This window comes from Pinus tabuliformis, chromosome 6, assembly GCF_031772625.1.
Source record: "Pinus tabuliformis cultivar Carrire ecotype Pingquan chromosome 6, CPIR1, whole genome shotgun sequence".
Lineage (NCBI taxonomy): Eukaryota > Viridiplantae > Streptophyta > Pinopsida > Pinales > Pinaceae > Pinus > Pinus tabuliformis.
The window spans coordinates 25,084,512-25,156,600 of NC_142292.1; positions in this window are offsets into that span (position 1 = coordinate 25,084,512).

Here is a 72,089-nt window from a genome sequence, read left to right on the forward strand (position 1 = left end):
AGAAGTTATGGCTTTTTGAAGAAAAGTTATTGAATATTCTGACAAAGTGCGTGAATGTGCGGAAATGAATGATAATGTTATATTTAAAACAAATCTCCCCCTTTCCAAACTTAATCTAATTAGATCACTTAAAAAAAAAAATTATGTGACTCACTTTTATAAATAAGTGAAAGTCACTTTTACAATGGTACTTTATGAGCTATCCACTAAATTGTAACTTAAATAAAAGATAAAGGGACTTTAGAATTATAAGTGACTCACTTTTTATAATGGGTGAGAACACTTTTACATACAATAACTTTAAAACATAAGTTACATGTGCTTTTTGAAAACGTAACTCAACAAAAAGAAAGACTTAAACTCAAGACCTCTATTCTCATAAAGTAACTTTGGACAAAGTGAGCTAGTTTAAAAGCTTAGTAATTTTTGGAAAATAGGAAATGGTTTTTTTTGTTTAGTCACTGAAGCTTTGGGGTGCATGTTTACTTGAAAAAACTCTTTTTTCCTACAAAAAAAAAACCACAAAACCCAACACGGACATACAAAAAAAAACCTTATGGATTGAAGTTAGTTTTAGCCGGAAACTAAATATTTTCCTCAATGTTTTTGATTTTCTGAGATCACACTAAGGCACGGCAGAAAAGAGCATACACATGAGAAAAATCCTTCCTTTTTGTTTCTAATTTGCCTAGATCGCACAAAGTCGTGGGGAAAAAGCATACATAGAAATGAAAGGTATAGATCTGGTAATAAAAAACAGAGAGCTAAATAAACCGAAATAAATAGAGAGATGAATAGCTAGAACTGCAAATAAAGACTATATACCTCTAGATCTTAAAAATGACGTAGCTAGGGCTACCGGAAACCTTTTCGCATGAAACGAAAGGGGTTCCTCATTGGAACAGATGCTACTAACACAATAAAGTAGTCCTCTCGGTCTGAAAGCAGTTAGAAATAGTAGATCTAGGAAATGACAGCTGGATGCAGTTGTACCGGCTTCAAATTTGGATCACCAATAGATGCGGCCCTCAAATAGCTCTGATACCATGTAGGAATTTACATGGTAAGTTCCTCAGACAGAACACCAAAGGACACCACTCACAAACAGATCACAGATCAATACACTAGTATTCTTGGCGTGGTTAAAACCCTCAAAGAGGGAAACAGTCCACGGCCTTAGCCAACACGGCCACTTCATTATTTTACGATTGTAAGTTACACATTGATTTCAATGAAGATGTTGATTTATGATGTAACTAGATATATGGTGTACATTACTTTCAAGGTAATTATATTAATAGTGTGCATTGATTTTAATGTGAAAACAAAAAATTATTGATGATGTGCATTGATTTCTATGTTATGATAATTCAACCATAAATAAAATAACTCAATTTTCATCTTAAATAAAATGTTCACTTACCTAAAATGTTTGCTTCTTGAAATTGTAAATTATTTGTAATTGACTACATTCTTATTATTCCCAATTCCCTGCATGCAATAGTGTTAGTCACTTCGCATTCAAATGAGATATTAAAAAACAACCACCATTGAAACTTACTTTGGGTTTAACACTCCATAAGTCGCAATGGTTGATTTTGAAGAAATATACTATTAATAATCAAGAGCAAGGGAGACAAAGTATGAAATTTACTACAATAGTGTGAGTTAAAGATTTTAATGGTCTACAATTTCAACCTCCCTTTTGATATGATCAATATCAAAATATGGAAAAACTAACAAGTTTTATAATAAGAAGAGTAGAAGAAAATAGTTTTTGATTGATTACATTGAAGACTATTTGTAATTGACTACATTCTTATTATTGACATTTTCTATAATTCAATATTGTTAAGTTGTCGCTTTGTATTCAAAATTTGTATTCCATCAATTCTCATCATTCAAGTTATTAAAAATCTTTGTCATCTCAACAAACTAAGGTAACTAGAAAATTTTTAAATTAAAATGACTAGTTTAATCTTAGACGTATTTAACATATTTAAAATTATCAAAAGAACTAGTTGTTCTAAATATTTTATATGGTTACGCACAACTGAAACCAACCTATATCCATATTAACCATGGATCTATGAAGCACCGAGAGGGATCAAATCTCTCGAGGTGCAAACCTTTCCTCAATTTGCACACTCAAAAACGAGGTTTTCACCTCAAGAGATTTAATCCCTCTCAGCACTTGATAGATCTAAGGTTAAGATGGATCTTGGCTGGTGATAATGAAGATTATAATGAGCTAGAGATAGAGGAAGGACAGATATTCTCTAAGGACCATGAATTGTTGCAAGTTCCCAAAAAGAAGAAGATGAAGATGATAGTGAAATTTTCGGGAATAAATGATGTCATTCCTAAGAAATCAGATAAATGTCTATGGGGGTGTACTTCACATGATCTCATTGTCATCATGATAATGCAGGTCGTCAATCAGAACCTTCAAAGCATTATCGCAATTGTAAGCATAAAATTAGAGAGAGTCAAAATTCCCGCGCTCAACATAAGAAGATGAAAAGAAGGAAATAAAGCTCTATCTTTAAAATTTAGATTTCATGAGCATATAATTATTCAATCGTACCGCCTGGTTAAATTCCTAGATGTTTTGATATTGGATGTGAATTTTATGTGTGTATTACATGGGTGATTTTGAATCCCTTATCTATAGAAATGGTGCCAATTATTCCCTCTCTAACATCCATTTGAAGTTGCACACATCTTATTCAAGATTCTTTAAGTAGTTTTATTTATATATATTTAAATTTGGGTGTGTAGGGGTTAATGTTACATGGAAAAATGATATGCTTAATAGCTCGAAAGAGAAGTTATTGTAAGGAATGTTTGGTCAAATATAGACACTTGCAACCATTTTATATTGAAAAAATTTATACCTCATAAATATATAAAATATTTATATATAGAAAAAGAAGGTGAAAGGTCACAGGTTGCATGTGAGGAGAAATTTAAAGGAAAATAATGAAAAATGAAAAAAATAGAGGCCTTGTTGATAAAAAGGCTTATGAGGATTAGTTCATGGACATTTTTCAGTTAAATTTTGGAGCTCTCTCATTATTCTCTCTCTCACTCACTCTTGGACACACAGATTTTTATTGGAGCTCTTTGTAATTATATCAAGAAAGGCAAAGAAGGCAAGAGGAAGGAAGGAACAAGCAAGGAAAAGTAGGATCAAGCATCTACAACAATATTCTTTGCAGGTATTGATTTGCATGTGTATTTTCCTTGCTAGATTTGGCATGCATGGTATTGCATGTGGTTCTTTTGTTGTTAAGGCATGGGTTTTGCCAAGTGTGACAATGCTTTCAGCCTAGCCTTGCCATTTCTAGATAGCCTTGATGAGATGGGTTCTCGTATTTCGATTGAGCTGGATTGTCGGATGGATTCAAAATTGAGTGAGGTGGATCTCTGAAAATGACAAACACATGGCCAAGTGGTCCCTGAACCAGACCATGGATCATGGTAAAGCCATTGGCCTAGTAACCCCTGAGCTAGACTGTGGGTTGCAGTAAAGCCAGGATTGTGTGCCTCGGTCGGCCTAGGAATCCTTTCTGGTGAATGGTGGGATATATGACAAAGACAAGAGGTGGATTTCTCTCTGTTGGGACTAGTAGTCCCAAGATAGGATGTATGGTAAATCCTGGAGAGAGGGTCTCGGTGTAGGGCCTAATTATCCCTAAATTGGACTATGGATTACCATAAATCGTGAGAGACTGGGAGGCATTCAAATTCCTCACAGTGTAGGTGGAGAACTTCGGTAACATCCATGCCTGTTTGGTAAATTTTTTTTAGCTATGAGTCCCACATTCATGCTTGGAATATGGCACAAGGGTGATTGGTGGAAGAGATATTTGGCTCAGCTAACCTATGGTCGGGTGTAACATGGTAGTCCCATACCGAGTTGGCTTTTTCAACATTAAAATGAGGTTATTTCTCCTTCTTATCTCATGAGTATTAGATTGGTTTATATGTGGATTATATGGTTATTGTATCCTTGGTATTTCTATTTCTATTATGTTGTTTATGAATATGTATTATTACAGTGGCTATGTATGGCTCCCAACATGTTTTTACTTGTATATGAATGAACAATGTTTCCATGGGCTAATGGATGATAATGTAGATAAAGTGATAAGGAAACAATGCATCATAGTGAATCTCATATAAGTATGAGACGCCTATGCTCAATCTGTTATTTACACCTATAGATTACATATCTGTGATATATTTAACAAAATGCCTGTCAAGGCTAATAGGGGTCTAGTCAAGGTCTCATTCAATTGATTGAATTTATACTAGCATTTCCTTGTTATTCTATTGTTCTGAAGATGTTATTCAATTCTAGGCAGTAACCTGGGCCTTGGGCCTGAAAAAGTGGCTCAAATCTTGGGGATGCTGGCACATAACTGGAAAAAATGGTCCTTGGTCACTTGCTTGCATACCTGTGAGAGCGTCCAGAGGTCCCTGGATGTTGGCATGCCCATAGCATGAGAGCGTCCAGAGGTCAAGTGATCAAAATTTTCAAGGGGACCGAGGGGAAAGATGCCTGATGTGTTGGCATGGTTCTCAGGGGTCCTGTAGCTGATGTGGAAGTTATGTATGTTGTGTTTCTGTCCAATCCATTTCCTTAAGGTTGCATAGGAGGTTGAATCCAATCATAGTAGCCTCTTGTCGTACGTTTACCTCGACTGGTCAGTTACTTGGGTAGATGTGGGAGGAGGGTGTTACACGTCCAGAGGCTCCTCCTTTGGAGCTAGAAGCACTTGCTTTGGTGGGATACTTATATCTCAATCCAAAGAGCATCTCGTAGCCTTCTTCTCATCGAACTTGACCTATCTCCTCACAAATGTCATCCTTAGTGAAGGTTAATACACTCGGTAATTGAGTGGAGTTTTGGTGTATCCTACAAAAATCCCAACTCTGTTGTAGGCTAAAGTTTCTTCCTCGAATCCTTGGAGACATGATAATAAAATGAAGCTCCAAAAATTCTTAAATGAGACACATCATGCTTTCTCCTAGATAAAGATTCCTCAAGTGTGATCATACCAAGTATTGTATGAGGACTCTGGTGTAGAGCTATAAAAAGCATCTCTTTCACCTCTAATTACCTCACATTAATATGTCAATCCGGGAACGTTTTGTTATTTCAAAGAGTGTCTCAGTCTGAGGCTATCATTTGTCAGAGTAATGCTAGTAGTACAGTGTTCAGAAATACAAGAGTAAATGGATGATTGTCTACAACTTAACTACTTCAAAAGATTAAATCGCACATTCATAAGACTAAGCAACTTATCAGCCAAGGGTTCGGTAGCAATAACCCATCCCTTTGGAAACTGATGGAAAAGGAAATCAGAGAACAGATCGTGGATCTGGGAGTTGAACAGTAGATGCCAATGCTCACTACAGCTTTAGATCGTTCTTCACGCCAACACCAAGAAATGGAACGGCAGATAAAAAATGGAACAGCAATTAAGAAATCGAACAACAAATCTGAAATGGAACAGAAAATCTAAAATGGAATAGCAGCTAAGAAATAGAACAGCAACTAAGTCTCACAAGTAGTAACATCTTAGTCTATCAGATCAAATGCATTAATCGTAATCTATAGGAATCAATCGAAAATCTTTCACTCTTAAGGATGGATTGAATAACACACACCAATGGAACAGCATTGACTACTAATAAATTATGGAACAGTGCTTGAAAACCATATACACACACAACACAGTTAAATAGTAATCTGATCCAAGTATCGATCTCAGCTAGAAAGAATACGACTGCATTTCAAAATAGAACAGCATTATTCATAAATCCAACAGTCACAAAGAACATAACTTCCAAGATGAATTTTGTCCGTTAATGAACAAGTGCACAGCACAAAGGCTCTGTAATGGAACAATAACAGTATTCTGTAAAGACTAGTAGTATTATATCAACTCCTAAAAGAACAGTAATATGATGCAGAGTCAATACAATTGTTCTGTCTGTAGAAACCTTAATAAATTAAACATAATAGAGCATGTGATGTAAACTTATAAAACACATCAGATTACCAAATAACATCGATAAGAAAACCATGCATAAACCAAACGTAATAATACAAGAGCAAGTGTCCTCCAGGGCCGAGCCCTTAGCCTCCAGGGGTACACCGCTTGAAGTTATTCCAGACTCAAAGATGAAATAGTAACCAACTTTGTATTAATGCATAGAGCAGAATTACAATAAACCAGTTCTTAACGAGACTTGATGATCAAAGTTTTGATCTTAAAAGAAATTACATAAAAGCATAACCGTCTCTAACTCTCCCCTGAGCTAACAGTGCTGCCCCATTTATAAGGGTGATGGCAGAGATGTCTAAGTGCAGAAATAGATAAAACAACGATCCCTCAGAATCAAGGATCCTTAGGGATTCGCCGAATCGTTAGTCCTTAGTCATTTCTTTTCTCTCCTGCGCCGAGATGATATCTCCACCTCCTTTCCTGGGCTGATTCGCTTTGATTTTCTTTGCCTTGTTTGCATTCAGTCTCCCGTCAAAGGGACAGCGGTTAACTCGTCCTTGTCCTTTCCTTTGGAACGACAACTTCTCGTTTTTCCTCCTTCCTTCATAAGGAAATGAAAATTGTCAGTGTTTTCATCTTGCATATTAATCTCACATGTTTTATTATAATTCTTTATCATTTTCCTAGTTCATGATGCAAAAGGTTTGTAAGTTCTAATGAAAAGATACTGAAATAATCATCAAAAACATACCTTCTTTAGTACTCCACACACCCCCCTGCTTACCCTGTTTCATGCCCTCATGAAAACATTGTAGTTGACATGTAAGGCAGTGAGAGAATAGGCTGGAGATGGAATCTCATGTGGAGGCCTACAGCCATGATGCGTAACTAGGTATTCAAAGAAATGGCCTGTCTGACCCTCAGGCATCTCATACAGGGCTTGGTATCTAGGTGTACGGTACCAAATAATTGGACTCCGGAACCTATATCATAACCAGGATGGCCCTTCCCTCAAAACGATTTCACCATATAGGTGCAAGCGGTTGGCAGCTAATTTAAAATTCTCATACTTAAACAGTTCCCTGAGCTGGATATTCAGATTAGAGATTTGATACCGAAATTTAGCTGCATCAATGGCAGGGTCTTTGATAGAGAAAAAGTATTCTAATCCCTGTCGAATGAGTGCCTCATGCATGGGTCCTAATGCTTGAATTACACCTGGAGTCTGCATGAGGTTTCTATGTGCTCTCCACAACTGTACTGGGTCCCTAGGCTCAGCCCTTACCCACAAATCTAATCCGTTTTCTTGCCTTTGGAAAGTATTATAGGCTTTAAGCCATTTAATTTGATTAACCCCAAATGAAATGAATGCCTGCAATTGGTTATCCCCAACAAAAGGGCCAGGGTTCAGCTCGGTCTCCTGGTCTAATACAAGGTTATGTAAATAGAACTCACGCAACAGTCTCTGGAATTTTACCCCGTAGTTCTTACAACAGTCTATAAAATCATTGACGGTGTTAATTTGTATGGGAGCACCTGCTTTAACAGCCTTTATTTTTAATTGCAAATACCGTTCCAGTAAAAACAAGGCATAATTCTTAGGAGGGGCTCTACATGCTAGGATGTCATTGTATAAAGAACACAAGGTATCCATCTACTTGATAACTATATCTAACCTACGAGTTACCTTTGCGACTTTCTCTTGTTCCCTTTGCCACCCTTCAAAGGCCTGGCTTTCGGATAGATTGACGTTCCTAAGCTGCTACTGTAGTTCTTCATACTTTTCTCGAGGGATCATTTGCTCTCTAAGCTTTTCTGCTTCTTGCTGAGCTTGCTTCAAACCCTTTCGTAGGGTTACCATTTTTGGATCTCTTCTCCATGCGGCAGTGGAGGCCACGAGTTTTACCTGAACTTTCCTATTGCGTTGCTTTGAGTTCATAACCATTATCACTCCCTAAAGTGGTGCCTCCATCTGAATTTCCTTACCACGGGTCAACATCTCATCCATTTCTATCTTAACGTGGATATCAGTCCATTACAGTTCCTTTTCAATGGGAACAGCAGTCTGTTTCTCAGCATCATTTGGAACAACAGCCTGGTTCTCGACAGGGTTTTGAACGGCAAGATGGATTCTGGTCCTCTGCCCCTTTTCCTTGAGGGGTTTTGTTGGAGTGGTCACATTTTTCCTTCCCGAAGTCCTTCTTACCCTTTGCCTTGATTTTAGAATCCTAATCTGCTGGTGGAGCTGGACTATTATATTCAGTAATCTCTGATGTTCCTTTCGAAATTCTTTAATTTCCAAAATTTCCTTAGAAGGAACAGCAGGTTGTTCACTGCATCTTGGACTGTGACTAATTCCCGGATTTCCTCTCTAGGGTGTTTGTTCATTGTTCTGCTCTGGCTGTTCCGAGGCAAGAACCCTAACTGGTTCTGTTATTTCTTGGGCGACCTCTCTTTCTGCCCCTGTTTCCTCCGGAATTTCTTCTGGTGTCTTCTGGTTAGGAATGGATTGTTCCTGTTCAGTATCTCCTATCATCTTTTCATCATGAACAGGCAGATTCTCTTCTTCTGCCTCCTTTGCATGTGATTCTTCAAGTGCATTTTCCTCCTGGGGTTTCTTTTCGGCATGGAGGTCTGATGGACTGGAAGGTTGGCCATATTCGCCCATATTGGCCAAAGCTTCGGCCAATTCTTCTTCTCCCACTGGGTCCTGCAATGGGCTACCTTCTTGACATTCCATTTCCTCCTCCTGCTCGGATTGCTCGGCTTCTTCTTCTTTATCTTCTTTGGTTTCAGTTTCTTTTTCTCCTTCTTCTTCAGATTGCTCAACTTCTTCTTCGTTTTCTTCTTCCTCTTCAGATTGCTCGGCCTCTTCTTCTTTTTCTTCTTCTTCTTCAAATTGCTCAGCCTCTTCTTCTTTTTCTTCTTCTTCTTGCACTCCTTTATCATCGTCCTCCCCTTCTGGCCGTGGGGGTTGCTCATCTTCAATTTCTACCGATTGGCTGGTGTTTTCTTGGGGCTTCTCCAGCCTCCCTCATAGTCGTGCTAGCCAAACCTATTTCCTGCATTTTTATGGCCGCTCAGGTGTACCGACGGCATGTTTACGCTTTGTGGATTCCCTGCGTTTTTCTGGACGCTCGGTTGTACTGGTGGCATGTTTACATTTTGGGGAAGGTGGGGTCAATTCCCCATTTATCATGGCAATTAGCTCTTCCCAGTTGCTCTGCTGCTGGGTGAGGTTATGGCTGACTATTAACCGAATCAACCCATGATGAATAACAACTGACTCTACATGATGTGCCTTTTTTATGCTCCGTGCAACGTCATGAAGTAACTAATTCAAAAATGCAGGTAAATTTACAGAGCATTTTTGCTTTAGTACAACTAAGAGTTTGAGATGTCGTGGTCTTACCACGTCTTTTCTACCTTCACAGGTGATGTAGCTTTGAATGGTCTTTGCCAATTCTGCCCACGGCTCTCCTAGTGCTGCTAGCAGAACTCCCTTTCCTCTAATTGCCAGGCTCTGGCCTTCGTCCTGGAAGATTTCTATAATCTTCTGCAATCTCTCCTTTTTTAACATCCATACAGGTCCAATGGCTGGTAGTCTCGAGACTTCTGTGATTATGTCATCAGTGACTGCTATGTGTCTCCCCCTCACTGTGGAGTAATCCTCTTGCAAGTTCTGCAAGAATTCAATTGCCACAGTCTCATTAGACTCCTGCAAACGGTTGAGATAAGTCAGCCACCCTGCTCTTGCCAGGATTTCCCGGGCAGCAGCAGAGACTGTTAACACCTGCGGTTCTCTCCGAATCAATCTTCCTCCCATGGTTTCGCTGTAAACTCTCAATGGAACGGTAGTTGTTCGTGCTGTTGAAACACAGAGACGCTGACAGATGCAAGACTTGTTCAAAATCTAATGCTACAGAGTATACAATAGAAATGGCTTATGAACAGCAAGTCATGCAGAAAAAATAAAAAAATAGTATGCCGTTGAGTTGTGCTATACCCTAGTACAGAACTTCCCGAATAGTGAGCTGACACGTAATCCAGGGAATGATGAGGTTAACCTCCCCCCCTGCAATGTGATAGGTTGTCCCAGCCGTCAAATAAAGGAGCAGTGCCCGCTCTGAAGCAGAGTCATAAAGGAACAGCGTATGGCAATATGCCATGTTTACAAAAGTAGCGAATTACCAAAATCAAGGCGTAGAGTTGGATCGCTTAATACGTAAGAAACTGTTGTGATATGATGCGAGGCTGGGGGATAAGACATCTACCGTGGAACGGAATCTCATGCGGTCGTTGTCAACTGTTCTGTCATGATTGGTAATAATAGATGTCCATGCATTATATGGTTTGGGAAATAATATATGATTGATTACTAAGGTATAAGAAATAGAAGGGTGCTAATAGCTACCTATTGGTGTAAATAATGTGACTTCAATACCATTAACAGTGCTCTCCTGCCGATAGGTGTCCATAACCTTGGCAGAGTTGTTTATTTCACCCCGGGAACCATGATCCTTTGTGTATGCTTAGGAAATGTTATGTGATGTCAAAATGTAGGTCATTATGCTGGCTTGGTGACCAGTTAGCCATAATGCCATTCACGAGGGAGGAGCGAAAAGTGGGCAGGCCGGCTCCTGATGAGACCTCCTGTTCCAAGGGTTGTTTATTTGATATACCTTTTGGACCATATCCTTGGTGTGGTGGCCATAGTGGGAAGGCCATTTTGCTTCCATCCTCATGATCATGGTAGGTTGGCTCTTGATGAGACCCCCTATCCTGCATTTGACAGCTTATAAATCATGTTTGCTCTTTTTTCTTTCTTTTTCATAAAGTACTTTCCCTTATTTATACACAAAGGGTTGTTCAACACTCCTTTAGAGTAGGAATGGTGGAAGAAGTATTAACATCTCAATAGGAAGATATAAACCCTTTGATCTTATTCCTAAATAATAATCAAAGAGGATTAAAAGGGATCAACATGATAAAGATAACCAATCAGAGTAGAATTAGTAGAACAATGACAACAAAAGATGATAAATAAGCGTGTCCTTCCTTTTGTCCTCTTACCAATTCAGAGCAATTTCATATAAAGATAGCGATTTATGATTGACTGATTTCAGTATGTTGTGATTTTGTATCCATTGCATAAGTGCATAACTGCATTCTAAAAGACTTGAAAGAACATGAGCAATAAGCATCCTCAATTTAGAACAACAAAAGGAACAAGTTGTTTCACAGGGAGAGAAAAAGCATGCAAGTGGTGTAACTTTTGGAAAAAGGAACAACAAAAGGCCACAAATGTTGTTCCTTTGGAAAAGGAACAACAGAAAATGAAAATGTCGTTCCTTTTTAAAAGGAACAACAAAGATGGAAAACGTTGTTCCTTTGGAAAAGGAACAACAGAACACATAGATGTCATTCCTTTGGAAAAGGAACAGTAGAACACACAGGTGCCATTCCTTTGGAAAAGGAACAACAGAAATTGAAAACGTTGTTCCTTTGGAAAAGGAACAGCAAAACACACCAATTTCGTTCCTTTGAAAAAGGAACCGTAGAAATCAAAAATGTTGTTCCTTTGGAAAATGAACAACAAAACACACAGAAATGTCGTTCCTTTGGAAAAGGAACAGCAGAAATCAAAAACGTTGTTCCTTTGGAAAAGGAACAGCAAAAATCAAAAACATTGTTTCTTTGGAAAAGGAATAGCAAAACAGGAAAATGTTGTTCCTTTGGAAAAAGAACAGCAGAAATCGAAAATGTTGTTCCTTTGGAAAAGGAACAGCAAAACACACAGATGTCGTTCCTTTGGAAACGGAATAGCAAAAATAAAAAATGTTGTTCCTTTGGAAAAGGAACAGCAAAAACACACAAATGCCATTCCTTTGGAAAAGAAATGACAGAAATAAAAAATGTTGTGCCTTTGGAAAAGGGACAGCAAAACACACAAATGCCATTCCTTTGGAAAAGGAACGGCAGAAATAAAAAATGTTGTTCCTTTGGAAAAGGGAAAGCAAAACACACAAATGCCATTCCTTTGGAAAAGGAACAGCAGAAATAAAAAATGATGTTCCTTTGGAAAAGGGATATCAAAACACACAAATTCCATTCCTTTGGAAAAGGAACGACAGAAATAAAAAATGTTGTTCCTTTGGAAAAGGAACAGCAGAACACAAAAATAAAGAAAAAGAACCAAATTACAACAAAATGACGGTTGATCCAAAGGGGGTTTCTCTTTTGAAAAAGGAACAGCTAGAAGAAAACGTTGTTCTTTTGAAAAAAAGGAACAACAAAAATAATAACAGCAAAACATTGAGTCAAAAATATGTACAAAAATGATCCAAGAAAAGAAATTATGTACAAACTGTAAAAAGAAATAAATTCCTTAATGAATTACAGGTGAGGAAGACTTCTCTTCCTCCCCAAAAATCTCCATATCAGAATCTCGGCGTAGCTGCTGGCTGAAGGACTCCCGATTGAGTGGTTTATGATAGAGACGAACTCGGTGGCCATTTGCCTTGAAGGCATATCCAGAACCGTCAATAGTGATTAGAGTAAGGGTCCCATTGTCATGTACCTTTTGGATTTCATATGGTCCCAACCAACGAGTCTGGATTTTCCTGAGGAAGTCCTGAAACCTGGTGTCATAAAAAAGAGCCCAGTCTCCTTCGTGGAAGACTTTATTTTTAATGAGAGCATCATGCCATTTATCTCGCTGCTGTTGGATCAATGCAGTGTTTTGAAGTGCAGAGAGCCTAATTTCGTCCAGCTCATTCTACTGTAATCGATTAATCTGTGCCACGGTTAGATCTAAGCCAACTTCCTGTGTTGTTCATAATGTTTGGATTTCGAATTTTATGGGGAAAATGGGTTGTTTTCCAAACACTAATTGATAAGGTGAGTAACCAGTGGTGCTTCTCCATGTTGTTCTGTAAGCCCACAGTGCTTCAGGTAGTCTGGCAGCCCAATCACATCTATGTGACGCAATGGTTTTCGTTAGGATTGCTTCTATTATTTTATTGCTGCTTTCTACCTGCCCATTTGCCTGTGGGTGGTACGAAGTAGTGATTTTATGCTGGACATGATAGTTGTTGAGTGTTGCAGCTATTCTATTCCCAGCAAACTGTGGTCCATCGTCTGTAATTATTTCTCTTGGAAGGCCATAATGTACAAATAGATGGAACAGGAACTGTATGACAGAGTCCTCTGTAGCTCTTGGCAATGCCTCTGCTTCAACCCACTTGGTGACATATTCTGTTGCCACCAAAATATATGTTTTCTGGTTTGATGATGGGTTAATTGGTCCAACGAAATCAAGAGCCCATTGCTCGAATGGTTCGATGACTAGCTGTGGTTTCAGAGGCATCTCATCAGACTGACCAGGGTGTCCTGCTCTCTGGCAACTGTCACAAGCTTGGACAAATTTCTTTGCATCTTTGAAAATCATGGGCCAATAATACCCTGTCTACAGCACTTTATGTCCAGTTCTGCGATCGGCAAAATGTCCACCACATGGTTCGTCATGGCAGGTTATTAAAATGTCAAAGATTTCATCTTCTCGAACGCATCTCCTGATATGCATGTCTGCCCCTGTGTGGAACAAATAGCCCCCAATCCAAGAAAATCGAGCACTCCGCTAAACAATATGTTTCCACTCATTAGGGGTTAGATGCTTTGGTAATTTACCTACTGCTAGGTAATTGGAAACATCAGCATACCAAGGTGTTTGAACAACCACATCAAACAGATGCTCGTCCGGAAATTGGTCTTTAAATGTTGCTGCATCGATTGGCTTTGTTATTCTTGAGAGAAAATCAGCTACAGGATTTTCTTTGCTAGGTCGATCCTTGATTGTAATATCAAATTCCTGCAATAAAATCAGCCATCTAGTTATTCTGCCATTTGTGATAGGCTTGTTTGCTAGATATTTGATGGTAGAATGATCTGTGTACAAGATAACAGGATATCCAGTAATGTAACGTCTAAACTTATTGACAGCATGTATTACAGCTAGAAATTCTTTTTTAGTAACAGCGTAGTTTAATTCAGTAGGGGATAAATTTTTGCTGATGTAGTAAACTGCATATGGTTTTTTATTCTCTTCCTGCCCAAGGACTGCTCCAATGGTTGTATATGAGGCATCAGATGATATCTGAAATGACAAATCCCAATTTGGTCCTCGAAGGACTGGGACTGTGGACACAAGCTTCTTCAGATTCTGGAAAGCATGTTCACATTTTTCTGTCCAAAGAAAATCAACGTTACTAGTTAGTGCATACAGAGGTGCAGCAATGTGCGAATAATGTTCTATAAATCTCCTATAATAACCAGAAAATCCAAGAAAACTACGTACCTCTGTTTGAGTGGTAGGAGTGGGAATAAGCAAAATTATTTGGATTTTGGCTGGGTCTACCTGAATGCCAGCTGCTGAAATATAATGTCCTAGGATAAGTCCTTCAGTCATCATCATATAGCATTTTTCGTGGCTTAAACAAAGCCTGGTAGCAATGCAGCGTTGTAGGACTTTTTCTAGGGTATCCAATGCTGGATCGAAATCATCTCCGTATGGTGTAAAGTCATCCATGTATACTTCAAGTCCTTCATTTATTAAATCTGCAAAAATGCTAAGGATAGCCCTTTGGAATGTGGTAGGAGCATTGCATAAGCCAAAAAGTAGAACTCGGTAGGCAAATGTTCCCCAAGGACAAGTAAAAGTAGTTTTGTCATGGTCTTCAAGGGAAATCTGAATCTGATTGTATCCGCTGAAGCCATCCAGGAAAGAAAAGAATTTCTTTCCTGCCAAAGTGTCTAATACTTGGTCAATGAATGGGAGAGGGAAGTGGTCTTTTTGTGTTGCTTTATTTAGCTCTCTGTAGTCCACACAGATTCTCCATTTCCCATTCTTTTTTGGTGCCACCACAAGCGGAGAGACCCATTTACTATCAGAGATAGGATAGATGAAATTAAAATCTAAAAGTTTTTGCAATTCGGCTTTTACCACATCTTTTAGATGAGGATTAAGTCTCCTTTGAGGTTGACGAACAGGTCTCGAATCTTTTTCTATATAAATGTGGTGTGTACATAATTGGGGGTCAATTCCTTTCATATCAGGGTAGTCCCATGCAAATGCTTATTTATATTTTCTTAACAAATGGATGAGCTTCATTTCTTGTTCGGATGTGAGGTTGGCATTAATGTTTAAGGTTTTTCCTAGTTCAATTTCCACAATTTTACTATTTGCAACAGAGGTAACAGGTATTGTTTGATCATGTGTATCTTTAAGAGGATCTTCTTCTAATTCATTATCAAATGCTGCCTTTATCATATGACATTGTGTACATGATATGAGTTCAGTTTGACTAATAAAATTATTAATGGCATCGTCTTCTGTTTGGTCTTTGAAATCAAGCGCCTCTTGTATAATGGAGATCTAATGTTATTAGTAAGGTATGATACAGGGTGCCTATTAGTTTTTATTATTGTGACACTTGGTTGTGCTGGAGGATATAGAACTAAGTTCTTGATATTTGGTCCTCTGGTTATGGTCATATTTCCTTGCCGACAGCCAATATAAGCATCGGCAGTGGTAAGCCAAGGTCTACCTAAAATCAATGGATGTCCATCAAGTCAGGTTTTGGGATTTATTATCAGAAAATCTATTGGATATTCCCAGGAATCAACAGAGACCATGACATCATGTAGTGTGCCCTCCGACCTAACCACAGATCGGTCAGCTAATTCTAGCAAGGTAGAGGTGGGTTCTACAGATGTAATGCCTAGCTTTTGGCAAGTAGTGGTTTTTAAGATATTGATTGTAGCTCCTAGATCAACTAAGGCATTGGGAAGGGTCTGACCATAAATTTTCACAGTTACTATTGGATTTCCTGGGTCTTCATATTTAATGGGTGTTTATTTTCTTGATAATAAGTCAGATAGAGTGCCAACTACTTAGACTCTTGGATTATTTTTTATATTCCTCCTTGGTTTCTTTACACACAATTCTTTGATAGTTTTTGCATATATCGGGATGTCTTGAATGGCTTGGAGGAATGGAATTTTTATGTACAAATTTTGTAATTCTCCCAGAATGTCAAAATCAAGATATTGTATAGGTCGAGGTATGGTTAATCGTTCTGAGAACGGGGGAGAGGATGTGGTTGCTTGATTATGAGTTTGTTGTTTATTCACATCCTCTTCTTGTGACAGATGTTCTCTGGGTAACTGATTTTCAACCTGAACTGTCTTATCTCCCTCGGTTTCAATAATACGCCCATATCTTAACTGAAGATCATTACACTCCATTAGATCGACTCCTATTTCTGGTGTTTCTATGATTTGGACATATTGGACTGGTCCGTTATTTGGATTGGGGTTGGGTTGGGCTGGGAGTTGCAGTCTCATATTAGACTTGAGATTTTGTTGTAAGGCTGGCAGTGTAGGTTGAGGGAGCAGAATGGTTCCTACTGGCTGATGCATCGGTCTCTGCCAGTTTTCCTGCCAGATTGAACTTTGTGAAGTAGGGGGAGTCCATTGCGGTGGGTATGTGTTACTTTGCCAATATGGTGGAGTATAAGGAAGATTCGGCCAACCAGATTGGCTTGCCTGATTCAGCCACGGGGTTGAGGAAGGAAATGACTGTGGTGACCAATTTGGAAATGGGGGTTGGGGTTCACTTTACCGCATATTATATTGTTGAGCATTATACTGCAGAGACTGAAAAGAAGAAGTTGGGTCTGGAAACATACCAGATTGTCTCGGCTACCACTGACGGCGCTGGTTGAGAAAATACACCGATTCTGGTTCTTCTTCTACTTCCTTATATACTGCTTTCAATCCAGGAAGTGAGGGACAACTTTCCGTACAGTGATCTTTTGTGCAGATGGCGCATGTTTGGACTGCATCCAGTGGACACTCCTTATGGCTATGCTTTTTCCTCCATCGGGGACAGAAGATTGCCAAATTCTTTTCTGCCTCCATTTGCTTCTGTTTGGCCTACATAATATCAAGTTGTGTAGTTAGTGTCCCTAGTATATCAGTTTTAAAATTTTCCAATAAATTTCCAATTTCTACACGCGTTACTCCTTCTGTCAAAGTTTTGTTATCTCTTACAAACCGATCTTGTTCTGCCAGTTTTACTCTTGTGCTGCCTCTCGAGCTCCTGATACATAAATCAATAATGTCAACAAAATTTTCTTGATAAATATCTCATTTTCCCATAATGTTTAATGTTTCAATCCATTGTTCCTTCATGCCCCTTATTAATGTTGTTTTTAACACATTATCAGGTAAAGGTAGTGATGCATAAGGAGATCTTTGTAGATTATACTGGAAACATTCCACATACTCCTCTAATGTTTCGTTTGGTCTAGCTATCATCTGGAATATTTCGTCCTTCAGTTCTCTAGACTTGCAATAGTCCTGATATTTTTTTAGAAAAGATTCTTTCATTTGATCCCAGTTATTTATAACCCCGCCACCTAATCCCATAAACCATCTTAAAGCAGCCCCTTTTAGTGTAGAGGGAAATAGTTTTAGTTTCTAGGGGTCGGTGGTGTAATCATATCCCCTGCACAGTACATCAAATTCAAATAAAAATGCATCTGGGTCTTCTGATGTAAGACCGTGGAATGTAGGGATATGTTGAAGAGGGATTGCTTTCATAGGCGCATTTTCTGCAGAATCCACTATGGGGTATTGTAATGTAGAGGTTTGAATGTTTGGCTGGTTTTGAGCCATTGGGTCGAATATATGCCAATAACCTTCTGGGATATCTAGGAGGGTATTCCTAGGTTGAGAGGGAATGGCTTTAACAGGGATAGTTTTAATAGCACTTCCTCTATCTGGGATAATGAGAGTGCCTGATGTCTGAGGAGATTGAGTTTCTTCAAAGATGATTTTTGCAACACTTCCCTTGTCTGGACTGTTCAATGGTTGAGTTGTCTCAAGAGGAAATCTCGGTTCCTTAGTTTCCCCTGTGTCTCCTCCTCCTTCGCAAAGATGACTGAAATTCCCTTCCTGCAATAGTTATGGAGTATAATTTTCAATTTCTTGAAAGTCCTGCTCTTCAGTTTGACTATGCACCTCAACAAAGGCTACAGATGTTGATCCTGTGGCCTGAAGGGAACTAGTAGGCTGTTTAGAAATGACTTTCCTGGGTCCTACTGAGGGCTGAGATTCTGCTTTCTTGTAGATTTCATCTATGAAGGTTGGTCGGCCAAGGGTCACTGGCCCCTTAGCTTTTTCTGGCTTGGGTAGAGGTTTGGAATTTTTTTCTAGTCTTTTTTGCTTAGTCATGCACTCAAATTAACTACTAAATTCTACTCAAACAAAATAGTAGCAAATCTGTAGGAAAGTGGGCAGAGGAGCAGGGCTTTTACATGCTCCACACGTAGGTTCTTACCTTCCGTTTTTAAAACCCAATTCTTCCCTAGCAGGTTCGTACACTACTCTGAAAAAAAGAACAAATGGCTACACTCTTTCCCCGACAACGGCGCCAAAATGTAGAGCTATAAAAAGGGTCTCTTTCACCTCTAATTACCTCACATTAATATGTCAATCCGGGAACGTTTTGTTATTTCAAAGAGTGTCTCAGTCTGAGGCTATCATTTGTCAGAGTAATGCTAGTAGTACAGTGTTCAGAAATACAAGAGTAAATGGATGATTGTCTATAGCTTAACTACTTCAAAAGATTAAATCGCACATTCAGAAGACTAAGCAACTTATCAGTCAAGGGTTCGGTAGCAATAACCCATCCCTTTGGAAACTGATGGAAAAGGAAATCAGAGAACAGATTGTGGATCTGGGAGCCGGACAATAGATGCCAATGCTCACTACAGCTTGAGATCATTCTTCATGCCAACACCAAGAAATGGAACGGCAAATAAGAAATGGAACAACAATTAAGAAATCGAACAAAAAATTTTAAATGGAACAACAAATCCGAAATGGAACAACAGCTAAGAAATAGAACATCAACTAAGTCTCACAAGCAGTAACATCTTAGTCTATCAAATCAAATGCATTAATCGTAATCTAGAGGAATCAAACGGCAATCTTTCGCTCTTAAGGGCGGATTGAATAACACACACCAATGGAGCAACACTGATTACTGATAAATTATGGAACAATGCTTGAAAACCATACACACACACAACACACTTAAATAGTAATCTGATCCAAGTATCGATCTCAGTTAGAAAGAATACGAGTGCATTTCAAAATAGAACAACATTATTCATAAATCCAATAGTCGTAAAGAACATAACTTCCAAGATGAATTCCGTAACATTAATAAACAAGTGCACAACACAAAGGCTCTATAATGTAATAGTAACAGTATTCTGTAAAGACTAGAAGTATTATATCAACTCCTAAAAGAACAGTAATATGATGCAGAGTCAATACAATCGTTTTGTCTGTAGAAACCTTAATAAATTAAACATAACAGAGCATGTGATGTAAACTTATAAAACACATCAGATTACCAAATAACGTCGATAAGAAAACCACGCATAAACCAAATGTAATAATACAGGAGCAAGTGTCCTCCAGGGCCGGGCCCTTAGCCTCTAGGGGTACACCGCTTGAAGTTATTCCAGACTCAAAGATGAAATAGTAACCAAGTTTGTATTAATGCATAGAGAAGAATTACAATAAACCAGTTCTTAACGAGACTTGATGATCAAAGTTTTGATCTTAAAAGAAATTACATAAAAGCATAACTCTCTAACTCTCCCCCGAGCTAACAGTGCTACCCCTTTTATAAGGGTGACGGCAGAGATGTCTAAGTGCAGAAATAGATAAAACAGCGATCCCTCAGGATCAAGGATCCTGAGGGATTCACCGAACCGTTAGTCCTCAGTCATTTCTTTTCTCTCCTGCGCCGAGCTGATATCTCCACCTCCTTTCCCGGGCTGATTCGCTTTGATTTGCTTTGCCTTGTTTGCATTCGGTCTCCCGTCAAAGGGATAGCGGTTAACCCATCCTTGTCCTTTCCTTTGCAATGGAAACTTCTCGTTTTTCCTACTTCCCGCATAAGGAAATGACAATTATCAGCGTTTTTGTCTTGCATATTAATCTCACATGTTTTATTATAATTCTTTATCATTTTCCTAGTTCATGATGCAAAAGGTTTGTAAGTTCTAATGAAAATATACTAAAATAATCATCAAAAACATAAGCTAGAAGCTCTTGCTTTGGTGGGATACTCAGATCTCAATCCAGAGAGCATCTCGTAGCCTTCTTCTCATCGAACTTGACCTATCTCCTCACAAATGTCATCCTTAGTGAAGGTTAATACACTCGGTAATTGAGTGGATTTTTGGTGTATCCTACAAAAAATCCCAACTCTGTTGTAGGCTAAAGTTTCTTCCTTGAATCCTTGGAGACATGATAATAAAATGAAGCTCCAAAAATTCTTAAATGAGACACATCATGCTTTCTCCTAGATAAAGATTCCTCAGGTGTGATCATACCAAGTATTGTATTAGGACTCTGGTTTTTTAAGTAGATTGTTGTGTTGCATGCTTCCACCCATAGATGTAACAATAACCCTTGATCATGCAACATGTCCCTTGATGCTCCCACTATGCTCTAGTTCTTCCTCCCAGTTACCCAATTTGGTTGTGGGTTATGGGGTTATATAAATTATCTTTGGATACCTTCTTTGGAATAAAAATCCTTGAAGGCATGGAAAACAAATTCACATCCATTTTTGCTCCTGAAAGCTTTCACCTTCTTCCCAGCCTCCTCCTCAACCAATTCCTTGAATTCAAAAAATTTGGAGAAAAAATCATCCTTCTTCTACATGAAGAAGATCTAGCATTTTCTAGAGAAATCATCAATAAAAATAACATAGTGCTTATGTTTTGATGTGGAGGCTATAGAAAATGGTCCACAAACATCAGAGTGAACTCACTCCAAGATTGCATCTACCTTGCTATACTTATCATTGAAAGTGGATTTAACATATTTCCCTAATGGTGCAGCTCTTGTAGACATCCTACTCATCAAGGGAGCCTTCAGGGAGGCACGTGGTAATTGTTGCATGATTTTTAATGCACCATGGTGTAGACGACCCAATCTCTTGTGTCTGAGTTCTCTAACATCTCGACTCTGCACTTCTTATCCTTACTGATCAATGCAATGCAATCTCCCACCTTAATTTTGTATATGTTCTTCACTCAAACTCTGATGTTCTTCACTTTCCTAGTCGCTAAGTGTCTCAGAAAGGCTTTCCCTTTACTGAAAATAACATCATATCCACTATCCTCCAATACTACTACAAAGATCATGTTCTTCTTTAGCCCAGTTACAAACATAACATCTTTGAGTTGAAGCATAGAGGCTTCTCCCTCTCAAAGGTGACAGTACCAATTCTTGTAGCACTGTACCTGCCGTCATCCCCATTTTGATATGCATATGGAATTCCTTCTCCTCTAGGCTACTGAAAAAATCCTTGCACCTTATCATATGGAACGAGGCACTAAAATCAAGGTACCACACACTCATAACAATTCCAGCCATTCATGCTACTAGCGTGAAGTCTAATTCAAATTGTGAAGCCAGTGCTTCACCTCCTTCTCCCCATGAAAGCTTCTTGGTAGAATTCTTATGCATACATTTTGTTGCATAGTGCCCAAATTCGTGGAAGTGGAAGCATTTTATCTTACTCAAGTATTTCGTCTTGCCATTGTCTTGGCTGAATTCAAGTTTGCTCGGGTTCTACTTTCCTTTGCCCTTCTTCCCTTTTCCAACTTAGAAAAAAATCTCTTCATCCTCTGCTCTAGATGATATTCCATCTCTGGTATTTCTTTTGAACTCTTCCTGAATCAAATCAGACCGCAACCTTTCCCAATTCGGTAATTTCTCCCTTCAATTCACAGAGTCCTGGTAGTTGTGACAATATTTTGGAAGTCCTAGAAGATCTAATATTACCTTTTCATCTTCTACAACATTCAACCCAACCCTCTAATCTCATCATGAACTTGAGTAAATCTTTAGAGATACTGTGGAATGATATCATTCTTCTTCATCCTAATGTTTCAAAGTATATCTTTCAAGAATAATTTTCTATAATCATTATTATTTTCCAATAGCTTAGTCTATGTCATCCACATAGAAAATAATGTCTCTTTGCCATGGATATTTGAGACCACATGGTCCCTCATACCTTCTAGAAGAATTCTCCTAGCCTTTGCAACATCCTTCTTTCATTGGGCTAATTATTGTGCATCAGTCTATTAAGGTTTTGCAGTATCAATTTTCATATATTTTAACACACCATTATCATCAAGCACTACTTCCATTCTATCCTTACAAACTATGAAATTCAAGCTACCCTCTACAGCATACTCCAATCCCAACTCGTTGAAATACACTCTCCCAATCCTGAAGAAAAATTATTATTATGAGGTTACAAATTTTAAATTCTTGAGAGACAAGTTTGAAACATTGGTTCTAATGTGATTTCAGGGCTTTGATACCATGTAGAAATTTGATAGAAATTTCAACTCCTCAAGAATTCAAACTAAAAACAAGAGATACAATTCTACTCTACTGATTTTCATAATGGAAATCATAATTTAGAACAACATGCATTGACATGCAATAAGAAAAACCATAAATACACAGTGATTTCTAGGGGAACCCAACTAGGAAAAACCCCTGAAGCCTTTTTGCATTAATTTTTTGAATAGAGAAACTATTACAATTTCTAGCTCCATCTCTGAGCTCAACCTGCAAAAGAATAATTGTTATCTCTGCTCAATGAGAAACTCTTGCCAACACTTAGCCAATTATTTTCTCATCAAGTTTCCTATTTCCTTGCACAAATCCCGAGGAAATTAGACCATAAACGATAGGAATATCCTCATGATTCATTGTGAAATTCCCAAGGATCGATCTCCTAACCTCATGCAACAATTGTACACTCAAACTAGTATAGAATTGATGTTACACTGCCTTGTCATCTCCACTTCAGTTGAGGAATGTGAATTCCATGCATGCACTAGCTATTTTGGGATGATTGATTAGTTAACTGATAGATCTCTGAGTTAGACTATTTTCCCACTGCACAACTAACCTTCAGCTAACTCTATAAATATTTAGAGGCTAGTTAACTGAATACAACTAAAAATAAATAAACTAGATTACCAAAGTTTAGCAATCACATATGCAAAACTGAACTACAAGACCTCTAACTCGAATTTACTGAGCTAAATAAGTGACAAGAAACATGTCACATTAGTTTACTTCCTCCAAGTTGTCCTATTGACGGCGGAATTTGGTTTTACTCAATTTGACTAAGGCTAAAGTCAATTTGAGCCTTTCTTGCTACGTTTTTTCAACATAAGGATCGATTTGAAAATCAAGCAAGATTTGAAAATTGGGAAAATGGAAAAGTAAAGCAAGTCTCGCTTAAGGGATTAGGTCCAACATAAAAGTTAGACATGATGAAATATTTTCAAAACAAAATAATAATAAAAAATTGAAGGAAAAGGTTAAAGCTCAAATAAAATGTAAATACTATTTAGAAATAAAATCATTAAAACACATTTCTCATAGAGTGTAGAGGAAATAGAGACAAAATTTTCTATTAACACACTTTGCGATGTGAAGGTCACTAGTTCAAAACATCATGGGAAAAAATCTAGTCATTTTAAGGGTTGGTGTGGCCTAGGACAGATGTGATCCCCGATTTATTTTGACAGCTTAGATGCCTCTGGGTCGTGGCTACTCAAGCCACAAGTTAGGTGTATCATTCATCTCAAGACTCACATAATTTAGCAAACAAAAAATCATAAGAACACATTAGCATATAGAAAAGGAAGGTGAAAGGTCACCTGTTGCATGTGAGGAGAAATTTAAAGGAAAATAATGAAAAATGAAGAAAATAGAGGCCTTGTTGATAAAAAGGCTTATGAGGATTAGTTCATGGACATTTTTCAGTTCAATTTTGGAGCTCTCTCATTATTCTCTCTCTCACTCACTCTTGGACACATAGAGTTTTATTGGAGCACTTTGGAATTAGATCAAGAAAGGCAAAGAAGACAAGAGGAAGGAAGGAACATGCAAGGAAAAGCAGGATCAAGCATCTACAACAATATTCTTTGCAAGCATTGATTTGCATGTGTATTTTCCTTGCTAGATTTTGCATGCATGGTATTGCATGTGGTTCTTTTGTTGTTATGGCATGGGTTTTGCCAAGTGTGACAGTGTTTTCAGCCTAGCCTTGATGAGATGGGTTCTCATACTTTGATTGAGCTGGATTGTCAGATGGATTCAAAGTTGAGTGAGGTGGATCTCTGAAAATGACAAACACATGGCCAAGTGGTCCCTAAACCGAACTATGGATCATGGTAAATCCATTGGCCTAGTAACCCCTGTGCTAGACTGTGGGTTGCGGTAAAGCCAGGATTGTGTGCCTCGGTGGGCCTAGGAATCCTTTCTGGTGAATGGTGGGATATACGTCAAAGACAAGAGGTGGATTTCTCTCTGTTGGGCCTAGTAGTCCCGGGATAAGATGTACTATAAATCCTGGAGAGAGGGTCTCGGTGTAGAGCCTAATTATCCCTAGATTGGACTATGGATTACCGTAAATCCTGAGAGACTAGGAGGCATTCAAATTCCTCACAGTGTAGGTGGAGAACTTCGGTAGCATCCATGCTTGTTTGGTAATTCTTTTCTGGCTATGAGTCCCACATTCATGCTTGGAATATGGCACAAGGGTGATTGGTGGAAGAGAGATTTGGCTCAGCCAATTTATGGTCGGGTGTTACATGGTAGTCTCATACCAGGTTGGCTTTTGCAACATTAATATGAGATTATTTCTCCTTATTATCTCATGAGTATTATATTGGTTTATATGTGGATTATATGGTTATTGTATCCTTGGTATTTCTGTTGCTATTATGTTGTTTATGAATATGTATTATAACAGTGGCTATGTATGGCTCCCGACATATTTGTATATGAATGAACAATGTTTCCATGGGCTAATGGATGATAATGTAGATAAAGTGATAAGGAAACAATGCGTCATAGCGAATCTCAGATAGGTATGAGATGCCTATGCTCAAATTTGTTATTTACACCTGTAGATTACATATATGTGATATATTTAACGAAATGCCTGTCATGGCTAGTAGGGTTCTAGTCAAGGTCTCATTCAATTGATTGAATTTATACTAGCATTTCCTTGTTATTCTATTGTTCTGAAGATATCATTCAATTCTAGGCAGTAACCTGGGCTTTGGGCCCGAAAAAGTGGCTCAAATATTGGGGACACTGGCACATAACTGGACAAAATGGTCCTTGGACACTTGCTTGCATACCTGTGAGAGCGTCCAGAGGTCCCTGGATGCTGGCATGCCCATAGCATGAGAGTATCCAGAGGTCAAGTGATCAAAAACTTCAAGGGAACCCATGGGCAAGCTGCCTGAAGTGTTGGCATGGTTCTCAGGGGTCTTGTAGCTGATGTGGAAGTTATGTATGTTGTGTTTCTGTCGATTCCATTTCCTTAAGGTTGCATAGGAGGTTGAATCCAATCATAGTAGCCTCTCATCATATGTTTACCTCGACTGGTCGGTTACTTGGGTAGATGTGGGAGGAGGGTGTTACACATCCAGAGGCTCCTCGTTTAGAGCTAGAAGCTCTTGCTCTTATGGGATACTCAGATATCGATCCAGAGAGCATCTCGTAGCCTTCTTCTTATCGAACTTGACCTATCTCCTCACAAATGTCATCCTTAGTGAAGGTTAATACACTCGGTAATTGAGTGGAGTTTCGATGTATCCTACAAAAAATCCCAACTTTGTTGTAGGCTAAAGTTTCTTCCTCGAATCCTTGGAGACATGATAATAAAATGAAGCTCCAAAAATTCTTAAATGAGACACATCATGCTTTCTCCCAGATAAAGATTCCTCAGGTGTGATCATACCAAGTATTGTATGAGGACTCTGGTTTTGTAAGTAGATTGTTGTGTTGCATGCTTCCACCCATAGATGTAACAATAGCCCTTGATCATGTAACATGTCCCTTGATGCTCCCACTATGCTCTAGTTCTTCCTCCCAGTTACCCCATTTGGTTTTGGGCTATGGGGTTATATAAATTATCTTTGAATACCTTCTTTTATATAAAAATCCTTGAAGGCATGCAAAAAAAAATTCACATCCATTTTCGCTCTTGAAAGCTTTAACATTCTTCCTAGCCTCCTTCTCAACCAATTCCTTGAATTCAAAAAAATTGGAGAAAAAATCATCCTTCTTCTACATGAAGAAGATCTAGCATTTGCTAGAGAAATCATCAATAAAAATAACATAGTACTTATGTTTTGATGTGGAGGCTATAGAAAATGGTCCACAAACATTAGAGTGGACTCACTCCAAGATTGCATCTGCTCTGCTATACCTATCATTGAAAGAGGATTTAACATATTTCCCTAATGTGCAGCTCTTGTAGACATCCTACTCATCAAGGGAGCCTTTAGGGAGGCACGTGGTAATTGTTGCATGCTTTCCAAGGCACCATGATGTAGACGACCCAATCTCTTGTGCCTGAGTTCTCCAACATCTCGACTCTGCACCTTTTATCCTTACTGATCAATGCAATGCAATCTCCCACCTTAAGTTTGTATATGTTCTTCACTCAAACTCTGATCTTCTTCACTTTCCTAGTAGCTAAGTGTCTCAGAAAGGCTTTCCCTTTACTGAAAACAACATCATATCCACTATCCTCCAATACTGCTACAAAGATCATGTTCTTCTTTAGCCCAGGTACAAACATAACATCTTTGAGGTGAAGCGTAGAGGATTTCTCCCTCTCAAAGGTGACAATACCAATTCTTGTAGCATTGTACCTACCGTCATCCCCATTTTGATATGCATATGGAGATCCTTCTCCTCTAGGCTACTGAAAAAATCCTTGCACCTTATCATATGGAACGAGGCACTGAAATCAAGGTACCACACACTCCTCATAACAATGCTAGCCATGCATGCTACCAGGGTGAAGTCTAATTCAAATTGTGAAGCCAGTGCTTCACCTCCTTCTCCCCATGAAAGCTTCTTGGTAGAATTCTTATGCATACATTTTGTTGCATAGTGCCCAAATTCGTGGAAGTGGAAGCATTTTATCTTACTCAAGTATTTCGTCTTGCCATTGTCTTGGCTGAATCCAAGTTTGCTCGGGTTCTTCTTTCCTTTTCCCTTCTTCCCTTTTCCAACTTAGAAAAAAATCTCTTCATCCTCTGCTCTAGATGATATTCCATCTCTAGCATTTCTCTTGAACTCTTCTTGAATCAAATCAGACCATAACCTTTCCCAATTCGGTAATTTCTCCCTTCCATTCATAGAGTCCTGGTAGTTGTGACAATATTTTGGAAGGCCTAGAAGATCTAAGATTACTTGTTCATCTTCTACAACATTCAACCCAACCCCTCTAAGCTCATCATGAACTTGAGTAAATCTTTAGAGATACTGTGGAATGATATCATTCTTCTTCATCCTAATGTTTCGAAGTATGTCTTTCAAGGATAATTTTCTATAATCATTGTTATTTTCCAATAGATTAGTCTGTGTCATCCACATAGAAACTAATGTCTCTTTGCCATGGATATTTGAGACCACATGGTCCCTCATACCTTCTAGAAGAATTATCCTAGCCTTTGCAACATCCTTCTTTCATTGGGCTAATTGTTGTGCATCAGTCTGTTGGGGTTTTGCAGTATTAGTTTTCATATATTTTAAAACACCATTATCATCGAGCACTACTTCCATTCGATCCTTATAAACTATGAAATTCAAGCTACCCTCTAGGGCATTCTCCAATCCCAACTTGTTGAAAGACACTCTCTCGATCTTGAAGAAAAATTGTTACTCTGAGGCTGAAAATTCTAAATTCCTAATAAACAAGTTCGAAATATTGGGTCTAATGTGATTTCAGGTCTCTGATACCATGTGGAAATTTGATAGAAATTGAAACTGCTCAAGAATTCAAACTGAAAACAAGAGACATAATTCTACTCTACCAATTTGCATAATGGAAATTATAATTTAGAACAACATGCATAGACATGCAATAACAAAAACCACAAATAGATAGTGATTTCTAAGGGAACCCAACTGGTAAATACCCCTCAAGCCTCTTTGCATTAATATGATGAATAGAGAAACAATTACAATTGCTAGGTCCATCTCTGACCTCAACCTGCAAAAGAATATTTGTTATCTCTACTCAATGAGAAACTCTGGCCAACACTTAGCCAATTTTCTACTTATCAAGCCTCCTATTTCCTTGCACAAATATAGAGGATATTAGCCCATAAAATATAGGAATATCCTCTTGATTGATTGTGCAATTCCCAAGGATGGATCTCCTAACCTCATCCAACAATTGTACACTCAAAATAGTATACAACTCATGTGACACTACCTTGTCATCTCCACTTCAACTGAGGAACTCGAATTTGATGCATGCACTAGCTATTTTGGGATGATTGATCAGTTAACTGACACATCTCTGAGTTATAATGTTGTTCCACTACACAACTGACCTTCAGCTGACTCTATCAATAGTTAGAGGCCAATTAAGTAAATACAACTGAAAATAACTAAACTAGATTACTAAAATTTAGCAATCACACATGCATAACTGAACTCCAAGCCCTGTGATTTGAATTTACTGAGCTAACTAAGTGACAAGAGCCATGTCACACTACTTAACTACCCCCAAGTTGTCGTGTTGATGTAGAAAATCAATTTTACTCAATTTGACTAAGGCTAAAGTCAAATTTAGCCTTTCTTGCTACATTTTTCAACATAAGGGTCGATTTGAAAATCAAGCAATATTTGAAAAATGGGAAAAGGGAAGAGTGAAGGAGGTCTTGCTTAAGGGATCAGGTCCAACATGAAAGTCATACATGATGAAATATGTTCAAAAAACAAAATTGAAGGAAAAGGTGAAATCTCAAATAAAATGTAAACAAGCTTTGAAAAAATAAAAGCAGAAGAACATATTGCCCAGAGGGTGTAGAGAAAATAGTGACAAAATGTTCTATTAACACACTTTGTGATGTGAAGGTCACTAGCTCAAAACTTCATGGGCAAAAATCTAGCCATTCTAAGGGTCGGTGTGGCCCAAGCCAAATGCGATCCCTGATTGATATTGACAACTTAGATGCCCATGGATCGTGGCTACTCAAGCCACAAGTTAGGCATGCTAGTCATCTCAGGACTCACATAACTTATCAAACAAAAAATCATAACACATTAGCCCCATGGAGGGCGACACAATTGGCAATCATTGTGATAATGAAGTGTTGTGTACCAAAGATATTCTTGGTTCAAATCCCCCTGATTTACCTATGGCTATGAAAGGTGTGTACATAGGAACCTAAAAGTTATAGTGGTAGCATTTAGAATCAACCCAATGCCATGTGAGTACAAGACCATCTCAGTTGTTGATTCCTCTAGATACAAAAAAAAAGAAAGAAAAACATAAGAACATAATCAAACTAGGAAAGAAGGGCCCAATTTGGAAGTTGACCCTAACCTAGGAATCGAGAAGGAAGAAATATAATTAAGGAATTGATTTGGAAATTGACCCAGATAGGAATTAGGCCAAAGGAAAAAATTCAAATAGTTGAGTAAGAGATCTATTTGGAAATTGAGCTTGATTTCATTGAATACAAAGTCTTAACAATTAAAATGAGTGTTTGATTTAGACATCAAGCCTAATTTCTGGATCAGGGAAAGAATAAAATTTGAACAAGTGACTCAAGGGATTGATTACAAATATAGTCCAATCTAGAAATTGGCCAAAATGCAAATTTTGACCAAGTTAAAAGAGGGTATGATTTAGACATTGGAGAAGTATTGAGGTTTGAACAAGGGAAGAAAGAAAAAGCTTTAAAACATTCAAAGGGTTTGAAAATGATAAGAGAATTTGGGTAAGTGTGAAAACCATCAATTATTTTAAAATCTATGAACTGAAGGCTTGATTTTGAATGTAATTTCTCATTAAACATTTATGGGCTTAACAAGTGAATAATAAAATCCACTACATGTTTCTCCTAGTGAACCATTTATCTATTTCTTCTATGATATTGGAGATGCCCAAATCTAAACTCCCTCAAGTAGATTGGGATTTCAATCCACCAACTCAACCTCCATAGCCATGGAGTCCAAATGAAAATAACAACTTCCATCATGGCTCACAACTTAAAGAAAAACCCTCATCTAATATGTCACCTCCTCACCTTTCTTTAGTATTTTCATTGATATATGGAGGCTCCCCCACAATAAAATCCTTTCTAGAATTGAGAAGACCACTTGTGGTTCTATTGAAGGCATAACTAGAAGCCATTAAAAGGACAAATCTAGCCATTAGATTTCATGAATACAAACTAGTCTAAGACTTATTGATTGAAGGAGATATTCAAAGACATGATAATTTTCTCTATTAGAAGAGGATAATCAATCTCTAGAGAAAGAGAAGATATTGGGTTTGATAGAGTTTTTTTAAATATATTTCACCCAAAGGACATGCAAATGAACCTAAAACTATTGTAATCCTCACACCGAATCACAATTTGATGAGAATTGAAGCAGGATATTGGAAAGTAAAATGCTAAGGATTCATTCTTATACTATAATAATAAAACCACAGGAAATCTTACTAATTCTTGAAATGTGCACTTTAAAACATTTGGTAATATTTTTGTATAAAAACTTAAGATTTAGCCCTTTTTGAAGGATTTATATACTTTCTAGAAAATTTAACTCTTTTTTCAATAACTTTTAGAAAAACCTTTTTCAATAGGTTTTAGAAAAACCTTTTTCAATAGTTTTTAGGAAAAATTACCTATGTTTTAAATAAAATAAGTTTATCCTATAAAATTTGAACTTATCATTTTTATAAAAATAAAATTGAGTAAATTATTTTTGAAAAAATAAAAATATAAATTATTAAATATGATAAAATTTAACCTGAGAAACAATGGTCAATTTTCACTTTGAAAAATCCCTAATGAAAACTTCCCATGAACATAAACAACCTTTGCATCACTAAATAGATTATACAACAAGGGATAGATGCCATGGAATAGAGTTGGCTTGGGTCAATCTTTAGCCTTAGTAGAGGGCATAACTCCAGGAGAAGGTATGCCCCAAAATGACATGATAATATATAAGGACCCCTAACCTTGAGAGAAGGTAGGCCATCACTTCCACCCTTGATGGATTTGGGTCAATAATGGTGACAGATTGGGTTACTATTTGTGTCAGTCGGATTACATTTAATTTTGTAATGTAATGAGAGATTCCTACAAATACTGACCATATCATCTCTCTTATCTTATGGAAATGGAATAACACTTGCCTTTGGGGTTAGAGGCAGTTCTGATTATTCACGTTGTTATGACTGTGAGCTAAATCGTTGAGTTGGGATATAGTGCATGGTTGATTCTAAGTTCAGAACCCCCAGATTTACCCATGTTCATGAAAGGTGTGTACATAAAGTTATAGTGGTAACTATCATAATCAACCCAATGCCACGGGAGTATGAGACCATCCTAGTTGTCGATTCCTCTAGATACAAAAAAAGGAAGAAAACCATAAGAACACAATCACATTAGGAAAGAAGGGCCCAAATTGGAAGTTGTCTAAAACTTAGAAATCAAGAAGGTGGAAAGGTAAGGGGTTGATTGGAAACTGACCAAGCTGGGAATTAGGCCAAAGGAAAAATTCAAATAGTTGAGCAAGAGATCTATTTGGAAATTGATCTTGATTTCATTGAAGACAAAGTCTTAACAAGTAAAATGAGGGTTTGATTTATACATCAAGCCTAATTTGTGGATGAGCGAAAGAACAAAGTTTGAATAAGTGACTCAAGGGATTGATTTGCAAATTAGTCCAATCTAGAAATTGGCCAAAATGCAAAGTTTGACCAAGTTGAAAGAGGGTATGATTTAGGCATTGGAGAAGAATCAAGGTTTGAACAAGGGAAGGAAGGAAAAGTTTTCAAGCATTCAAAGGGTTTGAAAATGATAAGGGATTTTGGCTAAGTGTGAAAACCATCCATTATTTAAAATCTATGAAGTGAAGGCTTGATTTTGAATGTAATTTGTCATGAAATATTTTTGGTTTTAACAAATTAATAATAAGATCCACTACACATTTCTCCCAGTGAACCATTTATCTAGTTCTCCCATGAGATTGGAGATGCCCAAATCTAAACTCCCTCAAGTGGATTGGGATTTCAATCCACCCACTCAAACTCCATAGCCATGAAGTCCAAATGAAAAAAAGACATCTTTCATCATGCCTCACAACTTAAAGAAAAGCCCTCATCTAATATGTCACCTCCTCAGCTTTCTTTACAATTTTCATTGATATATGGAGGCTCCCCCACAATAAAAGGATTTCTAGAATTGAAAAGGCCACTCATGGTGCTATTGAAGGCACAACTAGAAGCCATTAAAAGGACAAATCAAGCCATGAGCTTTAGTGAAGACAAACTAGTCTAAGACTTCTTGATTGAAGGAGATATTCAAAGACACGATAGCTTTCTCGATTAGAAGAGGATGATTAAACTCTAGAGAAAGAGAAGATATTGGGGTTGATAGAGTTTGTTTTTCAAACTATGTTTGACCTAAAAGACATGCAATTGAACCTAAAATTATTGTAATCCTCATACCCAATCCCAATTCAATGAGAATAAATGAAGGATATTAGCAAGTAAAATGCTAAGGATCCATTAGTATCCTATGAAAACAAAACCTTAGGAAATCTTACTAATTCTTGAAATGTGCACTTTAAAATATTTAGTAATATTTAAATATAAATACTTAAGATATAACCCTTTTTAAAAGATTTATATACTTTTTAGAAAATTTAACTACTTTTCAATAGTTTTTAGAAAAACCTTTTTCAATATTTTTTGAAAAAATTAATTATATTGTAAATAAAATAAATTTATCCTATAAAATTTAGACTTATCATTTTTATAAAAACAAAATTCAGTAAATTATTCTGATAAAAACACAAATAATAAATAATATAAAAATGATGAAATTTAAAAATTAAATTAAAATAAATAAAATTATTCTGATAAAAACACAAATAATAAATAATTAAAAATGATGAAATTTAAAAATTAAAATTAAAATAAATCAAAAAAATGATGAAATTTTACCGATGAAACAATGGTATTTTCACCTTAAAAAACGCTAATGAAAAATTCTCATGGACCTAAACAACCTTTGTATCACCAAAGAGCTGATATAACAAGGGATATAAAAATTAATCAAAAAATTATAAAATTAAAATCAATCAAAAAATGATGAAATTTAACCCGTGAAACAATGGTCACTTTTCACCTTGAAAAAATCCCTAATGCAAACTTCCCATGAACATAAACCACCTTTACATCACCAAAAAGATGATATAACAAGGGATAGATGCCATGGAATGGATTTGGTTTGGGTCAAGCTTTAGCCTACGGAGAAGGCATAGCTCCGGGAGAGGGTATGCCCCAAAGTGCCACGATAATATGTAAGGATCCCTAACCTTGAGAGAGGGTACACCACTTCCACCATTATGGATTTGGGTCAATAATGGTGCCAGATTAGGTTAGTATTTGTGTCGGTCCGATTACGTTTACTTTTGTAATGTAATAAGAGAGTGCTATAAATACCGCCCATAGCATCTCTCTTTATCTTGTGGAAACGCAATAACGTTTGGCATTAGGGTTAGAGGCAGTCCTGATTGATTCACGTTGTTGTGACTCTGAGCTAAATCGCTGAGTTGGGAGATTAGGCATGGCTGATTCCGCTGATCCGAAGAAGAAAAGTTGTGAAAAGAATCTGGAACGACACTCTGGGAGGCAAGAGGTAGACACGAATGCGAACATGGTAGCCGTTATTGATGGAAGGGTTGCCTGCAACAATGATAATGATGATGAAGTAAAAAATGATCATATCGATGGCCACCCTCATGTTCGTGTTATTTACAATAATCTGCCAATAGAAAGCAAAAACAAGCTGTCTGAACTTCTCGAGAGTTGGTCTCACTGGCATGCCCAGCATGTTGATGAATCCAATGGTGACGAAAAATCCCTGGGCGAGTGCGGCCATGAAATTCATTTCCCGGCATTGCGGATTACAAATGCAAATGGAAAAAAGCACGAGTATACTTATTGTAATTTTTGGATGCACGAGAAGCGTGTGCCAAGCACATCAAAATATTTTGGCCATGCAGCTCTGGAATTGATTGCCGGTTCCAAAAATATTCTGAAATCTGATAATCAAGACACAGTTCAAACACCACGGAACCAAAAAGGCTATGAGCACATTAACACTCCACTTTATGATCGTGCGTATGCATTTGCTTTGGGCTCGGCATATTACTCAGAAAATGACTGGACCAGCATGAAGGATCCGCAAGTGGAATCCTCGAGATGTTTCAATTGCGATTCATACGGTCATTCTATGAAGGAATGCCCCAAATTACTAGATAACAAAAGAGTAGCCATTGCTCGCCAAGAGTACAACAAATTGAAGAGAAAGCGAGCAGCTTCTGAACCGATTCCGCGTCGAAGATATTTTGATGATCAGAAGTCATGGAAGTTTGATGGAATACAGGCTGGCATTCTTGGAAGGGAGACCAGAGAGGCCCTGGGAATAGGGGAACTGGACCCACCACCCTGGCTCCATAGGATGCGTGATATCGGTTACCCTCCTGCCTATCTTACTAAAAATGATGATCAGACTTCAGGATTGAAAATGTTTTCTTGTGATAATGAGGAAGGAGAGATACTCTCTGAGGATGACAGTGAAAAGAAGAAGATGAAGATGACAGTGAAATTTCCGGGAATAAATGCTCCGATTCCAGAGAAAGCAGATAAGCGACTCTGGGGTAGTACTTCACGTGATGGCCCTCATCGTCGTGACGATAATTCGGGACGTCAGTCAGAACGTTCAAAGCATAAGCGCAATCGTAAGCATAAAGTTAGAGAGAGTCGCCATTCCCGCAATCGATGTAAGAAGAAGATGAATAGAAGGAAATAAATATCTATCTTTCAAATTTAAATGCCAAAACCATATATGTATGGAATCATACTGCGTAGTTAACTACCTAGATGTTTTGCATATGAATTTTATCACAAACTCTGCAATGTAATTTTTTTTAAAGGAAAAAACGTTTTTTTTCGTATTATAAAAAAGAGAGTACATTCCGAGAGTTTTTTTCATTCTATTGTCTGTCATTTTTTTTCCTGGTCTTCCGATCTTCGTTTTTCTGTTTTACAGTCATATTTGTCTGATGGAGTTACAAAAAAGTCCCCTAATAGTAGTTTTGCAATAGTAAAGCAAAGTTAAAAATTTCAAAAAGTTGTAGCTTATTATCTTAAAAACATGATTTCTACTAGGAGTAACACCGTTGAAATATTCCCTGAATGTTGTGTCTATAGAGAATGTGCACTATAAAGAGGAGAAGGAGCTCGCCATGTGAATAAGCTGCAAAAAAAACTTAACTGGATCGGAGTGAATACCTCTCTTTGATAGGAGGTTTGCCATTTGATTCTGCCCTCTGTAGATGTGGGTGAATGTTATGTTCTGAAAGTTGTTAGCCAGTTTCTTAATACGCCCCATCCAATTGGAGAGGATAGGAGGGCTGAAAGATGAGTGATCCCTGACCCATTCTATGACGCTTTTGGCATCTTCATGAATGTAAATTTCTTCCTGTATTAACCATTTTGCAAATTGAAGAGCGCTCCATAGTGCTATGATCTTGGCTCTGTTGTTAGTGCCATGTCCTCCCTTCCACAAGAAATGATATATTCTCACAGGTTCTAGAATGATGACTACTCCACAGCCACAACTCTGTTGGCTTGCCCCCATCGAATAGACCAATTGGATATTTACCCTTCAATTCCTTGATTGTTATCTTTCTCTTCTTTATCTGTCTCGTAATGGGACTGATCTCTGAAAAATAATTAACCGTCTTCATGATAACCTCCCAAATCGCTAGCGATTTTTGTTCAAAAATATAAGAGTTTCTACTGTGCCAAATAGACCAAATGATGCAGAAGGGTAATGCATGGAACTTATTGCCTTTACGGAGCGAGAAACGTAGGCAAGAATGCAGAGTTTGTTGCTGAGGGTAATGCACGGAACTTATTGCCTTTACGGAGTGAGAAACGTAGGCAAGAATGCAGAGTTTGTTGCTGACCTGGTGGACCCAGATGCAGGCAATCCATTACACCCGCCCAAGCTTCCTTGGCGAAGGGGAAATGTAGCAAGAGGTAGTCAATCTCTTCGTTGTAGTTCCAATAGAGGGGACAGATGTCCGGGCCATGGAATCCCCTGCACTTGCAAACTCTGCAGTGTTACATGGGTTTGTGATTGTGAATTCCTCATTATTAGCAACGGTGCCAATTATCGTGGCTCTAACTTCCACTTGAAATTGCACACATATCAGGGATTCCTAAGTAGTTTTATTTATATATAATTAAATTTGGTTGTGTATATCTTAATGCTAGATGGAAAAAATGTTGTGAGTGAGAGAAGTTTTTATCATGGAAACGCTCAATTCCTTATTATTAAATTTGTATCGGTGTGATGAAAAGTCAACCCCATAAAGATCAACTGATTTATATCTCATGAATATATAAAAGAGATATAAACAAATATATTCAAATTAGATTATCCATATTAATATTAATATGATATCTAAGTTTTCAAAAATAAATGTCAAACCTTAGGGTACATGATCTTAATTTTTTTTAATAAGTACCTTAAAATCTTAATCTGGTTTGGGGAGAGTAATGTAAGGTATTTGCATAATTTTTGTTATTGTAACTCTAGTTGGGGCAGTAGTTAAGGCATGATCATTTTGAGTGGAGAAATAAATTGTCGAGGAGAACATTCTTTTATATAGTGAGGGAGAAGTCTTATAGTTGTCTTTATTGGTAAGGGTACATGACCTCAACGTTTTGTAACATGTCCACTTATTTGCGTGGAAGAGGAGAACATTCTTTTATCTAGTGAGGAACATGACCTCAAAGTTTTGTAACATGTGCCACTTATTCACCTGGAAGTCTTAACCCTGATTGGGGAGAGTAGTGTAGTATTTTTTGCATAACCTTTGTTATTGTAACTGTAATTGGGGTGAGAAATGTATGGTTAGGTCATGATCTCTCTCGGTGAAAAAAGAATTAAAACAGAGAAGCCGTTTTGAACCTGTTTCTATTCAAAAGATTGAAACAAAATCCAATAAAGCAGCAAGGTTACATGCAGATGCAGAAGTTCAGCTTGCACTTCCTAAGCCCATCATCAAAACTTGGGAAGAGCTATCCATAACAAACACAGAACTAGTTTAGGATATGAGAAGGACTTGTCCTTTCATATTCCAGACTACTCAAAGCCCATTCAGTTTCAGAGTGTTGGATTCCTTCATGACAGTTCACCTCCAGCGGTTCCAGATTCTGCTCCTCTTCCACAACAACAACAGCAGATTGTGAAATGCCAACATTGTGACCGAGTTGGCCATCTGAAAGATCACTGTTTTGATCTTCATCCATGTAAGCACTGTCATAAAACCAATCATTCTTCAAACAGATGCTTCAAAAACAAACGTCCTGCAAGAACAAAGATTCATCTTGGATGGATCGCTTCTTGGCAATGGGCATCAACAGCCAAGAAGATATTCTAGTCACATGTCAGAACGTGTTCTAGAGTATTGAACAGTCTTGTAGTTGAGTTTTCTCCATCATCTCACCTTGTATCTGATAGGGGGGGAAATGATGGTCATCTACAAGCTTCAAAGTCACATCAAGCAAGCCTAAGCCACAACCTGCCACGCAAGTTTTAGAGTTGTAGCCAAAGACAAAGATGCCCCTGAGCATGCCTTCAGTTGGTAATCTGGGACACTTCCTCTACTAGAAGACTTCAGCTTCTTGCCAGTTTCATAAGAATTCCAGGAACAACTTCTTGCTAGATTTGGAAGAGTTCCAGGAATTGCATTAAGCATTCCAGAGTTGTTGGTCATCCTTAAACCATCACAGGTTGAGACTTCCCTTTTCAAGTTGAAGTTCTCCCTTTTATGCGGGGTGAGACCTCCCTTTCATGGTTGAAAGTTTCCCTCTTCAAAACATCAGGAGCACTTCCTCTAGCAGAAGACATGAGCTTCATGCCAGAATTGGAAGAGTTCCGGGAACTGCACTAAGCATTCCAGTGTTGGTGGTCATCCTTAAACCACCGCCCTTTATACCAACATTTCAGAAAGCACATTCAGCCTAGTGCTGCAATGCATTTTTTGCACATTTTGTATTACAGCTCTCTTCTTGGACTCATACATAACCCTTCGGATTAAGGGGGAATGTTGGACACCTAATCCTCAATGGGCTAGTGGGGAAGCCGAATAGACAAAAGGAGTCCAAGAGACCTTGGGATGTGGAACCCAACAGTCAAACCATGTACTATAAATGTATATCACTTGTTAATAAAAATGTATTCTCATGTTTTATCTTTCATATTCCTTTGCTGCCCATGTGTGTTTAGCAGGGAAGACACTTCAAGGTAAAAACAGATCATGATAGTCTTAAATACTTTTTAGAAAGGAAAGCAAAATGTTGTGGCAGTTGCACTCTCAAGAAAGGATGAGGATGTGGAAGCATTTCTTTGCGTTATTTCTATTATCCAACCAGATTGGATAAACGAAGCATGGGATGAATGGAAGAATGACGAGGAAGTGTGGGCACTCATTCAAAAGATACAATAAGATCCCAGTACATCTAATACATTTATTTGGAAAAATGATTCGTTATGGTACAAGGATCGGGTATACCTATGTAAAAATTCCCAACTCAAACAAAAGATTCTTAGGGAATTGCACACCTCTCCCTTTGGAGGGCACTCAGGATTTCTAAAAACCTACCACAGGGTTAAGAAGGATTTTTTTTGTGATGGCCTTAAATCGTATATTCAAAATTTTGTGGTGAAATGTTTGGTTTGCCAACAAAATAAAGTTGAAACAATTAAGACTCCAGAACTATTACAACCTTTATCCATTCCAAGCCAACATTGGGAGGAGGTTTCAATGGATTTTATCACAGGTTTACCCAAGTCCAAAGGAAAGAGTGTTATCATGGTGGTAGTAGACAGACTTACCAAGTATGAACACTTTTGTGCATTTTCTCATCCATTTAAGGCGAGTACAATTTCTACTGCGTTTATGGAAACAATTCAAAAGCTACATGGAAACCCAAAGATTATTGTAAGTGACAAAGATCCAATTTTCACTAGAAATTTTTGGAAAGAATTATTTTCTTGTCTTGGTACTCAATTAGCCCATAGCTCATCTTATCATCCTCAATCTAATGGGCAAACTGAGATAGTAAACAAATGTTTCGAAGGATATCTTCGTTTCTTTGTATCTGATAAACAGACACAATGGGTCAAATGGTTGCCTCAGGCTGAATGGTGGTATAACACTTCCTTCCATACTGCAGCAAAAATGACCCCATTTATGGCACTTTATGGATATCATCCACCATCCATCACATCATATTTAAGAGAAAATTCTAAGGTTCAAGCAGTGGAATATCACATCGAGCATCAGCAACAAGTTCTCCAACTCTTAAAGGATAACCTCACCTTGGCACATAGAATGAAACAGCAGGCAGATCAACATCGCAGCGAAAGAAGTTTTGATGTAGGTGATTGGGTATTCCTATGGCTACAACCATATAAACAAATGTCCCTCAAGCAAGCTAAGAAGGATAAAAAATTATCACCAAAGTATTATGGTCCGTACAAGGTGTTGCAAAAGATAGGTACTATGGCATACAAATTGGAGCTTCCTGTAGCTTCTCGAGTGCACCCAGTTTTCCATGTTTCATGCTTAAAGAAGGTTATAGGTGACAAGCTTCCAGTTCAGACAATATTACCAGAACTTGATGAGGAAGGAAAAATCATATTGGAACCTGAATCAGTCAAAGAAACAAGAACTCGACAGCTACGAAATAGGTCAATTTCAGAGTATCTCATCAAGTTGAAGAACTTACCGATTGAAGATTCCACATGGGAGGATGAGAATTTTATACAGAAGCATCCAGGACTACTCAAGCGTTGAGGACGACACTTTTTTAAAGGAGAGGGGCATGTTAGGTCCCTATAATATTAGTGATCCCCCCATTACTATTGTCGTTGTATCCCTTATTGTTATTATTGTTCCCTTATTGTCCCCATATTGTTATTATTGTGCCTCATAGAATCCCTCTATTCTTATTTTTGTGCCTTTATATTATTATTGTTAGGTTGGCTTGGTTATATTGTGACCCTATAGACTCCTATATATAGAAAGGAGGTTTTTTCATTTGAATCATCTAAGAATTATTCATTTGTGTAATGTAAAGGAGGTTACCCCTCAAAGAAGCTTATTTATAAGGCGTTCATCTATCTTTTCTATCTTTTTGTGAGTTGGTTTCATAACATTTGGTATCAGAGCTTTGGATTCTAGGGTTTCGCTGCTCCAAATAGGTCATCATGCCATTTTCGCTATAACTTTTTTCTACGATGTTTCAGAAGCTTAAAAAAAACCCATTTGGGTCGAAATAGTTTTGAACTTTGAGTCCAAATTTCAGAGCTTTTCTCGCTATATTTGCAGAGATATGATCTAAAGACGTTGGCATTTTTGCAGACTCTTGAATTACATTCCAAACAGGTGACCTGGGGAAAATCGTCATAACTTTTGTTTTGAGCATCAGATTGAAATCTCGTAAGAAGGTTCAGAAAGAGGATGGCATCTAGTTTTCTGTGTATTAGTTTCAGGTACTAAGGTCAAAACAGTGACATGTGGCACGTCGTACAAGTTAGCTCTACTAAACTAGTCTATAATCTGTCACCGTGGGAGATTTGGCATAACTCTTCCTTGGAGAATCCGATTTTGATCAAACTGGTGGAATTGAAAAGAGGATGCAGAGGGCTATTGCAAGTCATGAGTTCAGAACTGGGAGATCCAAAATTACAGAGGTATATCAGATTCAATATCGAGCTCCTACAAGTGAAAAAAGGTGTGTATTTTTTAAATTTTTGCATAAGCTTGGTTTGAAAAATTAGTTTTAAGGAATTCAAAAGGCATATTGAAGCATTATTATTAGTAATTGATGCCCAAAAGAAAGAAAATGGAAACACCTAGTAAGCAAGCTGAAAGCTCTAGCATGACTCATGAAGAAGAGGAAGAAATGCAACATGATATATCAATATTACGAAACCAAGTGCAAAAAATTTCATTCGCACAAAAGGTAACAGAAAATAAGATGGATGGTTTAAAGAAAGACATAGAAGCTAAGATGGATGGTTTAAAGAAAGGCATAGAAGCTCAGATTAATGACTTGGAAGCTAAGATGGATGGCGTGGAAACTAAGATGGACGACATGGAAGCTAATATGGATGGCATGGACGCTAAGATGGATGCTAAGATGAATGGCATGGGCGATAAGATGGAAGAATTGAAGATAAATTTGAATAAGTTGCTACAAGAAATGGTCACTAATGGTGAAAGGGTAGTAAAGGAAACTCATGATGAGAACAAAATAAATGTTAATCATGATTTCATAGACTCTAATGTTGGATTGAAGACCCACCATGTTCCAAAAATCGATATGAGGAAGTTTGATGGCAAGGATCCTGGAACATGGATACTATAGATGGAGCAATTTTTCGATCTCCATAATGTGCAAAACACACAAAAGGTATGTATTGCAACTTTATATTTGGAACCAAATCAGTTTGTATGGTATCGATGGCTTTGCTCTCATAAACAAATTGTCACTTGGGCAATTTTTACGGAAGAAATGATAACACATTATGAGGATACAAAAAGCAACACCTTTTTTAGCCAATTGATAAATCTCAAACAAAAGGGTTCAGTGATGGAGCACATTGAGAACTTCCAAAATTGAACATAAGGGTAAAAGGTATTCCAAAGGAGCATAGGATTGATGTGCTCATAGGGACTTTAAAGGGTAATATCCAACATGAGGTTCGCCTTTGGGAACCTGATTCATTGGAGAAGGCATTCAGGTTAGCAAGAAAAATGGAAAGCAAAATTATGGCAACCAGGAAGCCTACCACTCACAACTATAAAGATGGAAGTGTTGTTGCCCCTATCCTTCCACAACCTACAAGGTTGACACCACAAAAATTGGAAGAAAAAAGAGAAAAAGGGCTTTGTTACAGTTGTGATAGCAAATACACTTAAGGTCATAAGTGTGCTGAGAAGAAATGTCAAAAGAAGAGGATATACTCAAAGAACAAACCCTAGATAAAGAAGAAATGAATCCAACCATATCTTGTAATGCATTGGCTAGAATTACTACTCCTCAAACTATCAAGATAGAAGGACATATCAAGAAGAAAAAGGTAATAGTGTTGATTGATTCGGGAAGTACACATAATCTTATTCATTGTAAGATAACAAAAGAATTTAATTTCTTCTTATATCCAGCACCAGAGTGTCAAGTGATGGTTGCAAGTGGAAGAACTATAAACTGCTCTGAAAAGTGTCATAATATCAAATTATCAATTGGAGAATATGTATTGAATAGCCCAATGCTTTCCATTCCAATGGGTGGTGCTGATGTTGTACTAGGAGTCCAATGGCTACAGTCCTTGGGTACAATAACTTTTAATTTTCAAGAACTTTTCATGAAATTTTCTGCGGAAAGAAAGGAAGTTGAATTAAGGGGTATTGCAGGGAAACTGGGAAAGATAATCAGCTCTAACGGTATGACAAAGCTTCTAAAGAAGGAACAACGAGGTGTAATTGCACAATTATGTTCGCTAGAGGTTCCCACATCGAAATCATCTATTTCTCTAGATCTCCAAAAAGACTTGGACAATCATTCCAATGTATTTGAGACTCCCAAAGTGTCATGCGGAAAGAGTCAATTTTGCGGACAAAACCGACCTCCCTAGAAGCTAAGGCTTTCTAGTGACAAACAAAATAATCAAGCACTATCTTTCCTTAAATATGCATTTAAAATACAAGCAACCAGATGTTTAAAGCATACCGTTAGTCCAACGCTGTTTGTAGCAGCCAAGCCTCTCCGATCCAGATGAGCTCCTCCTTCTCTTTGAAACCTGCATTCACTAACAAGCAAACGATTACATAGCACCTGAATAACTCATATAATAAAACATATTCATCATAAAGACCAAGGATTATATGAAACAAATTATATATAACAACTTGTTGAGAAAAATGAACTTAATTGTATTAATTGGAAACAAAAGAAACCATTACAACCAGTGCCTTGGTGTTGTGCAGGTCCCTCCCAGGGTCCAGCAAGAGTTCTCCTTTACTTTGATCAGCTCACCCACTTCCAAATGAAGCTAAGAAAGGATTGGAATCTCTCCTCTCAAGCTCTAAAAGGGAGTCCTAATTTCAGCTTTCAACCTCCCCTCCCTCTGGCCCAATGCCTGTATTTATAATGCTTTGGAGGAAGTTAATCAGGTCCACCATCAATGGGATAAGCCCCTTTTTCAATGGGATAGCTCCCCTCTTGATGGGATAAGTTCCTCTTTCATAAGGATGCATGAACCATCTGGAGGCGCTCAATCCACGTCAAACCATCTTCTAGAATGCTCTAGATTCGACAACAAGTAACTTTTTTGAAGTAAAACTTGCGCCTTTTGACCTTTACAGGAGTACGCACCCACCCCTTTACAGACAGAGCGTACAAGTACGCAGGTATTGTGAACTTGAGGTGCGTACACGCAGGTAAAGGTAAGAGAAACTGTGTAACCAGAGTTATATTGATTTTTAAGGACTTTCTCTCTTTCTTGGAGTTTGACATGAGGAGCAGAGGTATAAGACTTGCCAGGGAGGACAGCATGACAGTTGATGGAGCCATACCGACTGCAAATAGTCATGGTGACAAATTTTAGTGTAACAGATTGCCCCCTAAAGTGCGAAGCCTGTAGTAGATTAGGGTTTCATATCATCTAGGAAGGGTGAAGCACTTTATCATTTCAAGGATTATCTTGTGGAGAGCCCAGTCGGAACCTGCAAATATTCAACACAAAATACATATATGAGATCATATCATCGCTGAGGTAGGCATTCCCATACTCAGATCAAAAACTTTAACTAACAAACTAACTACTGCTCTGATATAGGAATGATTTCGCAGTACATCATAATCATAGACTCATGTAGACACAGTATGGACACAGCCATCTGTTTATGATTAGTCTACTGTATAATGAATACAAAACTCCTCGCAGCCTGGATGGTGGAAACTAGATCCAGGGTCTTCATTTCTACTTCCCGAAATAGTACGATTCTATCCATGCAAATAAATGAGTTGATGTCGAACATGGTAGAAACCACTTGATTACCAGTCGATGATGTAAATTGTTAACAAGTGTGAGAGAAACCACCAGTGATGTCAATGGTTCTCAAAGTACCAAGTACAATTCATGAGATGTGAATGAATGTGTTGATGTCGAACATGTCACGGAATCCTTCGATCGAAAGTCAATGATGCAAACTGTCGTTAAAGGCGAGAAACCTGCCATTGATGCATGCATATTTCAAGGTACTGACGATTTCTAAATCATCTTTCTAGATAATGTGTTGATGTCGATAGAAAGCGATCCGTTGCAGGCACGCCCACAACACGAAATCATAAATCAAGTTGAAGAAATGTAGTTGTAAGGACTCACTCAGGGATGGTCAAGATGGATGACAGGTATTTTGCAGATGAATGGTTTATTTGCAGTGACCTCTTGAACACATAACGACACAACAGATGGCTTGGTGACAATTGACCCAAAGTTAATACCCAGAAACCGGCTGAAGATTTTCAATGTGGTTTGATCAACTATTAGGCAAAGGATTTCCCAACCCAGGTGAATGAAAAGTGTCGTGTTCAAGAGTGGTGATAAGGTTTTTCTGAGACAAAGGATAACAAATAGGCTCATTTTTCTCTCTTTTCCCCCACCATTTCTGGCAAGTACCTCTTTATTTTTTACAAGCTTGAGGAGGATAACATATGCTTGATTATAAGATTCCTTCGGATGAGTCCAACTTAGTTTAGATTCGAACCCTAAGAAGGAGTGGTCCGCTCCTGTTTGTAATCGAACAGGTCCTTTACTATGAAATTTTAACGAGTCCAGTATAGGAGAAACTCGGCGTTTTTCAATTTTAGAGAGTCTGAAAAAACTTAAGAAGACTCCAGGGTTGAACTTTTTTGTAAATTTGTGTCTCCCAAGCCCGAAAAAGTATAAAATAATACTTGAGAGAACCGCTTGATCTTTACGACCAAGGAGTACTTTCATGATTAGTGTATCTGACCTGAAAAGTAAAAAGCGATCAAGGACACGTCGTTTTATTTCCAATATCGAATTTGAAACGACAAAAATCCGGCAATCTTTTCCTGTTTTTACGGTCAGAAAAGGGCTATAAGAGGACTGTCTTTTAATTCCATTTTAACGAGTGTAAAACAAACGCTCGGCAATCTTTTCATGTTTTAGGAGTCAGAAAAGGGCTTAAAGATGACTCTGATGTTTTTGTTTGTAAAAAATGACAATTTTCCCTGAAAATCCTTTATCCTGCACAAAAACCAACACATTACTCATACCTGTTTAAAGATAGATAAAAATACTTTGAAAAATACCTTTTCATGGTGAAAAATAAACAAATTTACCATTTATTTATCCAAAAAACCTATAAAAAAGGGCTTTTACCAATTCATTTTACCATTTTACTGTTGAGGAGAGAAAAAGGGTTTTTGGCAAGAAACTTCCCATGGACATTGCGGAGAATCCGACCGTCGAAATCGAACGCCGTCTCTTTCAGGTATTCTACAACATCCTCCTCTTTATTTTCATCTGTTTAGAATTTGTTTTTAGGCCATAGATTTTATTTTTGGAGGCTTTGGGGTTTCAAGATCTGCCTTTCGGGGTACGCAGGTGCCACACTAGGGACCCGCGTACCCCGACATTTTCTCAGTTGGGAAAATGTCGGGCGTACGCACCTTGCCTTAAGGGAACCCGCGTACCCATGCTCTGTTCCTAAAGGCGGGGTGCGTACTCCACGCAAAGGGTTTTCAAACCCCAAATTCTCTAAATTGGACCAAAATGTTTTGATTTCATGGATTCTAATGGATGTTTTCTGGTGTGTAGATTGCCCACCATGCTTGATTGGCGCGAGAGAGAGCACGAAGATGTTGATTTGGCCGCCATTAGTCATCAACCGTCCATTGATGCTTTGAAGGCATGCGGCCTTTACAAATACTGGGCCATACCTGGCATGAGGGCCCAAGTGCGCTTTCTAGAGTGGCTGGTAGAAAGATGGAACGTTCAGGACCAGTGTTTTTATATTGGAGGGCACTAGCTCGAGATAGAGCCCTCATATATCTACTTTCTCACTGGTTTGCCCAAGAGAGGCGAACACTTGACTCTGTTCGGGACTAGGCCGGGTGGCCAGTCCATCGCTAGTCTCCGACTAGAGTGGTGTAACACTCAGACTCAGGAGAAGGGGATAGAGATCAAAACTATATCCCGCCCTGAACTTATGGTGATTGTTTTACAGTTACCAGACTTTGCGGGGCTGCCGCTTTGCACATTTCCACTGGATCCCAGATGCGGATGGCGATTGATTGCTATCGAGGCACCATTTTCAACTGGTGTGATGTTGTGTTGGCCAATTTAAAGGGCCAACTGACTAGAGCCAAAAACGGACAACTGAAGACTTTTGGGTATGGGCCTTTAGTTGTGAGTTTTGGCTTAGAGAGGGTTCTGTTGCTGATCCCACAGCAGCTCACTGTTGAGGCTGGGCTTCCCCGAGAGCCCAAATTGATGCGATGGGTTGCGGTTATGGCCCGTCATCCTGATGAGGGCAGGGAGGTTTTCCGATTTACTCCGGAGTACTTTCACTGGTTAGAGGACCAGGTCTTTTCTATACAGGATTTTCCTTATGCCGGAGTTTATTTTCGTGGAGATCCGGACATGGTTCTTCCACCGGGAGAACAATGGGATGACACAGGTAATTCATTTTCCACAACTTTTTTAAACTATCTATTATTATTTTTATTTTTATTTATTTATTTATTATTTTATTTTTTTTATATATCGTCTCAAAACTGATAGTAATAATTTTCAAAATGCAGATGTAGACCCATGTCGTCCAGCCAATCTCCGGCCTTTCGAGAGGAGACTACCAGTTGCAGCGGCGCCGGCCCCACAGGACGAGGCCACAGAGACTTTAGCTGAGTTGGAACAAGACCTAGAGCGTCTTACAGCAGATATACCAGAGACTACCATAGATGATATTCCTATCAGGCTTCAGCGCTATGTAGTCGCAGTCCCAGGACCTTTTAGAAGGTTCTTGTGTAGGGTAGCCCATGCAGTGGTGTCATATAGAGAACATCACCAGTGATTGGATGGTCGTTTTGTAGACACATGTGACATTTTGGTTTTTTGTACTTATCATTTTTGCCGATCATAAGGTGTTTTTCAACCTATGATCGAAGACGATGTATTTTTTGACACACTCCTATCTATATATATCATTATTACCAGCTTATCTGTTGAACATATGTGATGAAATGTTTTTAAATTTACATGTATGATTATTGCAAATGTCTATTTAACATTCGAGGCATCGACATCTGCAAACATCAAAAGTAAAACCAAGATAAGCAGAATAATGACAAAAAACACACTCTCTAAGCTAAGCACACTGTCTAAACTAACAAACACACCAGCTAGAAAGAAAAACCTAACCTAACTAAAAATCTCCATACCTGTCATTTAAGCATAATACCTCTTTAGGTAAAGTCCATTTCTGGGTTTACCCAAAGAGTCCCCGTCAAAGTCTACCAGCTCATAGGCCCCTTTTGCTAGCTTTCGCTAGATAATATAGGGCCCATGCCACATAGGAACGAATTTTTCAGCACCTAATTTATCATTAGCTTGATCATATAATAGCACTAGATCTCCTTCCGAAAAATTTCGAGGGGTCACATTTCGATCATACTGAGATTTCATACGTTTTGCGTGAGTCTCGATCGCCAATGCAGCATCACGTCGAGTCTCATCTAATTGAGCTAAGTATAATAAATGCTTTTCCTCATCGGAAGTAGCTGGAAGTAACTCGATGGCCATTTGCAGTGACGGGATTTCGCATTCAATGGGTAGCGCAGCTTCCAAACCATAAACTAGTTGGAAAGGAGTGAACCCTGTTGATGTTTTCACTGAGGTTCGGTATGCCCAAAGCGCGGAAAATAACATGTTGTGCCAATTCGACCGATGAATACCAATGATCCGTCGGATCATGATAACTAAAACTTTGTTGATGGACTCAACTAGACCTTTCGCTTGTGGATAATAAGGAGTTGAACTATCGTGACGCAAACCAAGCTGGCCTGTAAGTTCTGTCATCATAATGTTTCGAAAATGGCGCCCATGGTCAGTGATTATCGCTTGTGGGACACCAAACCTAGCAATAATGTGATTGAACACAAAAATTGCAGCTGTCTTGCCGTCTGCCTCGAATGTAGGCATCGCCTCGGCCCACTTAGTAAAATAATCTACCGCGAGGATGATATACGCATGCCCCCGGCCGAGTGAGGGTTACATGTAATAAAGTCGATACCCCATTTGGCAAAAGGACCAACGACAATTATAGGGTGGAGAGGAGCAGTTGGAGCGCGCATCTTTCGATCAAACACTTGACAGTTGTGGCATTTTCGGACCGAAGTAATACAATCTTTAAACAAGGACGGCCAGAAGTAGCCAGCGCGCAATATCTTTTGGGCTGTGGCATACCCAGACATATGACCGCCACATGCTCCAGAGTGACAGTCATTCAGAACCCTTTCAGCTTCTTCGTGTGTTAAGCAACGTCGAAAAACCAAGTCCACCCCACGACGATAAAGAGTATCTCCAATAATTTTGTACTGTTGGGACTGGAATCGAATTTTCTGACGTTCCGTCTTTGAAACTTCGGGCCGAAAGGATTGGGTCTGGAGATAGACGATGATATCCCCATACCACGGATCTAAAGTGCTGATGAGAAACAAAGATTCGTCCGCAATGGGCTCCTCTGCCACAGTTTCTGTGTCAGCACGCGGGAAGTCACACATTAACTCTGCAAAAACTAAAGATTTCTTAGACTTAGATTTTTCAAACTCCAAGTCGAACTCCTGCAGGATAATGATCCATTTGGAGTACTTGCCCCCTAGCAATTGTTTAGTCAAAATGTAGATCATAGGGTTGCAATCCGAAATGACTGTAGTTTTACGGAGTAAAATGTAGTGACGAAAACGTTGGACAGCTTGAACGGCTGCCAATGCCAATTTCTCCACATGTGAATATTTGAGCTCAGTTGGATTTAATGTCCGACTAAGGTAATATATCACATGTTCCGTTCCGAATTCGTCTTCCTGAACTAAGACCATCCCAATGGTGGAATGGGAGGCGGCGAGGTACAAAAAGTAATCCTGGTTGTAGTTGGGAGGATGCAGCAACGGTGCATGGGTCAACGCGTGCTTGAGTGCATCAAAAGATTTCTGAGCTATCTCATCCCAAGAGAATTGAGCGTTCTGTTTCAACAACCGTGTAAAACCCTTTGTAACCTCGGCGTAGTTAGGAATGAATCATCGTAAAAAGTTTGCTTTCCCTTGCAAACTTTGGAGTTGGCGAAGACTCGAAGGAGGAGGCAATTTGATGATAGCTTCGACCTTCGAGGGATCGACGCGAATGCCGGCTTTCGAAACTACAAATCCTAGCAATCGTCCCACTTCTATACAGAAGACACATTTGTGTGGGTTCAACCGAATACGATAATGCCTACACCTCATGAAGATTGCTTGTAAATGGACAAGGTGGTCAGCTCAATGTAATGAATGAGCGGGCAAATCATCGAGATATGGTTGCACAATGTGTTTGATGTCATGAAACGCATAAGACATCGCCCTTTGAAAAGTTGCTCCGGCATTCTTAAGCCCAAAAGGTAATTTGCAATAAGCAAATGTCCCCCATGGACAAGTGAAAGCCATTTTTGGTTGATCGGCAGGTAGAATATTGATTTGATTTTAACTGGAAAAACCGTCCATAAAGGAAAATATTTCACTGCCGGCACAATCATCAATTATTTGATCGATATAGGGTGTTGGGTAGTTGTCCTTTGGACAAGCTCGATTAATGTCTCTATAATCGATGCATATTCTTATTGTTCCCTGTTTTTTGTTAACCGGAACAATATTCGATACCCAATCCGTTAACGGGATCGGATAAATGAAACCTGCTTTCAACAGCTTCTCAACTTCTGCTTTAATTGCAGCCGCTTTTCGTGGGTGAATCTGACGCAAACATTGCCGGACGGGTTTAGCATCCGGGTAAGTCTTGATCTCATGGACAACAATCGCGGGATCAATTCCTGGCATTTCCTCATAGGACTAGGCAAACACGTCGCGGAATTCTTGAAATAGGGCCTTGTATGTCTGAATTTCGTCATCTGTACACGAGGCGCCTATATGAATGTTCTCAACAATTCCGGGCTTGACTGAAATGTCAATGGGAATAGTTCGAGAAATGTTTCCCAAATTCAGCTCTGAATCAGGATGTTTCATTGGATTCTGAGCTTCTTTGACATATTCAGCTGTAAAGATTGACGAGAAATCATTTTCAAAACGATCATCCTTAGGTAAAAACGAAGATCTGTGATGAAGATCTTCCCATGGTAAATCGTCTACACACAGGACTTCACGAAGTTGCTCGTCAGATGACACAACTTTGGGAAACGCTATTAACTCCGAGGTTGATGTGAAAAGTGATTCCTCACGGACCACATTCATTTGGTCGATTCTGGTTGAACGCGGGTCGGTAAAAGACTGCACGGCTTCATAGGCAATTTCATATGGACTCAGAGGCATAGCATCACCAAATGAGTCTATCTCAGATTCAGTAGGAACGAGCCAAGGATCGTCATAAACAATGGTATCTGATGTAATCATATGAATGGATGCAAATGAAGACAATGCGTTGATAGGAGGAAAAGGAAAAGTTCCCAGTAAACCGGCATCTTTAACTAATCCTACTCCAACATCCTTGTATGGGATAGTCATTTTACCGACATGCTGAATACTCTCTGAAGAGGCTGGGTCGGATGAAAAGTAAGCCAGCTGGTCTATTGTTACGATCTTGCCATTATGTGGAAACTTTATTACTCGGAAGACCGACGAAACAACCGTTGTCATAGCGTAAGACCAACTTCGACCCAAGCGAAGGTTGTAGTCTAGAGGGGCATCAACCACCTCCACATCTAGACTAACGGTTTTTCCTTCAACCCCTATAGGCAAATCCTGTAGAATGCCAAACGGATGAAACCCACGGCCATCAAAGGCCTTAAGAATTGTCGGGGATTGGTTTAGTGAAGGAGAACCAAGCGATCTCCAACACTGTATCGACATAATACACGTGGAAGCTCCCTCATCAATTACAGTCCGATGAATAGGCCTGTTTTTTACTAACACTGGGATCTGGAAAGCCATTTGATGGGGCAAACGCGGTGTACTATTTTCTAGATCAAAGATTATTAGGTTCGGGTCCTGAACATCAACAGCTCCTATAGCCGACAAAAGTAATTTGCGCTGTGCTGGGCATGAATGCAGCACTTCCAAAGCCGACATTGCTGTGGGTGAAATAGCTAAGTCCTCAACAATGTTATAATTCTGGGCCACTCTCGCATGTGGATTGAAAGCAGACTTTCGAAGTATACCCTTGGCGGGCGGTTTGATTACTAAGTCCGGGTTAGGTTTCTCGATCTGTAGTGGATCGGAACCGGGAGCTGAGGTTGATGGATTAGAATGAGAAGATTCTGCTTCTTTGCCATCAACAGGACTTTTACTACCATAATCTTGCGATCGAGTCGCAATCCTTACATGAGACATCATCAATATGGGTTCTTCACTGGCACTCGAGGAAGAACCTATCATCTTACTCTCCTGCTTTGGAAATGGATCTTTCAAAACAGCAGGAGTTTGGGAACCTTTAACAATCTTCGCAACCTCTGCCCGATGAGGGCAATCTCTTGTAAAATGATCCTCTTCACAAATAAGACAAGGATATCGAGGTTTGCATTTTTCGTCATTGGTTTCCGACTTTTCAGTTTTCTCCTTTGGAGTTTTGTCTGCTTTATTCTTCTTCTTGCCTTTCTTTTTCCCACCGGATTTTGATTTAGCCGTAGATGACTCTACAGCGTGAATATCGGCGGAAACTTCAGCAGAAGAATCTCCTGTCGGGGAGTCTGGTAAGGTTATAATAGGAGAAGAATTCTTTGAAGACTTCTTCTTACTTTTAGTGTTCACCGTACCAATCATACCATCAGCGGCATGAGACCCCGAAGGAGCAGCAGCGATTTGATTTGACTTAGGAAGATCTGGGATCTTTTCGTGTAACGTACCTGACTGAGTATAAACTAAGTCAAGGTACTGCGCTTGAGCAATCACTTGCTCCTCAGTAACTACTCCGGCCTTAGCTACGTCTTCAGTAATCTTTGGTAACAATGATTTAACAAACCATTCAGCTAAGATTTGGTCCGGGATAAAAACTTTCACTAACCGCCTTCGACGTCTCCATTCATGAATATGATCGGAAATATAAGTGGACGTCGATTGCTTTAACGAAGTTAGTAACTCCGTACCATTATCATATCTGACCGGCAACTGAAAATGAGTTAAAAACGAGGTAGCTAACTGGCTAAAATTATAAAAAGAGGCCCATGGTAACTCAATGTACCACTTGGCCGCGAGACCAATGAGAGTACGCTGGAAAAGACGTAAATGGATCGAATCATCCGAGATGGAATTAGAGGCACACCAGAGGTGGTAAGTCATCACATGATTTGATGGGTCCTCTCCAGACTTACCTTCGAACTTGGGAATGTCACTGGGCAACTTATTTGGCATTGGCGGCCAAAACGAAAGATAATTTATTGGATCGTTCGTTAGGTGTGACAAGTCTGGTAAATCCAAAGTTGCGATAAATGGTAATTGCCGATTAGGATCCCTAAAACTCTGGGTCGCGAGACCAGTCCCAGGAGGAGGATATCCAGGATAACTAGGAATAGGAATCGCGTTTGGGATATTGTATCCTCCCGTAAAACCAGGATTAACCGGACTGTATTGGGGTTGTTGTGATTGTTGATAAGTGTACCCAGGATACGGTTGATACTGGTAAACTGGCTGCTGGACAACAGGACCGAATTGGTACTGTCCCTGGTACGGTTGATAAGTGAATTGTGGTTGACTAGTGACAACTGTACTTAAACCAGGTTGTCTTACAGGCATCTGAACCGTAGTTTGAATCGTGGATCCAGACGATGGTAAAGATGTCTGAGGAGTAGTTACAGAGACAGTAGAAACCGGAGCTGTCGATACTCCAGAAGTAAGTGGGGTAGATTGAACAGATGTTGCAGTAGTTGCAGCAGTCGTTTGAGATGGAGTACTAGGTGCAATAGGCCCAGACTGAGAAACTACCGAAGGTACAGAAGTTTGAACATTAGACTGGACTGGTTGCTGGGGTGAACCAGAAACTAAGGGTTGTCCAGTTTGAGATGAAAACTGTACACTTGGCTGCAATACCTGTTGAACTTGTGATGGATCCCACACTATGTTCATTCCGGGGTATTAACCCATAACAGGTTGAGGATATTGAGATCCATAACCGGATTGAGGGTAGGATTGATAATTGAAAGGTACATTTCCCATACCTTGAACATAAGATTGACCTTGGGGTGGTTGGAAACCTTGACTCGAGTACTGACCTTGGGGTAGATACCCTTGAGGTAGGTACTGATACTGGGGTTGACCTTGAGGTATAAATTGATACTGAGGTTGACCTTGGGGTACATATTGAGGCTGGGGTTGACCTTGAGGAATGTACTGCACCACGGGTACATACTGTCCTTGAGGTTGCCCCCCAGACACAATTTGTGTACCTTGAGGTTGCCCCCAGGCGTTAATTGAGGCTGCCCCCCAGGCGGTAACTGGCCACCTTGAGGTTGAGAACTGGGAATTGAACCTGACATCATGTAAATGTCTCCTACGCTCAACGGTTTATTACCATTGTTTCCAGTTAATAACCCATGTTCAATGGGTTGAGGAGATGCTCCTGCAAAAGTACCAGAAAGTGACTGATACCCAGAGGGAACAGAAGGACCGCCATACAAAAAAGATTCAGGCGATTGAGTAAACATGGACGACTGACCTGACATATTTACAGGAGTATAAAGACCTCCAGGTGGATAAGGAGCACGAGGTGGAGAAAAACTTAACCCTGAGTTGTCCAAATAATTAGTTAAAGAAAGATACCAAGTAGTACTTCTAGGTGGACTGTAAAAAATGGATTCACGCTCCCTTAGATCAATAGTAGGTTGATTTTCAGGGATAGGGACGCCTATTTCTTCTTCTGGAGCAAGTTCTTCAATAGCTATCAAACCAGAAGGAAGATTTTCGGTGATGACTCTTTCTACCCTAGGTGAATCAGGAGCACTAGAAGTTGGAGTAACAGGTTCAGATATCTCAGGTTCTTCGCCTATATCACTAGTAGATGAAAAACTACCAGCAAGTTCGGAAACCGAAATAGCTTCAGGATTATAACCTGTTTCTAGAGTTTGGTAATCAGGATGAACTACCAACGAAGACTCTCCTTCTTCAGGTGAACCTACTTTACTGCCACTAGGAGTTACGAGGACTTTCAAACCTTCGTAATGACCCAGGACGTCTTCAGGAGGTTGGCCCCGAAGTCTACGGGACTTCCTCAACAAATCGGCCACGGTTACAACCTCAGGAGACTGGCCCCGAAGTCTACGGGACTGTCTCGGTAATTCAACCACAGTTAAAACTTTTAACTACTGCACACGCAAACAAAGTAAAATCTCAAAGCAAACCGCCTAAAGTCTCTAAAGAACCAAACAAATTCGAATCACACGCCTAAAGAATCTAGGGCGTCAAACCATACACAAACAGTAACCTTCCGGACCGAAAACACTAGTTGGTGATGAAATCCAACATCGCAGAATTCAGTACAGAATTGGCGGGTGGAACAGTTACCCCGGCAACATGCTTAATGAATAGACTGGCACAAGTTCCTCCACTTTAACCGTCTCGAGTGAAGTGAACCCCCCAGAAAATCCAAGTGAGTCTAGCCGACGTCTGCTCCAGGTACAGTGGGATCTTCCCTCCACCGTCACCTTGGGTAGAACCCTAAAGATAATAGTCACTAAGGTCACCAACAGCAACAAATATACCTGGGGGAACAGTCTATGATCCGATAGCACGCAAGGGCAGAGTAACAAGCTCAATCCCCTTGTTGGCTCCTTGACAATAATCCAAGGTTTACCGACAAGTGACCCCAGGCTCCTCGACAATGGTTAATTCGAGGTTTACCGTTTGTAGTACGTGCGTATCTAGAGTCATTCCCAATGAAGGAGGATTGATCCCCTCACTGGTTCGGACACGATCTCGTGCTTCTCCTTTAAGAGGAGCTTTCCCAGAGCATAAGTGTAACTATTGGATTTATCCTACCACAAGATGAGCTACTTGTTTGGTTTTGCTGTCTTGGAGAGTTAATTACTCTCCTACTCCAAGACACTAGCCTGATCTATATTGGTGTTTCAGAGCCCTAGTAAATAAAAAGTTACTAAGTTAATTTTACTTTAAGCGTTAATTTTTTATGGCTTTTCTTTAGGACAAAAGGTAGCGGAGATGAAACTGATGGTGTGTAGACTCGACTCAAATCCACTAAAAAGATGCACCTAGGATGATTTAAACTATCTTTCCTTTTCAATGAATTCCCTAGCTAAGAGAGTTGGAGAATGCAAAATTTATAAAGACAACTTTCTTGGCAATGAAAATCAAAGAAACAATCTCTTTATCTTTTCCAAAGCATACAACACATGACCACTAATTATTTCACGAAAATTTCCTTTCTCTTTTCAAAGACTTCAAATGCTACTAAAACAAACTTTCCTCAAAAGAGATTTTTGTATTTTTCCTATTTTAACAAAGCATGTAAAACTACTTAACAAAAATCAATTTTAAAATCTATGAAAATCTAAGAGAAATTTACCTAGAAGCAAATCTAATGAGAAATTTACCTAAAAGCAAATCTAATGAGGTAAAAGCCTACAAAATATAATTCCAGGATGTTTTACTCAGTTACAATTCAACCAAGGACTAGTTCATGCAGAATCATAAACTAGTCAAAAACAAAAATAAAAATCTTTTGTTCTTTTTCTTAAGAATGAAATTCACAGCTTTAACAAACAAGCTTTCTCGAAATTCCGCAAAGAGACAACACAAAGGTAGGTTTCTCACAAAGGTGGATTTTATGAAAGGTCCGACTCCTAAGAAGACTGAAAATACCAGGGATATCCAAGGTTTTTACAACTTCTAAAGCCAAAGTCACTACAAGACCAATACAAAAATCAAACCTAGGGCTAGAACTTCTATGAACTTCACTAAAACCCTTGATGCTAATGAAACAAGCTTAGATGAAGACTTCTGACAGGTAACCAGTGGATCTGGGCAGCAAAAAACAAACTATAAACAAAATCTAATGGGTAAAAAGGAAAAAATGGAAATTTTCTAAACTTTTAACAGGGTACGCAGGCAGCCTGTTTGCACAGGTGCGGCCACACTCTGTGTACAAAGCAGAAGTGCGTACAGGTACGCACTGTGCTTAACGCAGAGGGTGCGTACTGCTCTCAAAACCAAGAAAAATAAAAACTAACTCAACCCTAAGCTATTCCACCCAAATTCACAGTCAATCAGCCAAAAACCAGAAAGAAATCGACTTTTCTCAAATCAAAGTATCAATCAAAAGAGAAATCAATCAAATCCATGGATTCCCCAGTGGAGTCGCCATTTTGTCATGCGGAAAGAGTCAATTTTGCGGACAAAACCGACCTCCCTAGAAGCTAAGGCTTTCTAGTGACAAACAAAACAATCAAGCACTATCTTTCCCTAAATATGCATTTAAAATACAAGCAACCAGGTGTTTAAATCATACCTTTAGTCCAACGCTATTTGTAGCAGCCAAGCCTCTCCGATCCAGATGAGCTCCTCCTTCCCTTTGAAACCTGCATTCACTAACAAGCAAACAATTACATAGCACCTGAATAACTCATATAATAAAACATATTCATCATAAAGACCAAGGAGTACATGAAACAAATTATATATAACAACTTGTTGAGAAAAATGAACTTAATTGTATTAATTGGAAACAAAAGAAACCATTACAACCAGTGCCTTGGATTCCAGAAATGTTTGGAGTAACCGGAATCTCTGATGTCGTTGGAACACTTGTTCTAACTTTAATAGGAGATTTTGAACTAGTTAAACGAGTTCGCTTTGTCCATACTGGTTTCGATTCCGAAGACAAAGACGGTTGACTCGTAAGCCTCCATGAACGACGGGGTTTCAATTGACTTTCTTCCACGATTGCGGATTACTCGATCAACTAAAATAAAAAGGGGAAGTATGTTTCCGAATTAAATGAATTTTAGACGCTTTTGACACAACTTGTTTTTTCAATTTTTAAGAGTCGAGAAAAAACAAAAGATGACTCTAGTCTCCTTCGATTTTTAATGAGCCTGAAGTGACACGTGCTCAGATGGACCTTTTTCGTTAAGGAGTCTGAAAAGGAACGAAAGGGACTACTCTGGAGATCTAGGTAGAGGGAGTACCAAACCAATCGCAAAACTGCATAATACTTTTTACGGTACGGCAGTCAATCTTCCCGAATGTTGTGTTCAGTGCATTGCGATCAGTAGGGCGGCCGACACGGCTTCCTATAGATAAAAGGTTTTAAGCCTATAGGGGTCTCCCAATATATACTCGACGGTACGTGGGAGCACAAGTCCGTACTGGCACTTATCGTCTCAAAGTGGAGGAATCACCCAACCATCAGTGAGGACAACAGTTACCAGGCTTTACAACGCCGGAATACGTCTCTAGCCTAGACCTCTAAATGTTGTGCGTTAAGTTCCAATGCGTTGTTAGATTCATTCAATTTATTTTAAGTTGATCTTTCTTAGAAGTTTGCCTTTTGGGATCACCACGAGATGTAGATGTAATTCCTAAAATGCAGTCTAAAGATGATAAGCAATCTTTATCTCTTTTCAGCAATGAAAATCCTAGCTACAAGAGGAAAAGAAAGACACAATCTTTTCTCAAAGAGCAAAGAGCACACTGTAAATGCACTTTTCCTAAATCAAGCCAAGTAGACTATCAATATGCAAATGCACATATGCATGTATTTGTTTTCACTTTCTTAATATTGATGCCTAAAAAGAAAGTTGATGTACAAATCTGAATTTGCTTTCAAGTGACAAACACAAACAAGCTTCTTTTCGAAATCAAAAGGTAGAGAAGATTACGACACTTTATGATTTTGAAATAAACACTCGTTTCGACACTAGAAAGTGACAAATTCAAACCAAAGGCAAAAGTAAAAGCATAATCGACTATCAACAACAAATAAACTTTCTCCTAAGATCAAAATCGACACTTACGACAGATCTAAATCCAAGGACAACAGTATGACTATTCTACTCTTTCAATGGAAAACTGTAAATGATGTAACAAACACACAAAGAACATCTACAGTATTTTTGTACAAAGGAGGCGGAATTAAGGCAAAGAAAAGGTGTTTTTGAACAGACACACACTGATCACAGGCTGCAAAAATCAGAGACAAAACTGAAAAATGAAGCAAAGAACCTCAGTTGCACAGGGCTAGGCTGATCAGCGCACCTGTTACACAGAGAACCTGGATTGCAGCGCAGGTAGCCCTCTCGGGAACTGTGTTGAAATGCAGAATCTCTTCACAGAGCCCGCGCTGAGACAGAAACGAGAATTCCTTCCGGGTTCTGGGTCATGGTTTGCAGTTTAATCTATGGTTTTTGGCCGAGTAAAAGCAATCAGTAATGCACAATCAGAGGGTGGATTTAAAGGAGGTCTAAGAGCTATCACAAAGGGTAATCAGATCATTCGTGAATCAGCTGTTCAAATCATAAACAAATCCAGTGAATGGATTGAAGTAGCAGGTGTCTACTTTGCATTTGATAATGGCAAATGCAGTTCGATTGCTACTTCTGTGTTTATGAAACAAACAACAAGAGAAACACAAACAAACTAACTAGACACGCTCCCCAGCGGAGTCGCCATTTTGTTAACGGGAAAAGTGTCTACACAGAATGCCCCTATCCCACTAAGGTGTGACAGTACCTTAGAAACAAACAGAGAAAACTATTTTCGTATTCTTCTTTATGAACTATAAACAAAGAGGAATAGGATGAACCAACCTGTGTCTTGCGCTAGTCCTTTGATCCAATCTCTCTCCTCTTTGACAGCTTCCAGCTACCTGCTCCCTTACTTGCCCAGCTTCACCAAGTTCCTGCAAGATCACAGAAGAGGAAAAATACACAAAGACATGGATTTATATTCATAAATAGCTTAGGATCAGATTTAAGCTAAACATGCAAATATAACAAAACATCATTGATACACAAGCATGTTGGAGAAACTCAAATAGTTTTATTGATATAACAAGAAGGTCCAGGAGGAGTTACAACCGATGATTCCTGATCCAGCATCAACCCCCCAGCAAAGGAATCCCCTCTTCACCTCCAACAAAGCATAAATCACCCAATACACTGATCTCTATCTCAAAACCAACAGCAATTCTCTGCAATGTACAAAATTCCAGCCTCTGGATCTCTGGGATGAGGGATCCATATATAGATGTATGCAAAGAGGATGAGCCAGCTTATGATTTGACTAGTGGCTTCTCTCTGTCAGTTCTTGCTTCCACTTGGAGACTGAGAGCCTCTTACTCATCCTTGGTCGAACTCAGTGATCAAGTGTCATTGGGGAAGATTCTGGAAGCTTCCATTGTCTGTCCACCTCGTGGAATGACACTGCCATTTGTCATTTCCCACTCAGCGCACCCTGGCAGTGCTTTTAGGTGCATTGCAACGCACCTAGATAGTGTATTTGGGTGCTATGCAACGCAGCTAGCTAGTGGAGCAGTTGAAATGATCTTGATTTGACTGATTCTGAGCAGTTTCTGGTGGAGAACTTCTGGGAGAAGCAGTAATTGGTTGACCTTGTTCCTCTAGGGGTAGGAACAACACTTCTAGGGACTTAGGATCCCTTGGTTTATGGACATTTCATGCTTAGAGCTGTAAGGCACAAAAATGTCTATAACAATCATATCCTACAAAGGGTAGTGGGAGCCTCTAGGATCTCATTACTAGATGGATTCTCTGGATTCAATCAGATTTTAGTACACCCGGATGATCAAGACAAAACTACCTTCACAACACCTTGGGGAACTTTTAAATATGTCAAAATGCCTTTTGGGCTTAAGAATGCAGGGGCCACATTCCAAGGAGCAATGGATATAGCCTTTGCCAAAGAAATCCATGATTTTCTAGTGGTCTACCTGGATGATCTTACTGCCTTTTCAAAATCAGATCAAGAACACTTAGAACATTTGAGGCAGGTTTTCTTAATTTGTAGAAAATATGGCATATCTTTGAATCCAAATAAATCATTGTTTGGCCTAGAATAAGGTAAGCTCCTAGGTCATATAATCTCCAAAGATGGTATTAGGATCGATCCGGACAGAATTCAAGAAATCCTTCAAGTGCCTCATCCAAGAAACATCAAAGAACTACAAGGCTTTCTAGGAAAGATCAACTTCTTGAGAAGATTCATTCCTAATTTGGCTGAGCTCATAAGACTGTTAAACAATATGTTGAAGAAGGATTCTAAGGTCAAATGGACCATGGAAGCTAAACAGGCCTTTGAGGATATCAAAAGAGCATTGACAAACACACCAGTCCTAACAAGTCCTAGGTTTGATAGAGATTTCATCATTTTTTCTTTTGCATCTGAGCATACAATTGTTGCAGTCCTATTACAAAAAGATGACCAAGGATGTGAAAAACCCATTGCATTTTTTAGCAAAGCCCTTAGAGATTCTCCCTTAAAATATCAGATTATGGAAAAGCAAGCCTATGCATTGGTAAAGGCCATCAAAGACTTTAGAATCTATATTTTATACTCTCACGTGATTGCCTATGTCCCAAATGCAGTGGTTAAGGACATTTTAACCCAAGAAGGAATTGAAGGCAAAAGGGGCAAGTGGATTGCCAATATCTTAGAATATGACATTGAAATCAAGCCTACCAAACTGATAAAAGGACAAGGTCTAGCCAAGCTAATGACTGAAACCAATTTCCAAGCCCTTGACATTAATGAACTGGACAACGAAGAGGAGATGGCGACTCCACAGATCAATCAAGCCTTTTTGCAATCTCCCTGGTATGCTGATATATGTTTTGTATTATTAAACCTGCAAGCTCCTCCAGGGTTGTCCAGAACTAAGAAAAGGTTCTTGAAAATGAAAGCATCAAAGTTTTGTATCATAGACAATGTTTTATTCTTGAGAAATCATGAAGGAATTTTACTTAATTGCCCAACATTGGATGAAACTAACAATGTTCTCAAGGAATTTATGCAGGTGACTGTGGAGGACACTTATACTAGAAATCCACAGCTGATAAAATCCTAAGAGCTGGATTTTATTGGCCTTCCTTGTTTACTAATGTAAGAAAATTTGTAATGTCTTGTCACAAATGCCAAATTTTTGAAGGCAAGAGAAAGCTGTTGCCTTTACCACTCAAACCTATTTCAACTGAGAGACCATTCCAGCAATGGGGTTTAGACTTCATTGGTGAAATCCACCCTTTATCCTCTGGTCAGCATAGGTGGATTCTGACTGCTACAGACTATTTTACCAAATGGATAGAAGCCATCCCTTGTAGGCAAGCCAATGACTCCATTATTATGCAATTTTTAGAAACCAACATCTTGTCCAGGTTTGGATGTCCAGATAAAATTATTACAGACAATGCCCCTGCTTTCAAATCCAAAAAAATGATCAACTTTTTCCATAAATACCACATGACATTGGGCCATTCCACTGCCTATTATCCTCAAGGCAATGGCCTAGCTGAGTCTTCCAACAAAAGCCTTATCAACATCATCAAGAAGGTCTTGGAGGAGAACAAAAAGAATTGGCATAAGAAGTTGGTAAATGCACTATGGGCAGACAGATTGACCACCAAGAGATCTATTGGCACAAGCCCATATGAACTAGTTTATGGAATGGAAGCAAGATTTCCTTCATCTTTAGGGATCCCTGTAATCAAATTGCTGCAAGAAATACAAGCTGAGCCTAATGACATTCAAAGAAGGATCAATTAGACAATTCATCTACAACAAACAAGAGAGGAAGTCTATTAGAGAACCCAAGTACTGCAAGATAAGCTCAAGAGAATATTTGACAAAAGAACCAAAGCTGAAGACTTCTTCATAGGAAGCAAAGTGTTGAGATGGGATTCCAAGAGGGAGGACAAAGGAAAACATGGCAAGTTTGATTTCTTATGGAAGGGACCTTATCTCATTTATGTTGTACAAGGTAATAACACCTATTTTCTGAAGAGTTTGGATGGCTCAAACACTGAGGAAGGCCCAGTCAATGGGAGGATGCTCAAACATTATTTTGACCCCCTTTGATGAAACACTACACAGCCACATATTGTACATAAATGTTTGTATTTCTAGTATTTTCATTTACAACGGATAGATAAAGGTCCAAGTGAAGCAGATTTTGAGGAAGATCAGGGTACTGCACCATTTTTTATATATGTTTTGATCCTATCATTGGAAAGCAAGAGAAAACACTGTGGAACTATCAAGGTGATGAGGAATACTCAGAGAAACAAGTAAAAACAGAGCTGTCATTTCACAACAAATCAACTTAAAGGGTATGTCATACAAGTTTCTAGGATTCAGATCAATGGTCTCTAACAAAAGGAAAATTCAGACTACAACAAGAATGGGAAAATAAGGCGATATGACCTGCTGTTCTTGGCTTTTCATCTGGAAAAGCCATCCCCAAGTGGAGCCACTGTTAGTCTCCTATACCAATAGGATTTCATTTTTCATGATTGAAAATGGAAGTGCCAAAAATGTTCATCTTTGATGTTACAAAGGTTCCATATTTTGTGAAAGGAACAGAGAGTTAAAAAATGTAAAGAGGGTATGCCTTAAAAGAATAATCAAAAGGCAAGAAAATGAATTGGTCAGAAAAAATAATTGAAATGAACCCCAAAGAAAGACCATGAAAGTGGCTGACCAAAGTGCCACTGCTATCTTGATGGATGGTCCAACAGTTCAAACTGGACCATGCCATGTTTTAAATTGCTTGTTCTAGACTAGAGAATGAATACCTGTCCAAACAGTTCAAGCTTGGCAGATGAGTAGCTAGATAGAGAAAGGAAGGAGCCCAACTGCTTAAACTGGGCCCTTGTAAGATATAAGGGTAGATTTAGATAGGAGGGCAGCCAAAAGAAAAGAGGATTACCAGGGTTTGCAAGGCTAAGTGCACCCCAGGGTTTGCAAGGCTAAGTGCACCCACCCAAAAGAAGAAAAAATGTTAGGTCCATTAGGTAGGGTAGGCAGTTGGAGGTTGCAGAAGGAAGCTATGACCACCTGATATATTGAAAATCATATCTTATCTCATCAATAAGAGAAGGGCAAGAACAATGGTCTATATGGCAAAACTATCAAAGCATGTCTAACTTCCCTCATTCCCTTCAAAAGGTTTCTTACTAATATCCCCTTCAGGACTTTAGGATCTGCCTAAACAATCCTACTTACATTTCCCCCTTCAGAAAGTCATGTCAAGTTGTGACCTTCTTCCTCAAAAAAGAAGCCACATTTCTTGTGTAAAACCCTCACTTCATACTTCATCCATTTCTGGTTTCTAAGTTTCAGTTCTCAAGCTCAATTTCTCCCTCACACTTCACCTCACATACCCATATTAACTCTTAACCCTATTATATAGCTCCCTAGTACATCCCCACCCCTATTTTCTACAAAAACTATATAAAGTTCCCAAAAACATATTAACTATCCCACCCCCTAGCATTATAGCTGAGTAACATAGTTATGGGAGACATTAGTCCATTTGCGGCTATAATCAACCCTTCTGCGTCCTTACCCCAGAATTAATCTAACCTCTGGTTAAGATTAATAGCCTATACCTAAACCCCCACCCACCTAAACCCTTGCAAATTGCCCCTGCAGTTAAACCCCAATGTATAAATGTTTTTAATTAAACATTGTGCCGCATTAACCCACATTAATCCGACCCGCAGAAACCCACCTGAGCTAAATTTTGGACCCGTAGCTGTAATATATTATTTAAATGCGGGCAGGACCTGCTCCGAAGTTGCACGCCGCGCCAAAAGCCTCGCCAGCCGTCGATCTCCCACCGTGCCCGATCCAATGATGGGTGGGTGTTTTCAGCCCACAACGCATGGGGCTTTAACGTCCGGGGGATGGGCGGTTTTGCCGTCGTACCCCTGCCACGTGTCGACAGCCCGGGGTGTTCGCAGGCCTCCCCCCGAAACCGCCTCTACTCAAAGGCGGTGCGGGGAAACCAGAAACCGCCATCCAGAAACCGCTGTCTGCCCATTACGTCAGCAGTCCCATCATCATGACGTCACACCCGTCTCCCGCTGCCCCACGTCGCCCGCCACGCTGTCCTCCCGCGCCCACGCTGTGCCACCGTGTCCCGCCACATCATCATCCCAGTCAGTGTCCACATCACCCATCCGTACCCGGGACCCGCTGATGACGTCATGCTGACGTCATCACGGGAAAGTGCCAAAAGCGCGTATGCGCCAAATTTTTTGTTAAAAACACCGAAAGTGACCGTTTTCGGTCATTTTCATTGGAAAGTTTCGGGTGCGCTGTTCTGCTGTTCACACCAAACTGCCTCCAGATTTCAAATTTCAACACTTTGGACGCCGCCACCTACAAATTCGATGTCAATCTTCGCCCTTCAATCAACTCAACCACCCTCGGCGCTAGCTAATCCAGGTATTTGCTGAATTCCACCTGTTTGCCCGTGTTCTTCCCGTTCTCTGGAATTTTTTCACTAAATTGCCTACAAACTCCTAAATTTAATGGTGTTGTCCTTTAAATGTTGGCCTAAATTATCTAATGCACCCCCTGTTTAAGAGAACCACGGACTATTCATAATTTCACCGTGCTAGAAACCATTTTTGGGCTTGAATTTCCAATACAGTTTTACACCTGCCCGGCATTGTTCCCTTTTGCCGTGTTTCACTTCAAACTCTCAGTACATTAAGCTGTATAATCCATTTCTCCTCCGCATTTGCCCTCACTGTCTCTAAATTCAGAGAGTTTGCCAAAAGAAACCAAAGCTCAAATCAAACTCTGCAAAGTTTGTTCTTTTCAATACAGCCACAAAATAGTGAAGACTTTGGCTTCAGCTAAGCTCATTCTGCCACTCCTCTTCAAGTCCTCACAAGCTATCATCCTCAGCCTATTCTGCTCAAAAACTTCATTCTAAAGATAACATCTGAAAGTTCTGTAATGGCTACTCCATCAGCTCTTAGCGTCACTCCTATGAATCCACCAAACAAAGAGCTTGAAGCCATGCCTCTTGCTGATAGAGACTACCTTATCCAAGATCTTGTTGGTGACAGAAACCACTTGCAGACTTTCTGCCAGTTGAGAAATAGCTATCTAAGAAACAGTGACATGTATGGTATATAGGAGTCCAATCTGCCTTATTACTTCCTCCCATCTGTTAATATTTTTCCAGAGATCATCCACTTATGTGCTGAGAACTATGAGCCAACTCAGAGAGCTTTTAAGTCTCCATCTGGGAGCATACTTTTCCACATTACTTCTGACTCCATCAACCAAATGCTCAACTTCAAGCAGACTCAGCTGTTGTTTCCCTTCTCCATGAACTATTTTTTGGATGCAGGCTCCAAAATCTCCAGTGCTGACATTGAAAAAATCACCAAGACATTTATGAGGGCAGACCGCCAACCTACAGGGCCACCTCCTTTCTTATATGTCCATTTCAATGAGGTGGGAAAGCTTCTAGTTGATATGATATCTTATGTGCTGGGCTTCAAAACTAGTGAGCACATTGATGAAACAATGTTGGTACTATTAGCTGCATATAGTCCAGGCCAGCCCCCTGCTTACAAGTATAACTTTGCCAAGTTTATAGCCAATAAAATACATGACCAACTATTGAAAGTGGATAGGGAGGGAGTATTCAAATATTCATCATATATCTATTACTTATTCATGTATTACCAGTCTGAAAGCTTCCAATGCCCCATCAAGAAATTGGATTCTAGGGGTGAAAAGAGGTCTGTCATCTTCTGGTCATCGGTCTTCCATGAAGTTCAAAACTCTCCATTTTCTTACTGTGAGTTTATTGACCAATTTGTATACCCAGTCTCTTGCCTCCTAATGAGATCCCCTCCTCCCAGATTGTCATTTGAGATTCAGAAGACCTTGCAGCTGTCCAAGAGCTATAAAATAGGTGATTGGTACCTATATCAAAACCATACTGTCATCAGAATCTATGGCTGTGAGCTCTGTCCTTACAGGCTTCCAAGGTATGTACCAATGAGACTGTTTGCCTTGGAATACTATAGGCAACTCATTAGTTCTGATCTTACCCATTTTCATAGTGCCAAAAAGAAAGCCCACCTCAAATTCAAAGACCATCTAGGCCCCTTCATCATGAACAAGAAAGAAGGTTGGCAAGATGCTGATCAAATTCTCAGGGATAAATATAAGCTAAAGAGGAGCTTCCGGTGGGTCCCTTATGACCCGGAAGGTTTTATCAGTGCTAGAAGAGTTAAATACAGGCTTCTAGGTTATGATCACTGTAAATATCCAAAAATTGAGCAATATGCCAACCAAGATGAGTGGTTGCAAGCTACATTAGTTGAGGAATTAACTCAAGAGGAAATAACGGAGAAAAATGTCCAAGGATTTAGAAAAAACTCTTGACTTGGATTCTGTGCAACAGGTAACATTCAAGTTGCCACATCAAATTGAAGAAGGTACATCCGCTGCTGCAGCCACACCAGCCGCCCAGGGACCATCTACATCAGCAACAGGTACAGCAAAGGGAAAGGAGATAATGGGTGCAAAAAAGGAAGTAGTCACAGAACAGCCTGCCTCTTCAATGGAGCAACCTCAAGTACAGGCTCCTCTACAACAGACAGAAGCACCAACAGTGCCTACCTTGCAGACTCCTACCCATGAGGAAAGAGGGAGAAAACGAGACCGAGATGAGTCCACACCTGCTAGTGGGTCCACTCAGCAGCCCGAAGCCAAGAGGCAAAGGGTTGATTCTCCAGTTGTGGAGGAAATCAGTGAAGAAATCCTTGGAAGCCCAAGGAAAGATAAAGAAGACAGTCAACAAACAGCCACAAGCTCTTTTCAACAAGAGCAGGAAAGACAGCATGGCATGGAGGTGTCCTCCTCCACACAGCAAAGCAAGAGGCCAGCTAGCATCAAGGCCACCTTTAAAGAAATTAAGGCACAAAATGAGCTGCTAAGAGTGCAGTTATATGACCAATTCCTCAAGGCAACACCTGCCAAACAAGAAAGGTTGATGGCAGCATATGACATCAAAGAGGAAAAAATGATCCTCAGCCATTTTAAACCCAAGGTTCAGCAGCCTCAGTCGGCTGCAAATTATGTCAGAATGAAGTTGGAGGTTATGGCAAAAGACATTCACCCCATGGATCAAATAGAACTGCATAAGCAAACAGGCGAAATGGTCTATGCCACATTGGTAGACAAGGCCACAATGGCCCATGAGTTAAAAGAATCTCTGAGGAACACTAATACTCAGCTTGATTTAGAAAGAATGTCTTCCACAGCCAAAGACAACAGAATCAAAACATTGGAGGACATTATTGTAGACCTGGGGCATGATCCTAAGAATCCCAAGGCTATCAAGGCTCTAATGACGAAAAAAGAGGATGATATTGCTGCTCTAAAAAAGCAAATGAGGCTCTCCTCAACCATGCATCCACAAATGTGAGAGCTAGTAAAAGAGAAAGAAGTTGAGGATACATTGGACCTCTTAATGCAAATGAATCAAAGAATAGTCCAAATGGAAGAAGAATTGGAAAAGGCACTGCAAAACAAGCAGGGAGAGTCAACCTCCCAGCCTCCTCAAACTGCTCCAACTACTACAGCAACTACAGAAGCAGCAGTGACCCCTCCAACGGCTACAACAACTTCAGATACTGCGGTAGCAACAACAACAGCTCCTGAGGCTAGCATAAGCATGGATGATTTGACAAAAGTTGTCAAGGAGCTGGAGCTTCAGGCAACAGAGATTAAACAAGCCAAAGAAAAATTGGCTGAGCTAGAAGCAAAATATGACAAGTCCAAAATGACAGTAGCTGAGCAGACCAGAGAAATTAAGGCCCTAAAAGATAGAATAAAGGCCTTGGAAAAGGAACTAAATTTAGAGAAGACTCTGGCTGAAATAAAGAAAATTTTGTGGGCCCGGATTGACCACTCTATCACCAAATAGTGGAAATCAATCAAAACAGTGCATGAGCAGATTGAGTTAATAGGCCAAGCTCAAATTGAAAGCCAAAAGGCCAGAGCAGCACTAGGAAATATGCCTGAGCAGGCTAGCAGGATGATACATTTCCTCAACACTCACACCAAGGAGGAGTTGGCAGCCTTAGACATCAGCAACAGAACAGGTATTGTTTTAACAGCCAAAAAGGTGTTGACCCTCAGAAATTTTGTGCAGAATTTGGAAAGAAAATGTCAGGAAATGTAGGCTGAGGTAGATGACTACAAGCTAAGAATGGGTGCATTACAAGGCAAAGGATTGCCCAGCCTATTGACCGGTGCTGGAATACTGCTCACCCGTGAGCAATATGCCACTAGGATGACCAATTTCATTTCAAATCAGATCACAGCATCCACAAGCACTTCAGAAGAAGCAGGACCTCCATCAGGGCAGAGCCTCTATGACAAGCTGGAAAATTTATTTTACATTGAGCATGAAATTAATCACCTGTTTGAGGTCCCACCAAATTTTTACAGGTACACAGAGGCAGATGAAACTCTAATAAAAATACGAAGACACCAACTGCCCAAAGAAGATTGGTGGCAAACAATGCTGCAAATTTTGCCCCAATGATCTCGATTCTGTCTCTTCTAATCAGCCTCAAGTCAACGAAATTTAATGCAGCATGAAGACAACTGGCAGAGCGGGTGAGAATAATGACTCAGCAAAATACTGGGACAGCAAGCCCAAGAAGGGAAAAAACGCAGATTTCAGACAGCGCAGCTCCAACCGACTCAGTTGGTCACAAAAGTCAAAAATTTCTGACAAGATGGATAGCTAATGCACTAAATATTTACTGCAGCATTTACTCTTTCATCTGTAATTCCTCAGGGGTTGGCATAGAATTTATGAGCTATTAACTCATCAGCTAGATATTTTGTATCTAAGTTTTGTATATATACGCCCCCATACAATGTATTTGGGGTTGGTGATTTTCTCTCTGAAACACTGTTTTTCAGACTATCTAATACAAATGGCTAGAAAAGTTCATGATCCCTGCACTGTTTGATGTCAAAGTGATTATCTGCGTTCTGCTACATAATTCCTGTGTTGTTTGATGGAACAATAAGTTATCCTAAACTATGTTTTGTCTTTCTATGTTTGCTTAACTCAAATATATGTTTCATTAGCTTAGCAAAAGAGAAAAAGAATAGTAGAGGAATTGTTTGAATACACCCTCTGCTCAATCTCTGTTGTTAAATGTGTTTTCTTCAGAATTAATCATAAACATGAATTCTTAAATTGCTCATGTTTGTATTCATTCTATCATTATGAATGTTGTTCAGGAATTCTTAAATGCTCCTAGATAATATTCCCACCATTCCCTCTATCAGTTTAGTGAAAGATCCTTAGCTGCCTTTCACTCCCTGATTTCATCCCATCATATTACAGATTTGAAAAATTGTTCCATAGATGCTTGTCTGGCTCTGTAGCATAACCTTTTCCCTCAAAAAACATTTCCAGCAGTTCACCATCATCGACTCCATGCCCAATGGCCTAGATCATTCTGCAAAAACATACCAGTTCTGACTGAAATCATCATCCCAACAAATTCAAAACAAAATCCTGTGCATCATAACTAGCCTAAAATTTCACCAAACAAAGCTAAATCAAAAAGAGAGAGCCCTCTCTGGTTGCAGGTAGGCTAGGACCTGTGGCTAAAAGGTTGGTTAGTGGTTACCTCGGCCGTATTCCCTTTGGAGTCAAAGGGAACAACTTGAGTGATAACAAGCCCAAATTGGGTGAACCATGTATATCTGTGTCTCTCTTTTTTTATGCATTTTTTGTGTTTATATTTCTGCAATATTCTGTGTGTTCCATTGCTTTGTAATAAATATTTTTCTAACAATAGCTACTAGAAACGATGGACGTTATCGTCATCAACTGTCAGGATACGTGAACCTTTTGGGGCCCCCAATTTTTCTCAGGCTTTAAATAGAGTACCTCGGTATATTGCATGCATGTAGCTTCGTGGGGTCCGATGGATGGGTTTGAGGTTCCAGTTCCCCATTATCTGGCTGCCAGCTGATCAGTATACTCCAACTTACGAGGTAGGCAAGGATTGGTGGAAGGAAGTCCTCCAAACATATGGATATAAGCCTCTAAGGAAACAAATGGCTGCAAAACATTATCTCGCACAACTTCATGTTGATCATCGCAATTCCAACCCAGATTTGTGCACGCAACAGACTGCATGAGGAAATGTAGAAACACTAGTTGGGGGGAGATGTTGGTGGCTGAATTTGCATGTTTTTACCCACTTTTTTACCTTATTTCCTGTATCCATTTTACACCATTTTTGGTTAATTTACATTCTAAACCACACAGGTATACCTCTTGTCATGTTATTATGAATCATTAATCAATGAAGCATAGTCATAGGGTATTATTTCCAAGTGGCTTGCTAATTCAATTATTCTTGCAGATTTGGAGGGAGTGTGATAAAGACAGTGGTTCAACAAGTGGTGAACATCAAATTGGTAGCACAATATTGAGACAACAACTTCAATGGTGGATCAACCTTTCAATCAACACATTGTTATCTTTATATTCTATTTTTCTTAAGAAACCACTATGTAATTGTAGGCAGACGTCTATCGTAATTCTAGGAGCTATTAGTGTTAACGAATTGTATAAGTAGAGTTATGGGGTTGTGAAAGCCGATAGTTAAGATCCCAGAGAATTATGTTAAATTTGAGTTTGTAACAACATATGTTGTAATATCCTTTTGATTAATGAAATTCTAAGATTCTGATCATTTTGTGACTCCTTGATCTTTCCACAACCCTAATCAGGGAGATAGGCCCACTCTCCTGACCAGGTGTTGTTGGATAAATGTGTGCATAGGTTTATTTCAGTTAATTTATTTATTGTTGTGAATGATTATTAGTGTGTTGTTGTGAGTCCACTTTGTTGTTACTCTTATTATTGTTACAGTCATTACTTGTTGTTACTCTTATTTGTTGTTACAGTTATCGCTTGTTGTTACACATAGCTAAATTTATAATTGAATGTTCAGTACTAGATAGGGAAATTGTGGCTTGCATATACTTTGCACGATAGCCTTGAAATAACTTGTAGAGCCCTAGGTTGACAATTAATGTGGAATCGGGTGAATTTCATGATTCATATTTGAACACCAACAGAAATAATGCCTCATAGAGAATCTCATAAAAGTATGAGATGCATATGCTCAGATCTGTTATTTACACTTGTAGATTACATATTTGTGATATGTTTAACGAAATTCATGTCATGGCTAGTAGGGGTCCAATCAAGGTCTCGTTCAAGTGATTTCATTTATACTTACATTTCCTTGTTTTTCTATTGTTCTGAAGATGTCATTGAATTTTGGGCAGTGACCTGGGCTCTTAGCTTGAAAAAGTGGCTCAAATCTCAGGGACACTAGCACAGAACTAGAAAAAATGGTCCCTGGACACTGGTTTGCGGGATTGTGAGAGCA